The 72,089-nt window shown below is 42.9% G+C and overlaps 1 protein-coding gene and 1 long non-coding RNA gene across 3 annotated transcripts; one reads left to right on the plus strand and one right to left on the minus strand.

Moving 5' to 3' along the window:
- Positions 1-3,045: 3,045 nt before the first annotated feature.
- Positions 3,046-43,583, plus strand: SCG2 (secretogranin II). Of its 2 annotated transcripts, XM_039487129.1 has the most exons (3): positions 3,046-3,060; positions 37,704-37,896; positions 41,339-43,583. In XM_039487129.1, exon 3 carries the CDS (start codon positions 41,348-41,350, stop codon positions 43,220-43,222), a length of 1,875 nt encoding a protein of 624 aa, XP_039343063.1. In that variant the 5' UTR covers positions 3,046-3,060; positions 37,704-37,896; positions 41,339-41,347; the 3' UTR covers positions 43,223-43,583. The 2 variants fall into 2 exon arrangements, with proteins under 2 accessions (XP_039343063.1, XP_039343062.1); XM_039487128.1 differs by lacking the exon at positions 3,046-3,060 and having other exon boundaries at positions 41,334-43,583.
- A 17,056-nt stretch (positions 43,584-60,639) lies between these two features.
- LOC120371466 lies at positions 60,640-61,617 on the minus strand. The gene is made up of 3 exons (XR_005584370.1): positions 61,554-61,617; positions 60,992-61,074; positions 60,640-60,851 (listed from the first exon to the last, which is right to left on the minus strand). It is a non-coding gene; the product is annotated as an uncharacterized LOC120371466 (long non-coding RNA).
- Positions 61,618-72,089: the final 10,472 nt, after the last annotated feature.

Raw genomic sequence — 72,089 nt, forward strand, 5'->3', positions numbered from 1 at the left:
CCGCCACCTCTCATCTCGGTTGTCCCTCCTGTCCTCACGTTCATCCCTCCTGTCCTCACGTTCACTGGCCTCTTTCCTGTAATTTGAAACCACGTCCTTCCACTCATTCAGATGAGCTCTTTCATTGCGTGTAACTTCCATAATATCTGAGAACATCTCATCTCGCGTCTTCTTTTTCCTCCGCCTTATCTGTGCTAGCCTTTGGGATGGAGGAGGGACGCTTGAAAAATTTGCAGCTGCATGAGGGAGATAAATATTTAGAAAGATACATTTTACAGAACAATGGTTATACTCTTTCACAGTGAAAAGCACTATTCACCTTACATAGCACATGTGATTTCCTACAAGGTCGCATTTTTCATCTTAATAGTGACTGCTTGCATCTCTGGGGTTACAGATCTCAGACACAGGTCCAGGCATCAGGATTCAGCTTGCATGCGGCCATGGTAAGCCACTGTCTCAGTGATTTACCCCTCCCCCCCCAACGCATGGCTAATACCACGCTAGCTCCCTGCTAATCAACAACCTTCCCCCTCCCCCCCACCCACTGCTTGTCCGGTAGCTTGGGGAAGATCGCCTCGCCGGTGACCAAACAGAAAAGATCATCGGCATTTCACCCCTCCCCCCGCTTCACTACGTGCAGGAAAGTGTTTTTTTTAAGCTGCTGCATTCCACGAACCCAGTAGAAAAATGGCCACCCCCCTTACTTAAATTCCTGATTTTTAACCAGGTTATCCTGAACGATATCACTTTGCTGAGGATAACAGAACAAGATAAAGAGCGGATGCTTCTTGAATGCCAGCAGTCACCGGGACCATACACCGCTATGCTTTGCCACGCAATGATACCTGATTACTTGCTACATGCATGGCATGGTAAAGTGTCCTACCATGGTGGGCGGAACAAGGATGCCTTGCCCAGAAACCTTCTGCAAAGGCTTCTGGAGTACCTACAGGAGCGCTTCATCGAGATGTCCCTGGAGGATTTCCTCTCAATCCCCGGACATGTTAACAAACTTTTCTAAGTAACTATACTGTCTGCGAATGCATCCCAAGTCCTCAGGGCAAATCAATCATTAAAAAAGGCTTGCTTAAAAAACACTGTTTGCTATTTGCAAAGGTACACTCACCAGAGCTCCCTTCCAGGGCGTCATTCTCTGGAATAGTTGCTTGTGAGGGCTGGGAGCAGGGTAATTCCGTCAGGGTGATAAAAAGCTCCTGGCTGCTGGGGAGTGCTGTGTGCTCTCTGCGAGGTCTTCCTCTTCTTCTTCCTCTTCATCTTCCCCGTCTGCATAATCCTCAGACATGGCAGAGATTACAACCCCCACCTCGGAATCCACGGTCAGGGGTGGGGTACTTGTGGCGCAGCCCCCTAAAATTGCATGCAGCTCATCATAGAAGCGGCATGTTTTTCGACCTGCCCCGGACCTTCCATTTGCTTCTTTGGTTTTTTGGTAGGCTTGTCTGAGCTCCTTAACTTTCACTCTGCACTGCACTGAGTCCCTGCTGTGGCCTTTATCCGTCATAGCCTTAGAAATTCTTTCAAATACTTTTTCATTTCGTCTTTTGGAACGCAGTTCTGTTAGCACTGAATCCTCTCCCCATATAGCGATCAGATCCAGTACCTCCCGAGCGGTCCATGCTGGGGCTCTTTTTCGATTCTCAGGAGACTGCATTGTTAACTGTGCTGATGAGCTGTGCGTGGTCACCTGTGATGATGAGCTCTCCACGCTGTCGAAGCAGGAAATGAATTTCAAAAGTTCGCGGGGCTTTTCCTGTCTACCTGGCCAGTGCATCCGAGTTGAGAATGCTGTCCAGAGCGGTCAGTGATGCACTGTGGGATAGCTCCCGGAGGCCAATACCGTCGATTGCGGCCACACTAACCCTATTCCGATATGTTAATACCGATATTAGCGCTACTCCTCTTGTCGGGCAGGAGTACAGAAACCGATTTAAAGAGCCATTAAAATCGATATAAGGTGCCTCCTAGTGTGGACGGTTGTGGCGTTAAATCGGTTTTACGCTCCTAAAACCGATTTAAACGCCTAGTGTAGACCAGGCCTCAGAGCCATTCCATTCCAACATTTCAGGGAATGTTCTAGGCATAATGATCAAAACCCTATCGTCTTGGAGGGAAAGAGTGTGTGTGTGTGTGTGCGTGTGCGCGCGTGTGTGTGTGCGCGCGCAAATCCTCACCAGCTCTTTAGTGGAGCCAAAACTTAAGACACCCATTAATGCCTTCCAACATAACACCCCTATCTAGTATCCCAACAGAGCTGAAAGTGTTGACACCCTGAATAACACGTCTCCCAGATGAAAAGAAGAAGAATGGGGAGAAGGGACATGCACAAAGCTCCTGGCATGGAGCAGGGTAAATGGGTATTGGGGAGGGAAGAGGAGGGGCTGACAGAGCCCCTATGTCTGCCATGGGTGGGTGGGGGGGAAATGCAGAACCCTGGAATGGGTAGAGGGAGGGAGGGGGCACACAGAACCCTTGATGGGGGAACCTGGTATGGGGGTAGGGGGTGTACAAAGCTCCAGCATGGGAGGGGTAAGGGAATGGAGAACATGGGGGGTGGGACTAGGAATGAGGATATGTGCAGAGCTATTGGAATGGGGGACTGTGGCATGTAGTGGAGGGGGAAGGGAGGATGCACAACTCCAGACACAAGGGAGGGCAATGCTGAAGTTACAGGGAGTCCCTGAACTAGAGAGGGATGGGAGGAGGGCACAGGGGAAGCTTGTGGGAGGGAATGTTGGAATGCAAGAGGGCCCCAGTGCATGCAATTAACTCAGCCTGCAGAAGCTGGGAAGTGTGAGATCCCCTAGTTAAGAGTGGCATCTCTTCTGGATGATCTGAATGTTGGGGCTCACTATGCCTTGTTCCACAGATGCTGCCATCTCCTCACAGCTTGTGTCTCATCTCTGGTGTGTTTCATGACCCTTCCAGGGCCTCCGTGATCCATTTTGTAGCCCAAGAAATTGAACTGACTATAGACTGAAAGCTTCTTCTGCCTCTCTTCAAAGGCCAAAGGATCCTATTTCCTTCACGGCACGCTGGGTAAGCTACCCCACCAATAGCCAGAGATCCAGCTGTTTTAAACCAAACCAGGTTTATTTTGAAAATCAAGAAAAGGCCAGTTAGAAAATTATTTCTTACATTTATTTTAATATAACACAATCTCTCCTTTATTGTTGCTGTTCTCTTGACCTTTTATCAGTACAGCCATCTTCTCCTAAAAGATTTTAATTTTCTCTTTTGAGAGCAACCAATTTGTGAGAACTGTAAATCCCAGTACTGGTGCCAAAATGACTCACTCATTTGTCTTATCATAAGCTCCAGGGAGAAAAGACCAGTCCAGTAAAGGGTAAGCATTAATGGACTGAAAGAAAGCCAAATGCATTATCTACCCCTTAATGAAAAGCAGGGGTGTGAACTCCTAGAAGTTCAGATGAATTGCAAGAAACAAATGAAAAGACTTGTCTCAGAGCAATCACATCCCTTCACTCAAGCTTGTACTTAGTCCCAGTAAGTTCAAGGCAGTGCTCCCAGTCTGCTTTAGGATTCTTTACTGGAGGAAGAGCTCTTGATAGCCAAAATGATCTTCCTCAAGTAGATGCCATCGTAGCTGGCAAATAACAGGACTAATTATGAGAGATACTGAGTCCAGGGTTTTGTGAGTGCTCAGCATCGTTCTAGATCTGGCCAGCATTTGCTAGAATAGTTATTGTGGAATTCTTCAGCTGGAATTCTATTGCTGGAACAATTTGTATAGCGGGAGTGCTGAGAGCCATTGAACCAAACTGTAAACCCTGTATACGATGGAAACCACCTCAAGCCCAGTACCCCTAGTTCCAGCATCTGTTCTCACATTAAGCAAAGAACACACTCCAAATGAATATGAATAGTTCTCTGAATAAGATGAGGAAATAAGAATTTGGCAAGAAACGTTGGCTATTGATGAATCAAGAGCTAATAGTAAGGTTGCTCTCTCACAAAGGAACCATTTGGTTCCTGGGTGGATAAACAAGGCATAGTGGATTCTGAGAAGAGGGGTGCCTTCTAGCTGGGAAAACCCTAGGCACTTCCTTCTCTTTTGTGATGTGCAGAACCCCCCAAAGTTCCTGGGTGTCTAAATCCAGGTTTTTGGTTCTGCACATTATTGACCCGATGCTACCACCCTTACTCAGGCATCTATAAAATAAGCTACTATATGCCCTATTCCTGGGGAGGGGAGGGCAGCTATTAAGTTTGAATCCAGATTAGAACATTTCCAAAGTTTTGAGAGGTTCGTATCTGGGGATTTGCTTTGGTCCATCTCTACTGTTACTATTTTGAGAGTCATAACTCAAGGTGCATTAATAATGTAATTCTAGACATTGCTGAAATCCTTGAAGTTGTCCAAAAAAGGTTATTGGGTGGTGCTCTTTCTGGTTTTTTTTTAAACATGATAATACGACTTAAATAGATTTTGGTCATTTTTAAATAGACTGTTCAACGGTCCGAAGGCAATTAAAAAATAACAGCTTTTAGTAGCTAAACTTAACTACAGGAGCAGGCTGGAAATCTAATTCCATTGCAGAATGAATTTTTTCATAAAACAATCCCTGGGAGCTATAGGAACATTACATCACCAGAACAGTGGTTCATTGGAAGAACATACCACAGGAGCAGGACTCTATTGCCTAGCAACCACCAAGAGCTGATTAACCCTTTCCCAGATGTCACACAGTAATTGTATAGAACACATCTCGATACCTTTATGCATACAAGTAACAATTAAAAATGAAGGAGCTACTATTAGCATACTAAAGACGGTTACCAGATCTGATTTTTATGCATGCTCAACTGTACGGTGCTATTGTAAGTAATTAAAATAGAGGATGGACTCAGGAATGATTTTTAACTATTTTTCCTTTTTCTCCTCCATAGCTTACTTTGTCTGAGTTAAAATTTAGAGAAATAAACCAGTTCATAGTAACTCTTACATCTTTATTAAAAGATTTAAGCAAGGAGTTATATACAATTTTTTAAGTAAACTGTCACTAGGTAAGTTCAAGTCTAGTTTTCCTAACTTAAATTACAAAGGTACAATACAGTGGTCAAATTTAGGTTACATTGAGACAGTCAGTAGGTCCAATGATTTGATTTATTGGGTTCACCAATTACTTTACTTAATAACTGAATCAAACAATGAGTAAATTAAATAAAACAATTATTTGAACAACTTACAATAAGAGGAAGGGGAGAATCTGTTTCCTTTCATGTACGCTCTTTAGCTCAGTGTTTGTTAGCAGCAGAGGCTGTTACTTGCTTTAGTTTTAAGGAAGTACATCACTCAGAATAAGTTCTTGCTATCTCCCTCTTTGGCTGTTTTCCCCCTGCTAAGCTTCACTGTTCACAAAGATTACATTAAGCTTGATTTGTTTTATATATTTCCCTCCCCACTTTAACGCAATGCCTGTATCTTTCTGGCAGATTGGCACAGACAGAATGATTTCTAAAATCCCAGACTTCTAGCAGCTCTAGAGCAACCCTGGTCCAGAGATCTTTTACTGTTTTAACAACAGATTTAGGGGTTAGTGTCAGTGTTGTGGAATAGTAAGTAACAGAGAGAATCTCACACACACACTCTTACACTTGTGGGCATTGGTGTGATTCAAGCATCCTCAAGTTGTCCTACAGGATATTCATACCATCTAAAAATCTGTAGCTCACGTGGTTGGTCTTGGCTCTTGGACCAAGTAAATGTTTACTAGTATCTTCATCGATTATAAGATGTAACGTGCTTTTGCATGCAGTGGGCTTGATCTGTCCTCTCTCTTAGTTGCACTTCAGGCTTGTCTCAGCTGATGGTCAGGGTCTTTCAACTCTCTTCCTGTGGGTGGCCAGTCCAACGAAGAGGAAAGCAGGTTACAACTTCAGGTATTTGATGCAAGAGAAAGACCTCTTCCCCTACTTTGCATGACAGTTGGCATCTTTTGTAGGAATCAGGGGCTCGTCTACTGAGCCCCCGTTAGCGGTGCCATTGCCAGCATGTTGGCAATAGCTCATCGTGGATTAATGACCTCACATGTTGGTCTGAGAGTCACATTGAAGATTCCAGTTTGGTACATACGTGTCATAAACTGATTCCTTGCTATTAAAATAGATGTGTCTCAAAAACCGGATGCCAAAAAGTAATGTAAGGACCTAATAGGAAAACTTCTGCTTAGATCCCAGACATGTGTCTTCATTGTTTAAATATAGTTGCCCAATCAGCATCCACACTTGTTCATTTTTACACATTCTCATGGCAATGAATTATTTATGACATTGGGAAAGTAGTCTAAGAAGTGGGGGCAGAGTCAAGGGCAAGTGAGTGACTGTTCTAATCATCTTTTGCCTAGACACCTAAAAGCAGCTTCAAACTTCCTTAGCAACGCTAACTTTCATTAAACATTGGGCCAACTCAAGTCACTCAGGCCCAAACCTAAATATGGTAAGTTCCTGACATAGCGGATGACTGTCTTACCTGCTTGTCAAGTATGAGGCGGAAAGAGACACTTAAAATACCACTTTCTCAAATAACAATAATAATAGCACCTAAGCACAATATCCTCACAGGTGGGATATGGACATTCCAGAGACTACTCCAGCCTGCAGAAAAAGGAAATGATCCTCTTAAACTTGGGACTAATCCTGAGAGTTGCTGGGCTATAGAACTCCAGTTGGTGGTGTTTCAATTTGCCAGATGCTCAGTGACTCCTGGGGGGGAAGGGGGAAGGAGAGGGGTGTGTGTGTGTTTAAATATTGATACTGCCCTTCTTCTGTCTGACATTTTGCTACTTAGTATTGCTCAAATTTATCTTTCAAGTTTGGTTACTCTGCGAATTCACCAAGATGTAACATTTGTTTCATTCTAGTCAGTTTCCTTTGTGTGATTCTGTTGCATAGTAATGGTGAAAGGAAAAAATGTATTCTAAACAGGTGGTAAAACCTCAAAAACTAATAGGGGAATTCGGGGCAGCTAAAGCAACAGATTCTACCATTAACTAGCTTTTAGAAACTGACTAGATTTCAAATTGATAGTGTTCCTTTAATGTGCGAGAGAGCTTCTGCATGTTACAGCTCTCCTAGGCATCACAGCAGCAATTAATTCCTCCATATATCTGCCTCAGTGCTATAACTCACTGCACAAGCACAGCAGTGTGACCTCATAGAACCTGACTGACACTCCAGGTGAGTGCAGCAAACTGCAAGATGAAGAATGAAATGCACAAACTTCTTTCCACTTCAATATCTTGGGGATGTTGAGTTGCTCACAAGAAGGGGAGCATTGCTGCATAGATATGAATGTGAACAGCTCCTCTGTTTGCATGTTTGATTGTCAAAGGCATCAGAGAATAGACAATAGCCTCTTGCCCTGCACTAGTCTTGTTTGGAAGTGTTATTTAGGAGAATTCTTTGCTTGCATGAGTCACCCTCAAGTCCTTAATAATTAAACACCAGTAGCTCGTTAGAATCAATCTAGTATAAAATTGCTGTGGGCACAATCTTTTTAAAAAAATCTGTCCTTCAATGTTTTTAATAGAAACATAGATGTTCCCTGCAGACAAATGCAAACTCACAGAAGCATCTTGTTTCACACGTCTTCTCGTATGTGATGAACAGTGGCAGCATTCAAGGTCTCCTAATCCAGGAGAAGTACTGGAGAGCAGCTAATATGGTAAACAAGTTGACTGCAAGCTGCTTGATGTTCTGCACGATTGCTTTCCTGATAAATCTCAGCTCCCCTGGCAGATCTCAAGAGAGGCCGCAACTGCAACATAGCCACAAACTAATAGGATCAGCTCTCTAAAATGTGATGCACAGTATTCACTGCTGTTCCAGACACACTTCTTTTAAAGGGGAATAAAGGAGAAGGGACTAAAACTGCCACCCATCACTGTTTGACTAGCTTCTTGCAGCAGCTATTGTGAATATAATTTTGCAAATCAAAACGTTTTGGTATTTAGCTAAAATGGAAAGATACATCCAGCCGGGTTTCAGATATGACTCCAATAAAAACAAATTATAAAGAACTGCACATCTACCCAGCTTTATATTTGCACACTATTTGTTAAATCTAACAGAACATCTATTAAGGGGCAATTGTACAGCTAGCCTTCTGGTGGCTTTTGTGTGCCTGTGATTGCACAGGTAAAATGACTATATGGTTATGAGTATTTATTTGACAAACGTACCCATGTTTGTGCATGCAGATTGGTAGCTGTACATGAAACTTCCCAGTTTATGGGTGACTGTGTACCAAAAAAGCATGTGCAAAACTGGAAGTCAGAGCTAAAAAATGTGACCTTTATGATTAAATTGGGGGGGGGGAGGGTGTGAAGGAAGAGAAGCACTGAAATAACAATATCAAGAATCTCAACTAAACCTACAAATGCAATGAAAAGAAAAATAGCCTGCCTCTCAATCCTCATGTATCCAGCTCTGCCCACATAGTGTTGCCTGTGTAAGACAGATCACCAGCTGTTCTCAATATTTATATGCCCCACAAAGGAGGCAGTAACATTTAGACTCTAATTTCCTCACCTTAATGATCTGAAATCTCAATTTCTATCTTTGTTAACATCAGTTTTTAGGGTGGAGTTTTTAAGAGAATTCTAGGTAGCATAACTCTGCTGCTGTTGAAATTACTGGTAAAGTCTTTATTCAACAGGAGTAAAATTAGGTCAGTGCTGAATGTTTTTGAAATTCCCCCCTCTTTAAATTGGTCTCCGTTAGCATTCTGTGGGGCCGCAGAAGGCCTGAATGAATCTGGCAGCCACTGGAGAATGGGCAGCTGCCTTTTTACTGCCTTTCTTCCCTCAAGTGGATTTAAGTAGCGAAGGGCCTCATGATTTTGGGGAGTAGAGTAGCTCTCTGGTTCCTGTGGGAGAGTCTAAAAACTGGAAAATCTGAAAAAAATGAGTCAAAGTTTTGCATTAAATTTACCATTCTAATTTGTGTGTGTTTATACTTTGTGAGGAATCTAGATCTCTGGATCGGAGAGGAAGTACCATCCAGCGGTTAGAGCACTACCCTGGGCTGTGAGAGCTGAGAGTAAAATTTCTGCTCTGCCACAAACATCTGTGTGTGACTCTGGCCAAGTCACTTAGCCTCTTTGTGTCTCAGGTCTCCTATCTGTAAAATGGGCACAATAGCACTGCTTTACTTCACAGGAGTGTTATGAGGATAAATACATTAGATTGTGAGGCTCTCAGATACTGTGATGATGGCGAGTCAGATAAGTGTCATAAGAAAAAAGGTGCTAGAAAAGTTAGGAAAATAGACCATATGCAACTAGTCATTTGAACTAGCCGTGTGTTAGTCAGCTGAAACTATGCATAAAATAGGAACACACCAAAGAGTTGATAGTGGAAGTGATGTAAGATTGCCTGAGGAAATTAATAGTAACTACATTTAAAAATGGTTGATCCTTGATGTTTAGCTATCAGCACTGCTGTGTATCAGAATCACAGTTGATTCTTGCCTTGAAATGTGAAACTGGCAATAATGAATGGCTGATTTCATTTCTGTTTTGTTTAATAAGTGGCATGTCATCCAAATCTGAAGCAGAGAGTTTCTGGTCCAAATTGTTCACCAAGATGAATTAAAATGCGATTCCAGGTGAAGCTATTTCTTTCAATGTTGTCAACAGTGAGCCCTGGGGATCCTGTCCTTTCAATATAGATGACAGCTAGTGACAGATTTCTCAGTATTTGTTACACCCTTAATGCCTTTAACTGTACAGCACATCGGTGGAAAGTGCTCTGAATAGACAAACCTGGACTCTTTCATCTCATGTTTTGTTTAGGGAGATGCTTTTGAAAATGTGAAACCTATGATGTGAAGTTATCATCTTTTTTAATTAGAAGGGTAAAATCTGCCACATTCTATTCATTATACCTCAGAACTAGAATGATCTGAAGGCAATAACCTTATAAAGCATAGGAATGTTGTCAGAGAATCATGCAACTCTAGATAATTCTGAAGCACAATGAACATTCCACCACAAAGTTTCTCTTAAACGTTTGCTGTTTAGTTTTTGGGCAATCTTGTGCCCCACAAACTTTACTTTCCTGCAAAGTGTGTGCGCAGGTGGATGGGGGCTTGTGTGGTATGTGTGTGTGAGGGATTTTTTATGGTGATGATGATACTCTTAGGTAATGAGTGTCATACATGGACCTTACCATGTCTGAGCACTTCACAATCTTTAATGTATCCACCCTCACAACACCCAAATCCTAGGTTCCACTAGACCATCCTTCTTCTCAAAAATTCTGACTGATTTGTTCTGACTTGAATTCTCAAGCTGTTGACTGTTGAGAAATTGATTATTTTTTAATGAAAAAAGGGGTCGGTGCCCAAACAAATGCACTCTTGAAACATGACAAACTTTGGGGTGAAATTGGAGGAAAAACAAACCCAACGTTTTGGTCCAGGCGCCTTTTCATTGTAAATAAGAGCTGGCGACCCACCTGCTGCTTGGTGTCAGAACAGCTGCTGAATCCCCACTGCTTGTGCTAGACTGGGGGTTGGCAGGTGGGGGTCACATGATATGCTGGTTTTGTCTCTCCTCCATACTGCATAATGGACCCAAAATCTCATTTCAGAAACAGTAAACATGTTTGCTGTGTCTGGAAAGCCTCAGTGTGTGTTTATTTCAAATGACTTGAGCGAATTGATGGCTTAGTTTTCTGTTATAACAGCGAACCTGCTGTGCCTTGATACTGTGTGAGCTGCCAAGCATTAGAAGGAACCAAGCAGATGGAACTGTCTCTTTGCAAAAAGTTGTTTGCATTGAGGTGTGGAAAGTTGCTGAAGAATGTTGTAATCTCTACATGCCATAAGCTGTTCCATCTCTGGCTACTAAGCACTATGCACAGGCTTGACAACTGAAAGTTGCTGCTTAGTTTTTTGAAAGAAATGTCACTAGTGTGTTGTCTCAGTCAAGGGCAAGCAGCCAGGGGATATAGGGTGGGAGGGAGGAGGAGGAAGTGATGATGAAGTCTGTGTTCTGCGTTCTTTTATCTCAAACTTTTAAGTAACTATTTCACTCTTCTAAAAGCACTTCACAAAGTCATTGTCTCCCAGCCTTGTATAATATTCACCACACAAAGGTCAATGGTAGACAGTTTTCCAATAGAATTACTCAAGTCCAAATTCTGCAATCTTTATTCAGACTGAGCAATAATTACTCATGTGAATAGTTCCATTTGAAGTCAGTTCAATTTAGGCAAGAGTTACAAAATCTGGCACCAAGAAGTTAATAAGAATAGGCTAGCAATGGTAGTTGGATGACTTGATTCTAAATTTCTAAACTAATTTTAATAGTTAAAAGAACATGTTAAAGGGGTATTGCACAGATTCAGGAAACTAACAAATCAATTTAAAACTTAAATAGGAGGATAACTGTATCGGATGATATGGAATAGGACAAATCTTTTACATGGAGAAGGGTCAGGAGTAAATCACAGAAGCACACTCCTGAAAAGTCACATCGTGTTGGACATAGAAACCAATAAAAATAGGAAACTGTGTCATATAAAACCTGAGGTGAGTTCTATAGCTGGTCTCCCACTTGCTAACTTGAAATAATCCTCTCATACCTTTAGCGTTGGCCTTCTTGAAGGCTTACTGACCCATCCTTCCTGCAGGAACCCACTTCTATCTCGATTGTGAACCACTGATTACTACTCTCTGAGCATGGTTTTCCAGGCAGTTGTGCACACATCTTATAGTAGATTCATCTGGGCTGTATTTCTCCAATTTGTCTGAGACAGTCATGTGAGACAATACTAAAAGCTGTACTAAAGCTGAGAGATATCCCCTAGATTGCTTTCCACATATCCACAATGGCTTGTTACCCTGTCAAAGAAGGATATTACTTTGTTTTTGGTCATGTTGATTGTTACTTATTACTTTATCTTCTAGGTGCTTACAAATGGATTATTTGCTTCATTATCTTTCTGCGTACCAAAGTAAAGCTGACCGGTCTGTAATTCCCTGCATTGTCCTTATTCTCTTTTTATAGATAGGTACTACAAACTCTTCAGCCAGTTCCTTAAGTAACCTATGATGAATTTCATCAGGCCCTGCCAATGTGAAGACATTTAGCTTGTCTAAGCCATTGCTGCATTTGCTGTTATTTTTCCTTCCTTATTGAGTAATGGGCCTAGCTTGTCCATGGTCTCTCTCTTGCGTCTCATATATTTGTAAAATGCTTTCTTTTTACCCTTCATAGCCCTAGTTAATTTAATCTCATTTTGTGCCGTGGCCTTTCTAATTTTGTCCCTACGTGCTTGTGTTGTGTTTTTTTAAATATTCATCCTTTGTAATTTGACCTAGTTTCCACTTTTTGTACGACTCTTTTTTTAGTTTCAGGTAATTGAAGATCTTCTGGTTAAGCCAGGGTGGCCTCTTACCATATTTCATATCTTTCCTATGCACAGGGATAGTTTGCTCTTGAATCCTTAATAATGTTTCTTTTAAAAATTGCCAGCTGTCCTGAACTCTTTTCTCTTAGACTTGCTTCCCATGGAATCTTACCTACCAGTTCGCTGAGTTTGCTAAAGGTCTTGAAGTGCATTGTCTTTATTCTGCTGTTTATTCCTCTTATCATTTCATGATCACTTTCACCCACTCTGCCTTCAGATTCTCAGCTAGTTCCATCCTATTTGTCAGAATCAAATCCAGAATAGCCTTTGCCCTAGTCACTTTCTCCACCTTCTGTAATAAAAAGCTGTGTCCAATGCATTCCAAGAACTTGTTGGATAGTCTGTTCTCAGATGGATTATTTCCCCAGCAGTTGTCTCATTAGTCAAAATCTCTCATCACCACCAAGTCCTGTGTTTTTTTTTTTGAATGATCTTGTTAGTTGTTTAAAAAAAAACAAAAAACCTCATTCACCTCTTCTTCCTGGTTACATGTTCTATAGTAGTCACTTACCATGACTTCACCCTTCTCTTTAACCCTTTCTATCTTTGCCCAGGGACTTTCAACAGGTGTGCTCTCTGCTTCTATCTCGACTTCAGTGCACTTGTATATATGTGCACCTTTTTTTCATTGAACCAACTAGTTCCAAGCCCTGCTTCCAAGTCTCCAAAAATTGGGAATGAAGGTTAAATATTTAAAATCTCTTTGGTAGCTGTCATCTAGATGACACAATTGCAAACATCTTACATAAAGTTCTGACAGTAAATGACTAGAGCACATGAATTGCACAGAGTGCATGAATTTGCATAGAAAAGGAAACAGGGATTGCCAGCCTTCACAATATTGTTAAAAAGAGAAGGGAAGGGAAATTGTTGCATGGTTTTTGTTAGCAAAGAGAATCACCTCTACTCAGAATCCAGCCAATATTGTGCCAGCCTATAAGTCATGCCAGCAGAACAGAGGTAGTGTGGAGGGGAAAGGACATCTTGTCTACCCATGAAAAAATCAGCAAATTGAGCCTTTCCACAGAGAGGGTGAGTATGAGTAGCTGCTGTAGCCCTTAATTTAAAATGAAAAAAGTTGGCTAATTATAATGAGGTTTGTTTACAGCACAACGCAAAGTCCCCAGCACCATTTCTAGTTGTGATTACCCTAATTAAAAATAAGCAATTTCCACTCTGTTGGGGTGTTTATCGCATAATATCCTGAAGCAGTTAAATAAAATTAAGCAACTCATCGATATTACATCTGCAACAGATGGAGAAAATCTCCATGTATGGATGAGTAATCCCTTTAGTCCTCAAAACAAGATCTTGGGTGCTAGATTTAGTGTCTGGCTCTTTGATATAACTGTAAGACATAGCAATAGAAAACCACAGACAACTCCCTATTGACTACTCATCTATGCAGGCACATATGCAAAGCTTATTCCAGGTAAGTCTGGCAGTGACTTGCCACCCAATCTATTTTTAGACGGTAACTAATGAATCATTTTTGTCTTGGTTTAAAAACACACATTTTGGGATGAAGAATGTTCCTTCTAAGGGATCCCTCATTGCACAAGTGAAGGAGATAAAGATGCAGAGACTTGCCCAATTTGGAGGATGGCAGAATACCATCATACCAATACCACTTGGTGGTCCAGCCTCACAAATGCAAGCATCACTATGCTTTTCAGAGGTGCATACAGGCAGATCTGATTGCAGACATATCTAATATTAATAATGGAGCAGGTGTGAGTGATTGCAATATCTGTTCGAGAACAGTCGAAGGAGTTTAGGGACGGAGCCAAGAGAATATGATGGTCTAGCACTGTATCATCGTTGGTTAGCCTCTGCTACCCTTACTCACTTTGAATATTACGTACACCATGGGTGGCTTCATTGAAGTCAGTGGAACCTTTTGTGAATTAAGGTACTACTCATCATGAGTAAGGGCCCTTTGAATTAGTCTAGTTAAATTAAATAAAGAATCTAGCTGTATCCTATTGAAAGCTTGTTTACTTCCACCAAAACCCATGGTGGATTCTGGCTCCTGGAATCTAGATACCCGTTGCCTGTGAAGTTTAATGCTTGTTGAGTCTGATGCTCATTTTTGAATAGGTCATGGGGGAAAATCACAGAAGTAGGAACACTGCAGATTTGGAGAATGAGATTCAACTGTGTCTGTTTGCTTTAAGAATTCATACCCTCTTGAAAATGAATCATCAGACCAACACTTTGGCAGCTAGTTTTATGACAAACCTTCTGTTGTCTCTGAGGATCCCTTTACATAAACAGTTTGTTTGAGTACATTTTATTAGACTGGAAAAATAGCATATGTCTAACGTTTTCTAAATCATGTTGTCTATTTCTTCTGTGTTACTGCAGAAATGACAATCTCTGTAAAATCTTTCTAAGTTTCATGAAATTCTCTTGTTTGGGAGCAAAACCATATATTGTTCCCTTCTTCCCTTTCCTCTGTCTTTATGCTTATCCTGAGGGAGGCTAACATGCTACTGCTGCTGTGGTGAGCAACTAGCCAGTCAAGAATCCATCCCCTATAATCTCTGATGTCCATCCCCCAGTTATATACTGTAATTAGGCAAACAGTTTTGATCCTTTCCAAATTCTAAGGAAGATGGAAACTCTTTTTTCCCTTCCTTTATCCCTTCCCTCTCTCCCGCTTCGTCCCCTTGTATGGGAGAGACTGTTGTTTCAGAGGAAAGCTTTTGCCAAATCCCCACGTGATCACTGTGTCAACAGCGGAACTAGCATCGATCTTTCCAAAGTCTGTCCATCCTGCTGTCTGCACCACTGTGTGTCTACAATCAAAGTGTATCCTTCCGACTTCCTCAGAAAGGGAGGGCAGGGAAAAGCCCGTGAAAGAACACACATGCTCTCTCCTCCTATTGGTTGCCTTTACCATATGGGAGGGTGTTCAGTCAGTCAGTATAGACTGGTAGGATTCAATTTCTCCAACCATTATCTCAACTGCTAGTACATGCCCATAGAGACTAACTGGTAGTCTAAGGAGGGGATTCCAAATCACTCCTGCTGGAGCTTTCCAAAACAGAATTTTTGTGACTACAGTGGGCACTATGCTGATCTTTAATACTGGTGGGTACTGTGTGTGATCTGCATGTGAGAGAGCAGCTATAGAGCAACGTATTACTGTAGTGTAATGGAAAATTACAGTACTTTCCCCTAATTATATGTACTATACCTGCCAATCAAGACCCTTTCACCAGAGAGAGAAGCAAAGTAAGGATTTTAGAAGACTTCTAGCTAAAGCAGAGCAGTCTATAATTAACACTCTACTTCTCATCCATCAGGGACTATCTGGAGTACAGTTTGAAGGTCTAAGGCAATTTCTCTCTTCAACCTGCAGATATATTATTAGTTTTCAGTGATCTTGCAGCTAGTTTGGGGGAATAATATTGATTGATTGATTGCATTTTGACTTTTGATGGATAATGTGTAGAGTAACCTGTCTGTTTCGTCTAGCTAATGAGCTTTTCTAGATTGAGTGATATTAAACAACACAGTCTAATCATTAACTGAGTTTTCAAAATGATAAAACACATCACAGAAATAATTTCTGGTTGTTCACAGCCTCCGAGAACTGTCACACTTTTGTATTTCCCTGACTTTAAATGATTTTTTTTTTAAAAGCAGCAAGTCAATCATTTTCAAAGGCACCCAAAATCATTTGCAGCCAAAAACTATACGGAGAAATGTCAATAATAAATGGCAGAGAGATGTAGCCTTTGTCAGCTCCATTGTGATCTCAAATAATTCTTCCTTCTGTTCTCAATTCTATGTTACATTTATGGATTTCATATTTCTGTCAGAAATGTTAAAGCTACTGAACATTCTCACATACTATCTATGAAGTTTGATGTAGAACATCTTGCAATATTGGTGAACAAGTATTTTAAGTTCCAGTAGGTTCCTGCTTGGCTGGAGGTAGCGTATTAACCTAGATCTCTTCTATTCTCTTTGCATAGTTGCATGAGAGTTGTGGCTGCAGTTGTCCTGATTTTACCTTCAGTAGGATTTTTGTCTGAGTAATGAAGTCTGATGACCTTCTTGGTGACTTATATGTATTGATTGATATTTGTAATGGATTTTGTGATTTACCAGATTCACAGGCACTTTGATATGTATTGCACTAATGACAACTGCAGGGTGATCCCATAGGATCCCATAGACACAGGGATCCCATAGACACAGGCCTGGTGCTATTAGAGGGAGGGGAGGAAGGCAAAGGGGACATTTGCTTCCCCTCCCAGAAGATCTTCAAGAGGCTCCAAATTATTGTCTGAAATGCCAGAATATGTACAAAATTACACAATGGTAAGCAGTGGAACAGCAGCAGGTTGGTGAGTCTTCATCCTTTTATATAAATTATAAAAGCACAGCAAAAATTATAAACTCTTAGACCCGAGAAAATCTTGGATTTGAACCATGAAATCCTGGAAAATTGTTTGCTTTTCTTAAATAGTGACATCCAGGGGCTCCAAAATACTCACTTCTCTCTAATAATGGGACCCTAGAACTGGCCCTGCATAGAAAAAGTGGGGCCAGTTTTCAGCACCCTGTGATGCAGTTTTCCACAATCAAGATGTTGGGCATGAAATTTGGATTTGTGTACACATTTGGGATATGAGATGATTAACTCCCTAGGTCTTGATTAGAGCTGGCTGAAAGACAGACTTTCTATTTCATGGGAAATTTTGACATATAAAAACTTGCTTTCCTACTGATTTTCAAAAATTATTTTATGACTTCCCATAAAACAAAAATTCCAAATTTTCCATTTAGAAATGTTTGTAAAATTTCATTTAAAAATGAAACTTTTTAAAATGATTTTTTTAACTTTATATTTTATTTTACATTATTGTAGTTAACTTCATAATGACATATATTATGATATGGCAAGGCATATTATATGCTACTAACATATTACAATATGCCATGATAGTAAAAGTACTGTATTTTATTTTTTAAATGATTAAGGGCACCTATTTAGTGAAGCTTGAAACATCATCTTATCTCTTCTTGCTCAAAGTGTCTCATGTTTTTTGTTGTAATTAAATAATTTGACACTTTGACTTAATGAACAAGAAAAGAGGAATGAACACTCAGTGTACTGATTAGAGGAGCAGTTATTTTCAGGACCCTGATAACATGATTCGAGGCTACCACAAAGACAGTGATGATAAAAATAAAAATATTTCCAAAATTTTTCCAAAATTAAAACTCTGGGAATAACAACAACAAATTTTGATTTTGTCACTAGACATTGATGAAATCAATATGATTTTTTTCAACAACAACAATAATCAGTTTTACAGAAAAAGCGTTTTCCAGTTGAAAACTTTCAACAAAAATGTTCCAGCCAGTTCTAGAGCTGATCCTGCAACCCCACAGATCAGCTGTCCAAGTGTAAGAATGTAGGATGTGGCTGCAGAGATCAAAGATCACTCTCCATTTAGAAGGGTGAGGGCCTGCACTCCAGAGATCAGGGGGCATGAGCCTACAGCAGGCTGTTCTCTCATGTATGGTTTAAATAAAAATAATGTAACTGATAAAATACAAACTCTCTGTTATAATATAAGCAACAACAAAAAACGGTCAAAAATTAATTTCAGGGGAACAATTTCTCAGGGAAGGACATGGCTTCATCTAAACATTTTGCTGGATCATGTCAATTTTGATGAAATTTTCAATGGGAAAAAGTCTTTTTTTTTTCCACGTTATCATTTTGATTGTTTTGATTTTTATATTAAACTTACTTTAAAATTGTATTTTTACAATACTATACCATTAAACACACAACATGAAAGTCTACAGTAAATGAATTGAGGTTATCCCAATTAAATGTTTTGATGGTTCCAATTTTTTGGGGGGTGTGTGGGGAGGGCTGGAAGGGAAATTTCTGTTCTGCAGAAAACTGAAATTTTGGCTTTTTTTGTTCTGACTTAGAATGATTTTTAAGTTGAATTTTGGAAATGCCTGTGGAATATAAATTCTGGTTTCCAACTATCTCTAAAGGGGTGCAAACCCATGCAGACATGTGTGTACAGCCCATGCTTATGTGATAAGGTAATAATTGGAGATATACCAATCTCCTAGAACTGGAAGGGACCTTGGAAGGTCATTGAGTCCAGTCCCCTGCCTTCACTAGCAGCACCAATTTTTGCCCTGATCCCTAAGCGGCCTCCTTAAGGATTGAACTCACAACCTTGGGTTTAGCAGGCCAATGCTCAAACCACTGAGCTATCCCTGTCCTAATCAAGCTAAACACTATTGGTGGGTGTGATGTCTTCCAGGGGCACCCAGGGTTGTGAGGCACCTCACTATCACCTGCCTTTAGCATGATTTTCCACACCCTGGAGAGATGTAGTTATACAGCCCTAACCTCCACTGTTGACAGAGCTGTTGCCAGGAGAGCTTCATCACTTGACATATCTACCACCTCTCAGGGAGGTGGAGTACCTACACAGACAGAAGAATGCCGCTGCAGCAATGTATATGTACACAAGCCCAGGGAGATAAGTGTCTGCTATCTTCTGCCTGAAAGGAACATGTCTAAGGTATGTCACCTCTGGGTGACCTGCCTTAATTCCAATACCTTAAGAACATAATTTTCATTGTAGAGCCATGACTTCTTAAATGTTATCCATACAAATGTTTCACAACGGTTATGACAATCAGTGAGCTACTGGCTTCTGGTAGAGACCTTCTATGCCACACTTCAGTGAACAATTATGGCTATATTAAAGCCTATGCACACCCTGTACCCTGCACGATTAGCATGAAGGGGTCCATGGGTCACAGTGGGCTAGTGGCATTAACTAAAACAAACTTGAGCAAGGGATAGGATTGCCAGGTGTCCAGTTTTTGACCAGAACACCCAGTCAAAAAGGAACCCTGGCAGCTCCAGTCACTACCATTGACCAGGCCATTAAAAGTCTGGTTGGTGCGGGGCTAGCAGACTCCCTACCCAGCTCTGTGTGGCTCCTGGGAAGTGGTCAGCATATCCCTCTGACTCCTAGGTGTAGGGGAGGCCATGGCAGCTCTGCATGCTGCCCCTGTCCTGAGTGATGGCTCTGCGGCTTCCATTGGCTGGGAACCAGGGCCAATGGGAGCTGCGGGGGCAGCGCCTGCGGGTGGAGGCAGGGCATGGAGCCTCCTGGCCACATTTCCACCTAGGAGCTGGAGAGACATGCTGGCTGCTTCCCAGGAGCTGCCTGAGGTAAGCACTGCCTGGAGCCTGCACCCCTTACCCCCTCCCACACCCCAACCCCTAATCCCAGCCTGAGCCCCCTCCTGCACTCTAAACTCCTTGGCCCCATCCCAGAGCCTCCTCCTGCACCCCAAACCCTTCAGCCCAGGCCCCACTCCTGAGCCCACACCCCCAGCCTGAGCCCTCACCCCCCTCCCAGACACCACCGCCTACCCCAGCCTGGTGAAAATGAGTGCGAGAGTGAGGGTGGGGAAGAGTGAGTGATGGAGTAAGTGGGGGCAGGGCCATGGGGCAGAGGGCAGGGCAAGGGTGTTCAGTTTTCTGCTATTAGAAGATTGGCAACCCTAGCAAGGGATGAAAGATCAGTCACCTGCTGAGTTTTTTGGTGGATAAAAACTTGGTCATGTAATATTGATTTAGAAGCTGAGTTCCATCTAACTGCATTGCTAAAGCACACATCATTTTAGTCACTTGGGGACAGCCAAAGCCCGTTTTGAAAATTTGGCCTCTACTGTGTATGAGCATGTACTTTGCGCTGGTCACTGGGCTACTCTTTGTGAATTATTTAATTTCTCAAACAAATAAGTTGTATTAATAAATGGAAAATGTCCTGCTATAAATTGTTGCCCCATATCCCCAGACAGACCTGCTGATAAAAATGCGAGGCTCTGTATGATAGAGACGGATCCAAAACTCACTGTACATTTTCAGGTTTGTGAATGACTAATGTGCAACTTCATGAGGTTTTAGTATAATTAAGGGATACAACTAGCTTAGCCCCAAAACTCTTGTGGAGCAGATTTTCTGCAAGTCCTTTATCAGAATAAGAATTAATTTGTAAATAATCCTTGTCCATAAGCATTCAATTTTATCCACTTGTTTAAAATGTAGCACGCTCAAACCAGTGATCTCAGTGGAGGAGGCTAATGCATACACCCTTGCTGAGCTAATTTGAGTCCACACTCCCACACTGTGTATTTGTTCATTCATGAAACCCTCATTCAAGGTAAACTGTTGATGGCATACACTGTGAAATTGTACGATTTACACCCTAAACGCACAATAGTATGTAAAAGAAGTTCATTAATTCCCCTTGAGCTTGCCAATGCCTCTTGAAACCTAGGGAGACAGTCTATCATCTCCAGTGTCAGCCTTAACATACTTTTGCCAGGACTCCAGGGCTGGTGCAAGGAAGTTTTGCGTCCTAGGTGAAACTTCCACCTTTCACCCCCCCCCCCCGCCCCCGCGCAGCAGCTAACCATGCTCACCCGTCCCTCCCACCAGAGGAGCCCCCCCCCCACGGCAGCTAAATCCGTCCTCCGTGGCAGCTAAGCCAGCCTGCCACCCCCCCACAGCAGCTAGCCCCCCTGGAGCTCACCCTGCCCGGGGAACCCCCCCTTTGCGGCAGCTAACCCCACCCAGGGAGGTCCCCCCGTGGAAGCTAACCCCACCCCCCTCCACGGCAGCTAACACCACCTGGGGAGCCCACCCCAGCTCACCTCCACTCTGCCTCCTCCACTGAGCACGCTGGTGCCGCTCTAATTCTCCTCCCCTCCCAGGCTTGCGGCGCTGATTGGAGGAAAATTAGAGTGGGGGCTGTGTGCTCAGCGAAAGAGGCAGAGTGGAGGTGATCTGGGGCGGGGAGTGGTTCCCCTGTGTGCCCCCCCCCCATTACTGTGGGCGGCCCACTCCGCGCCCCTCCCACCGCACCTCACCTGCTCGCCTGAGGGGGCTTTTAGGCTCCCTCAACCACTAGGTGCCCTAGGCGGCCGCCTAGTTTGCCTAGTGGTTGCACTGGCCCTGCAGGACTCTGAACCATTTTGCCAGATATTTTCCACCAAACCATCACCATCCTCAAAATTACTGATGCCTGATCCACTTCCCACACACTCAAATAGCCTTTGTCCATGATCATCACACCCCATTCTACATGAATGCGAATGAACACCACAATCTCCATGGTTATAAAGATATAAGCTAAGCGCGTGTCTCTAGAACCCAAGTAATGCCCACCCCTTTTTCTGCAAACAGAGCTGCTGTTTTTTGTTAACCCCATTCATAGTAGCTACCTCACAGAGCAGCCAGCTGAGTTGGTGAAGTTGACTGGGGGTGGTGGAAGGGAGCACTTCAGGGACTACCACCAGGTTTGTCTCTCAGCCGTCACCTTACTCTCCAAGAAGTTCCCAGAGAACAGCCCTCTCAAGCCAACCTTCCCCCACATCATGTCTGAGCCATGTTAAGACCGCTGTCGGTGGAGAGCCAGAAGGCAGCTCAGCTGGCTCCATAATCATTTGCAGGTGGCTACAGCCTGAGGCTAGGGCCTGCATCCATGCTCCTGCTCACACCTCTCTCATCACAAGGGCACAGCAAATTGCGGCAGGGTAGGGGGAAACCAAAAGAGAGTAAGGGGGAACATAAAAGAATGTGACCAAGAATGAATAAGCATGGCAGAGAGAGCGCCAGGGATGAAAGTAACTTAAAGGACTTGCCGGTACTCCGGAATCCGGAGGAGGGGCGTGGCCTCCACTAGAAGAGGCAGAGCCTTTAAATCCCCAGGCCCTTTAAATCAGGATTTAAAGGGCCCGGGGCTAGGACTATGGTAGCAGCAGCTGGGAGCGCCAAGCCCTTTAAATCACCCCCTGAGCTCCCAGCTGCAGAGGTGGCTGGGAGCCCTGGGGTTCAGGGGCAATTTAAATGGGGCAATTTAAAGGGCCCGGGGATCTAGCTGCTTCTACTGCAGCAGAGCCCCGGGCCCTTTAAATTACCAACAGAGCCCCAGGGCTCCAGCAGCAGGGCTCAGGGCTCCTGCTGCCACTACCCTCCAGGGCCCTTTAAATCATCTCCGGAGCCCTACTGCTGAAGCCCTGGGGTAGTGGTGGCAGGGTTCTGGTGGCTATTTAAAGGACCCAGAGTGGTAGAGGCAGCGGGAGCCCTGAACCCTTTCAGTAGCCACCAGAGCCTTGCTGCTGCTACCCCAGGGCTCCGGCAGGCTATATAAAGGGCCCTGGGCTCCAGCCCTTTAAATTGCTGCCTCAGGAAGCCAGTCCACTCCGGTATGGTGCACCAGCTCTTGCCGGCAGGGGTGGCAGGTTTGTAGAAATTTTGGTGGTGCCCAGAACCTGCCCCTGCCCAAACTCTGCCTCCCTGAAACTCCACCCCCCCCACCTGCCCAAGACTCTGGGAGGGAGTTTGGGTGGGGGGAGGAGGTCTGGGGTGCAGGCCCTGGCTGGGCAGGGGACTGGGGTGCAGGAGGGGTGCAGGGTGCGGGCTCTGGGAGGGAGTTTGGGGATAAGCGGGAGTGTGGAGGGAGGGGGTGCAGGTTCTGGGAGGGAGTTGGGGGATAAGTGGGAGTGTGGAGGGAGGGGGAGCAGGGGTGCGAGCTGTGGGGTGAGGCTGGGGGTGGATTTGGGATGTGGCTGGGGATGAGGGGTTTGGGGTGAGGGAGGGGACTCAGGGCTGAGGCAGAGGGTTAGGGTGCAGGGGGATGAGGGCTCTGGCTGGGGCTGGAGATGAGGGTTTGGGGTGTTGGAGAGGCTCAGGGCTAGGACAGAGGGTTGGAGTGCGAGGGGGATGAGGGCTCTGGCTGGGGGTGTGGGCTCTAGGGTGGGGTAGGTCTGGGGATGAGTTTGGGGTGCAGGCAGGCTGCCCTGGGACTGGAGCCAGAGAGGAGGACTCCCTCCACCCCTCTCCCTGCTGGCAGCAGCAAGCTCTGAGGTAGTGACCCCCTTCTCCCCCCCCGGCAGCACAGTCACCCCCCCCGCCACTGCACGTGCTCCTAGGGCCCCTCTCAGGTCCAGGAATCCCCCTCACCTCCCCTGTGGAGGGTGCCATGTTGGGGGGGGGCAGCTGCCATCATATGTGTGCCTCCTCCCCGCTGCTGCCCCTCACTGTAGCCTCACTGGGGCTGCCCCTTGCCCAGCATGGGGCAAGAGCAGTGACTGTGGGCAGGAGGGCGGCTGTACTGGTGGAGGGTCCCACTGGAAAATGAAAGGGTCCAAGGGGGAAGGGCAGACTGCCCTGGCAGTAGTGGAGGGGGGCACTAGGACCCTGTGGCGGCAGTTAATGCAGGCAGGCAGCATAGAGCTGCAGGGGATGGGGAGAGACAAATGCTCTGCTCCCGGACCCAGGGAGGTGCATGGGGGCAGCAAAGAGGGGCTGGGGCATACTTGGGGGGGCAGCAGGTGGCGTCAGGGGGGAGACTCGGTCCCGAACATTCGTGGAGCTGGGCTCCTGGACCCTCAATTTTGCTGGATCCAGGAGGCGGAGTCAGAGAGGGAGAGAATGCTCCATTTTCTTGCCAGTAGCTACTGCACCTTTTCTTACCAGTCCTCCGTACCGGCCCGTACTGGCTTACTTTCACCTCTAAGAGAGCTAAGGAGAGGTGATAACAAGTGGGGAGGAATGAGAGACGCAAAGGGAAGGAGAAAGGCGTACAGAAAGTAGGACAGGATAAAATATTAGAGGGCAGCATGGGCATTTTTTCTGCCCTTCCTCTCCCCACCGCCTTCCCCACAACTTTGGAAACCCCATCTATGCATTCCTTCCCAATCACCTTTCCCCTACATCTTGTTTTGTGCCTTGAAAATCTGAGTGCCTTGCAATCAAACTTTTACTGCAACTATTTTTGAGACAGACTCAAGTGGCTCAAAGTTGCATATTGCCCTTTCTGATTTTTGTTTGCATATGAATTCCTCTATTACAGTGTCTTACATGAGGCTTTTTGACCGCTCATGTCCCAGTGAGGTCATCACAAATCCTGAGATCGTTGTCTGTCTTAACGCACTGAAAACATCAAATAGGTAGTGATCGGTGTGGGTTTGTTTTTTAAAGCTATCTTCTGCTGCAGTCCCAGTATGGGGCACAGAAAACGTGCAATATAACCAGTGTGTTAGTAACTCCAGCCTATTCTTCATACTGACGTAAAGCCTGTCTAGTGATTTTGGAGGGGGGAGAGCCGTACCATAATTCCATTGCCATTAATGCTGCTGCGCTGTTTTACACCAGATGAGGATCTAGACCATCACCTTTATCAATCCAGCCAGATTTTGTAGTGCATTTGTCTGGGGGAATTCATCAAAGGCAGAATGGTTGCTTTCTCCGTTAGTATTTCTGTGGAGCTCAACACAGAAGCCAAACTTTGCGTTCTTGGGTGAGCTTGCCAATCAGTTTTTTTAAATTGCCCCTCTGCTCTAAAGGATTTAAATACAACAAGCTCACTGAGGAGTTAGGGGAGGGGTAGCAAGCTAATTCTTTGCTATAGTTCCCCACATGGACTCATTATATGTAAAGCATGTGGAGGTTCTGCCCCCCGCAACGCCATCCTCCTGCTGTGGGAGAAATGGAATTCAGTACCTTGTACTGGGAGCTCTGCTTAGCTGCTAACTTTTAGGAAAATTTTGCAACTGTCTAAATAAGGTGGAGTTCTAAGGCCACTAGAGAGGTTTAATGCACTGAGATTAATTCAAGCTCTGACATAGACTTGCTCAGTGGCCTTGGGCTAAAGTCTTAAATGGCGGACCACATTTTTCTAATTAACCTTAAGCACCTACATTCGGAGGGAATTCCATATTGGAAACAACACCACTGAAGTCAATAGAATTACACCAGTGGGAGTGAGAGCAGAATCAGGCCACCTGGTCTGTTGTCTTTATTCTGAAAAGCAGCAATAATGGGGCTTCAATATCTGATGTTGCCCTTTGTGACCACCACTGTAGTGAAGAGGTCAGAGGTTTGGTTCACGGCAACACTTGCGTTAGGTGGTTCTCCAGTGACCCAGCATGTGAGGATGTATGCAGCCTTATTTGCTTGAAATTATTTTATTTTTCAATTTTGGCTGAACTTGTGGTATGTCTGCAACTTGTTTTCCCATCTAGCTGAATTGATGGGACAGGACTATGTCATGCTGCATCTTAACAACATGAAAGCTCCAATAAATGTAATTTGTGCTAAAGTTGATGGATGAAGAAATATCATTAAGAGTTAATAGCGAACAGCAGAACTTTTTTGAATACACAGAGCCACATTCTGATTGGTGCAAATGAAATCAGAGTCTGGCCCGCAGTAATTACAATCTTTTCTAAACTCCCTTTTGCAAGGTGCAAAGAAATCCTCTTCATTCCGGATGACTAAAAATAAATCCTATTTTGAGTTTAAGAAGTGGCAGCATGACTAAAATGAGACATTCACTTTCATTCATGTTTGCTGTCTATTAATCTGTTCTCTTCACCCTCAGTAGAGTATGACTCAGAATCGCTCATTGTCTTATTCCCTGAAACTGTGTGTTTTGACTTTAAATTCATCTGTCTGACGCAAAGCAGTGCTGAAATCATGACAGTTCGATCCAGCAAGCTCCCAGAAGACTCTTGATCTTTGCCGGCTGGTAAATGTAACTCGCTCATAGCAGTTATGCAAAACAGATATTGATATTTTTACACCAAATGGGAAGACGATGTCATATGCCTGTGAAGGCATCTAAACTACTGGGGGGGAGGGGGCGGAGGAAACAGGAAGGGGATAAAAATACTTTGCTAATTAAAAGAAAAGGTACATTTTAAGTTGTTAGAATGTTTTCCTTCCTTACACATTACCCACCTCGGGGACTGAACTGGAAGAGAATAGTGGAACTCTAGTCAGGTTGGTTTTGTTCTCTCCTTTACATTCTCCTTCTTGTGGTGGGCTCTGTCCCCTGCTCCCTTCTGTGGTGGCTACTGACCTCATTTTGGCTTCTCTGTTCAAGGCAAGGGGTATAACTAAGAGGGAAGGCATAAAATCATGAATTGCTTCCACAGTGTGGAACAGTATCCCTAAAGAGTTAGTGGAAGTCCCATAACTGAAATGGACAAAACATTGGAGGGAATCATGTAAGAGACAAACCTCCACTGGCAGTGAGCAAATTAAGGGCCCAATTTTGCATCATTTAAGTCAAAAGTAGCTTTGCCACTCACTGAAATGGGCACAGGCTCAAGAATCATAGAATCATAGAATCATAGAATTCAAGATCAGAAGGGACCATTATGATCATCTAGTCTGACCTCCTGCAAGATGCAGGCCACATAAGCCGATCCACCCACTCCTTAGCAAGTGACCCCTGCCCCATGCTTCGGAGGAAGGCGAAAAACCTCCAGGGCCATTGCCAATCTTCCCTGGAGGAAAATTCCTTCCCGACCCCAAATATGGCGGTCAGCTGAACCCCGAGCATGCGGGCAAGACTCTCCAGCCAAACCCTCTGGAAAAGCTTATATCATACCAGGCACATAATTGACCTATTGACTAAGCCCGTTATCCTATCATACCATCCCCTCCATAAACTTATCTAGCTTAATCTTAAAGTCATGGAGGTCCTTCGCCCCCACTGTTTCCTCGGTAGACTGTTCCAGTATTGCACTCCCTGATGGTTAGAAACCTTCGTCTAATTTCAAGCCTGAATTTCCTGACTGACAGTTTATATCCGTTCGTCCTCGTGTCCACTTTAGTTCTGATCTGTAATAATTCTTCTCCTTCCTGGTATTTATCCTCTGATATATTTAAAGAGTGTAATCATATCTCCTCTTATCCTTCTTTTGGTTAAGGAAAACAAACCGAGCTCCTCAAGTCTCCTTTCATACGAAAGGCCTTCCATTCCTCGGATCATTCTAGTGGCCCTTCTTTGTACCTGTTCTAGTTTGAATTCATCCTTCTTAAACATGGGAGACCAAAACTGCACACAATACTCCAAATGAGGTCTCACCAACGCCTTATATAACGGGACTAGCACCTCCTTATCCCTACTAGAAATACCTCGCCTAATGCAACCCAAGACCGCATTAGCTTTTTAACGGCCACATCACATTGCCTACTCATAGTCATCTTGCGATCAACCAGGACTCCTAGGTCCTTCTCCTCCTCCGTTACTTCCAACTGGTGCGTCCCCAGCTTATAACTAAAGTTCTTGTTAGACATCCCTAAATGCATAACCTTACACTTCTCACTATTGAATTTCATCTTGTTACTAATACTCCAGTTTACAAGGTCATCTAAATCTCCTGGAGAATATCCCGATCCTCTTCCGAATTGACAATACCCCCCAACTTGGTGTCATCCGCAAACTTTATCAGCCCACTCCTACTCTTGGTTCCCAGGTCAGCAATAAATAGATTGAATAAAATCGGACCCAAAACCGAGCCTTGAGGAACTCCACTGGTAACCCCCCTCCAACCGGACAGTTCCCCTTCAATACTACCCTCTGCAGTCTCCCCTTTAACCAGCTCCTTATCCACCTCTGGATTTTCATTTCGATCCCCATCTTTTCCAATTTAACCAGTAATTCTTCATGCGGTACCGTATCAAACGCCTTACTGAAATCCAGATATATGAGATCCACCGCATTTCCCTTGTCTAAAAAATCTGTTACTCTCTCAAAGAAGGAGATCAAGTTGGTTTGGCACGATCTACCTTTCGTAAATCCATGCTGTAATCTATCCCAGTTGCCATCGGCCTCATGCTCCGGAACCACTCTCTCTTTTAAGATTTTTTCCATGACTTTGCATACTACAGATGTTAGACTAACAGGCCTATAATTCCCCGGGTCACTTTTTTTCCCCTTCTTGAATATAGGAACTACATTAGCTAATCTCCAGTCAGTCGGTACAATCCCCGAATTTAGGGATTTATTAAAGATTATCGCTAACGGGCTAGCAATATCCCTCGCCAATTCCCTTAATATTCTAGGATGAAGATTATCCGGGCCCCCCGATTTACTTCCGTTAAGCTGTTCAAGTTTGGCTTTTACCTCAGATACCGTAATGTCTACCCCCATATCTTCATTCCCATCGGTCCCTCTATCACTATTCCTTAGCCCTTCATTAGCCTCATTAAAGACCGAGGCAAAGTATTCGTTCAGATATTGTGCCATTCCAAGATTATCCCTAATCTCCACTCCATTTAAAGTTTTAAGCGGTCCCACTTCTTCTTTCTTGGTTTTCTTCCTATTTATATGGCTAAAAAACCGTTTGCTATTGGTTTTAATCCCCTTCGCTAGGTCCATCTCCACTCGTCGTTTTGCCTTTCTCACAGCTTCCCTGCACCCTCTGACCTCAATAAGGTAGGTTTCCTTGCTGATCCCTCCCATTTTCCACTCCTGGTACGCTTTCTGCTTTTTCTTAATGACCCCTCTAAGACGCTTGCTCATCCAGCTCGGTCTAAAACTGCTACCTACGAGCCGTTTCCCCCTTCTCGGGATACATGCCTCTGACAACTCCTGCAACTTCAACTTGAAGTAACCCCAGGCGTCATCTGCCCTTAGATCCCTAAATATGTTAGCCCAGTCCACTTCCCTAACTAGTTGCCTTAATTTAGTAAAATTAGCCCTTTTGAAATCATACACCCTAGTCTCAGATGCACTATTGATTATCCTCCCATTTATTTGGAAACGAATTAGCTCATGATCACTCGAGCCAAGGTTGTCCCCTACAACAATGTCCTCAACAAGGTCCTCGTTACTCACCAAAATTAAATCTAAAATGGCATCCCCCCTCGTCGGTTCAGCAACCACTTGATGAAGGAATTCATTAGCTATCACGTCTAGGAAAAGCTGAGCCCTATTATTATTACTAGCATTTGTTTCCCAATCTATATCCGGGAAGTTAAAGTCCCCCATGATCAAGCAGTTCCTATTAGTGTTTACCTCCTTAAAAACATTAAAGAGCTCTCTATCCATCTCTAAGCTAGATCCTGGCGGTCTATAGCACACCCCAATCACTATCCTGGATGAGGCTCTGGTAGTTTTCTTCCCCAATGTGACCATTGCCCAAACAGACTCTGTATTGTCCATTGCAGCGCTAGTTATCTCATTACATTTTACCTCATTATTGATATACAGTGCTACTCCCCCACCTTTACCTTTGCATCGGTCTTTCCTAAACAGCACATACCCTTCCATACCTGTACTCCAGTCATGGCTACCGTTCCACCATGTTTCTGTTATTCCTATGATATCCGGTTTCAATTCCCGGACCAGGAGCTCCAGTTCCTCCATTTTGTTACCTAAGCTTCTCGCATTGGTGAACAAACATCCTAATTTTTCCTGTTGGGCTCCTCTCACTCTTTTCACCCAACTCGGTAGGGACACAGTACTTCCAGTATGACTTGTAGATCTAGAATCTGTCCCCCCCCTCTTTCTTACACGTAACCGCCCCCCTCTGGCTATATCTGTTGTTATCTTGTTGTCCTCACTCCCAATGTGAAAATTTGGCGTGGAGAGCACTAGGACCTCTCCCGACCGTCTCCCCCCAAGACACCGATGACCAAATAGTTCTAATCCATCCCTACATTCTGCGATCTTTAACCACATTGAACAATAGTGAAATAATCAATAATTGGCTCATGAAATGAAAATTTTGCCATCAGAGTTCACCTCCTGCTAAGATGAAGGGGATAGCTCACGTCTCTCTGAACCTGGCCTCAGATACGGCCCATTTGCAATGCTGTGGTGATTCACTGGCTGTTGGGCGTTAAGGGCCATTACCACCTGGTGTAAATCAGCTATAACCTATGCCAGGGGCTGAGGCAGCTCAGTTGGATCCAAGGAATGGGCTCATTGTTTCTGGGTGTCTGCAGACTTAGGAAGACAGCGCTGACCTGGTTTCTGCTAAAAGTCCTGCAAGAACTGATAGAGCCACCAGGGGAGGACTGGAATAGTTCCCAACGTGTTCTGCCTCACTGTTCGGTCTGATTTGAGTTGAATGTACTGATGTAAAATTAGGGACGGACTCTTGGGAAGATGTGCTGTGTATTTATTTAGTTTTTGGGTTACACAGGGTTCCATGTATTCGTTTTGGGGGCGAGGGAGTAGTGAGATCAACAAGCAACTTTTCTCTGAGCCCTGGTCTCCAATTACAGTCAATTCCTGAGCCAGATCTGCTCCCTAGAAACGGAAAGAAGGGATTGTTGTGCATGCTGTTTGACATCTCATTTCAGGAATGGTGTATGGGTGTAAATTAAGCAAGTACAATCAGCCGACTTGCATAGCTTCAGATGTTGGCTATCATGCAGCAGAGGGTTGGTACTGGAGTCAGAGAAAGGAGCAACACTAAAATCATGAAAGATGCTCCCCCCCCACACACAATAGCAAGCTACTTTAATTGACAAATGCTTAAATTTTTGGTACATTTGAATCTGATGGGGATTTGGCATGGTTGGCTAAATTAATTCCTGATGTAACTGTCTTAATTTTCTTGCCTTCAAAGGCGTTACACCATCATGAACTTGACACATTGACTTGACATCAATGGAACAGGGCAGTTTACACCAGCTGAGGATCTCACCCATTGTTTTTAGCATTTGCACCTTATGTTATCACAGAAAGCCCTGTCTGTATAGCTAGACAAATTGAGATACTTTGGCACCATCCCCAGGATGGGCGTTCTCCAACTATGAGCGTCGTGAAGTGGTACAGGAGGGGGAAATCTAAGGGGGTGCAGATTCTGATCCATTATGATAGTGAAAAAATCATCAAATTCAGTGGGATTACTCCTGGTATACACTGCAGTAACTCAGATTAGTATCTGTTCAGAGCCTTTTGAAAACAGTTGCCCTTTCAAACACATTGGGTTTAAACACATGGGTTCTGGAGTTCAAACTGATTCAAAGGCATAAGGCAACAACCAATTGGGCCCCAAGAGGCAGTATTGTCTAGTGGCTCAAGCACTGGAGTAAAACTCAGGAATATTGGGGTCCATTCAAAGCTCTGCTACTGGCTTTGGGCAAGTCACTGTGCCCAGCACAATGGAGCCTTGCTCTCTATTTGTGTCCCTAGGTAGTAATGTAATAGTGCTCTAACTACATAATAATAGTCTTATCCCAATCACCACCTGGGGTGGGAAGGTGCTGAGGTTTCATTGTGACAGTCCCTAGCATATGAAGCACGTCTCCTAGAACTCTACCTTGCCTGAATTCTCTCCAATGCTTAAAATCAAAACAATCATGGGCATTCATTGGTCATGGTGTCAGACCTCTCTTTCCAATAATCTTATTCTATCTCTATTTGGGTTTGAATATGTTATTCTCTGGTGTTTGATTTTCTGTTCAGCTCCCTGGGCATGTTGGTGCCACAGGACGGGGTTGTGGGAGTAGAAGCAGGTTCTATGAAACTATTGTTCTGATATGCAAATATTCCATCTTGGCTAGTCTGTTACGGTTTTGTAGATTCCTGTTGTGGGAGTGATCTTGGTTCCTAAGCAACATAGGCAAGGAAGCGTTGAAGAAATCAAACTCTTTGAGCAAAACTCTGAACTAAACCATTGTGGAGAATGAGCGAGAGAGCTGTATTGTTTTGTATGACTATTATATGTGCTCAGTTTCTCTGCGTGATATTATTCTGTCTGATCACACAGAATTAAATCAAAGGATGCTAGGAAATGAAACAGTGACAGAGATAAGATATCGCCAGGGAAAATACCAAAGTGCCATAAGAGAATAATGGAGGAGCTATGAATTCAGGAATGCTCAGCTGCCTGAGTTTAAGTTTAAAAGCAAAACAAAACAACCCCTCCCAAACGAAATGATTAGACAACTTGCCCTGTAACAGTCACAACCAGACAAGGGGAGAGCCCACCGCTGGTAGTGGAAGTTACTTATGTGTATATGAGGACAGACGTTTCCCATTGTCTTTGGGACACGAGAGCTTGCACTTCACAAAGGGCTTGATTTTCTGATCTTGCTTACCCCAGTTTAATTGATGTAATTCCACGGGAGTTACTCGTGGTTTACACCAGAAAAACAAAACAGAATTAGGTGCTCAGCAGAATATCCGAGAGGAGAGGACTATGAGGTCAGGGCAGTTGCGGTAGATGTTCACCCATGTATCAGAAGTCAGAGCTAGGCTTCTTTTTTAAATTCAAGCAGAATAAGACCCTTAACACGTAAATGTTGGATGCAAGTGGATTTTGCTAGTCCCAGAGACCTGTGTTCTAGAAGTGTCCCTGTGCAATGAGCACTAGCTGATCAGTGAGGCATGTTGACCAGGCAGGCTTTGAACCTATTGAATCCTGTTGCAGTGAGGAATGTCTCCCACTGATCTAGGACCCCCCCAGACTCTTGCCCTACTCTGCCTCTTTGGTCCTTCAGGATTGTCCTTACAACCTGAAACCAGCACAGCACTAACTTTTTCCTTAACTTGTTGTTTTTCTGTCTGAATCAGACAATGAAATGTGGGACTTTTATTCTGAACGAAGTTTATTGAGGTCAGAGAGCTTTGCATACAAGTAGGGCTGATCTTTCGAGCACCAACCATGTGCAGGAAATAAGTGGTCCAATAGAGGACTAAAGTTTGATGTCAAATGTATGTATTTAGTAAAATATCCATGGTTGCAATTTGAGAGACTAGGTGGGTGAGGTAATATCCTTTATTGGACCAACTTCTTTCTACAATGACAGTCATTTTCTGAGTTAAGGAAAAGCTCCATTTCCCCCATCCCCAGAAGAAAAGATGTTATGGATATTGATGTCAGATAAGAAAGCAATTTCAAAATGTTGTGACTGCATATAAACTATGCATTTACAGTAAATTATTTTTAGTTGCCAGCGGGAGAGAGTGACAAAAAAAATCCAATTTACTTCAGTATTGACACAATCCCATTTTATTTTTAAGCAGCACTGACCTCTGTTGACACCAATTATATGAACTAGGAAATAGACTGAGGTTAACTCTTCACAAACTGCAAATTACTTTGGTGTTGGCAAATATAGTTACATCAGCAAATAGGCATGCTGTCAGTTGTTGTTTATTATTTACACCACCCCAAGTCAGGGCCCCATTGTGCTCCAGGTTGTGCATACACATTGTGAGAGATGGATCCGGCCACTAAGAGCTTAGTCTGAATAGACAAAACAGAGAAAGGGTGCGAAAGGTAACCTGAGCACAGAGAGGGGAAGAGCCTTGGCCAAGGTCAACTGCCAACTCAGGGGCTGATATAATAGAACCCAGATATTCTGACTCCCAGTCCTCTAGACCATGCTGTCTCTCACTTGTTTCCCAGCAGCAGCACTTCCAAATTTTGGTTTTCCCCCCTCTCCATTCTTACCACCTTGAGGGTGCTATACAGGACACTCGCAATCTGAAGTCATTTTGGTTTTGTTTAAAAAAAAAAAAAGAGAGGGGATTTTCCCCCTAACATGTGACATAAAATCTCTTTTTAAAGTTTACTCTCAAATTCATACACAAGGTTCTGAGTATCTTAGCTTTTACTTCAAGCAGAGCCAGGTAAGGTGGAGACTTTACAGTAACTCCTCACTTAACATTGTAGTTATGTTCCTGAAAAATGTGACTTTAAGCAAAACAATGTTAAGTGAATCCAATTTCCCCATAAGAATTAATGTAAATGAGGGGGTTAGGTTCCAGGGAAAATTTTTTTGCCAGACAAAAGACTATATATATATATATATATATATATATATATATATATACACACACACACACAGTATAAGTTTTAAACAAACAATTTAATATTGGTACACAGTGATGATGAGTGTGAAGCTTGGTTGAGGTGGAGGAGTCAGAGGGTGGGATATTTCCCAGGGAATGCCTTACTGCTAAATGATGAACTAGCAATTGGCTGAGCCCTCAAGGGTTAACTCTCACACTCTACAAGGCAGCAGGAATGGAGGGAGGGGAGACAGCATCGCAGACAGAGACACACACCTTGTGTGTGAGAGAGAGATGCGCATTTCCCCTTTAAGTACGCTGACCCTATTCTTAAGTCCACTGCCTTGTTAATTAGATCAGCTTGCTGAGACCACAGCTGCTGCCAGCAAACTCCCTCCATCCTGAGCCCTGTCGTGTGTCCCCCCTGCTCTATGGAAGATGGGGTAAGCGGGGTGCAGGAGTGGGGGGGAACACCCTGGCAGCCCCCCTCTTCCTCCCTTCCCCCCTGCACAGCAAGCAGGAGTCTCGGGGAGCAGCTCCAAGGCAGAGGGCAGTGAGGGGGGAGGGACAGCTGAACCGTTGGCAATTGATAGCGTGCTGGGAAGCTGCTGCACAGGGAACTTAGAGGAGCGGGGAGCTGATGGGGGAGCTGATAGGGGAGCTGCCGGTCCACTCTGGCTCCAAGCCCCCACCAGATAGCTGCAACGGGCTGCTCGTCCTGCAAGCAGTGGCCAAAGCAGCCAGCTGCCAAACGATGTTAGAGGGAGCATTGCACAACTTTAAACAAGCATGTTCCCTAATTGATCAGCAACGTAACAACATTAACTGGGATGACTTTAAGTAAGGAGTTACTGTACTTACTAGATTAATGGATGTACATCTGGGGCTCTCACTTAAACTCTATCTACACTACAAAACACGCCATAAAGACACAGCATTTTTAAAACATTGGATTTGACTATTGTGGTTTTTCCCCAAGTGTAGTGGAGAGCATAATATGGCTAAAATGCTTTTGGAAAGCACTGTCAAGACATGATTACTTAGTAAGGGACTTCAGGCTGGTATAATGTATGTTGATCCTACTCATGTCCATAGAATGGAATGGTAGTCCTGAAACCCTTGCTCATGCATGTAGTGCCATTGACTTCAATGGAAGTGGAGACTTTACAGTATCTCTTTAGAGACACTCAGCATCCTACAACACTGGGGCCACAGGCCCAGACTCACAAAGATTCTTAGACACTTAGCCTAGTGTCCATTGATTTCAACTCAGAGCAAGTGGTATAAGGAGAGACATGATTTAGGAGCCCTGAATGACTGACATCTTGAGGAAGGAAAAGGCTGGATGACAGCTACAGTAATTGATATATTTCCCAAACCAGTGAATGATGCTGGTCCTATCACTAGAGTTTCAAGAGAGCAAGTTAAGGTTATCCATGCTACTGATAACACAGGGGACAAGGATATAATTGTGTAACTGAAAAGAACAAAGATTATGTTTGGCTCATAGGACTTCAGTGCCACTGTAGAATTATTACAGTACAGAGTGGCTTTGCTGCAGTGGGAAATATGTCTCAGAGAAGGCTAATGCCTCAAAGTATTCTTCAAGATGTTGGAGGAGTTGTACCTGTAACTGTGGCCTTTTGAGAGTGAAGAGTCCATGCTGAGTGAGACAGGGTGTATTGTATTCGGCAATCCATTCCACAGTTGCTTAATCCAGGCCACAACTTAGCTGGACTGTGTGGGGGAAATAGGCCTCACAACGCTGTGCTCAGCAGTCTGTAAAGCAGAGAACCAACAAGCTACACAGCACATGGCAAACATGTCAAATGAGGAGAATCACTTTTGTGTACATTGCAACTGAATCATTGTCACTCTCCTATCAGCAGGGAAGCTGCAAAGGGCCACAGTGCTCCTTGTCCCTTCCTCACCATTTGGGTTGAGGTCTTAACAGAAAGTGCTGGATTTTGACCAGATCCAGAATAGGGAACGCAATGGGGAAAAAAGGCTCTCCCTTGTGTATCCGTACAGGGACCAGACATAGCATGGCCCTGTATTTTACTCTAGTATTTCGTTAGCTGAAAAGGAAGTGAGGACTGTTACACCTTTTAGAGGTCCATGTCAAGTACACTAAATGCAATGAGTGTAGTGGGTGGGTGGGTGGTTTCAGGGGAGAGTTTTTCTCTGCCTTTCTGTTCCTTATGACAATTTAATTTAGTAATATTTATTGGTTTGGAAGGGGCATTCATCCTAGTTTTTCATTTTGTGCTGTAAAAGGTCAGAATTGTCAAGAAAGATTTATTTAGGGGAAAGGGAGTAGCTGAAGCAAACTCATCATTATGAAATAGAAAGGAAGTAGAAGGCATTCAGTAACATCCAGAACAGCAGTTCAAGGAATGGCTTTTACCCGTGCATTATATTTTGTGCTTTCTGATTTATAGCCAAGCAGTATTTTTGTCCTATTGCCTATATGCACAAGCTTTGGTAGGCTGATACCTGAGTGTAGCGTTTACTAAAATGACACATCATTGTTTACATGTCAATATGTTAATACTTGGGTGGGAGAAGTGTGAGCCTTTCCGAATCACTTCTGCACCAAGAAGGAAACAAAAGCAGGACAGAGTGGGAGACCTAGGCCTGTACCTTTGTTCCATCCTGAAGCCCAAAGCCATTCTGTTACGATGGGATGCAATAGAAACTGCATTATACTCTGCACTTCTCTGAAGAGGCTTTGGCCAGTGAATTAGTGTAGTGGAATGGCTACACCACCTCCCCCACAGTGCACACAATATGCAGGCGGTGTAGAAACACTCTTTTGTGCCTGAGTTTTTCCCCTTTTTTTTGAGGGGTGAGGGCTTCTATGCCAGCTCAGAGGGAGATGGGAATGGCAGGATTGACCCTTATGAGATTAAGTGGGAGTTTCATGAATGTTCCATGATGGCCTGTTGAAGTACTTCTGAAAATCCCACTCAAACTGTAGAGGGTCAGTTCCTGAGAGGCACAGTGGCCCCACAGGAAAGGCATATGCAAAACTAGGAAATAGATAGTCTGACCCTGTGTATCATGTGAGCCCTTCCATACCATGTCCTAATCCTTGGCCAGCAGTGCACATGCTTTATAAAACTCACTTTGTATATTCCTACTTTGCTATCCAGTCTTTGCACATGTAGTCCGGTCATCTGTGTGGGCCTATTGAAATCAAACTGGAAACAGTAGGGTGGGCTCTTTCCACATACATGGTAGGGGCTGTACGCAGTTTAAAAGCAGGGGTAGATGTATGCTGACTTTATAAACTGAAAGCATTTATTATTGTATTAGATTAGAAAAATAATTTCTTAACCATTTTGGCTGGTATTCTCAAAGAGAGTGCCGGGCATTGAAAGTCACGATGCAGTCTATTAATTGTATGCAGATAACAGAATGTTCATGGTAGTTTTTTAAAATTTTTGTTGAGGGTTTTTTCCCAGTGTTCTTGTCTCTAGTATTCAGACGGTCTCCCTGGCCCTGAGTCTTTTTGATTCTATGAAATCTGTAGTGTTCTCTAGAGGCAGACAGAGGGCATAATTGTACAGAAGAATTATCTCAAAAATAGCCCAAACTTATTTTTCTCCAGCATTCTCTCAACAGCTCCGTCGTGCTTGTGGTTTGTGACTGGGTGAGGTGACGTCAATGTGGCAGTGCAGAGTCAGGTGATGTACAGTATAAGCAGAGGGAGCTGTCCTAGTGCTGAAAACAGTCCACAAACTCGCAGCAAAAAGACAAGGAAGATCATGCTTTGGGTTCGCTCTGCTATCTAAGTCATACAGGTAAGGGAGCTTTTTTTCTTTGTAGTTTCAAAAACTGAATGTAAAGTTCTTTGTTCAGAGCTTTTCCCATTCCACTCTACACTAGGAAACCAGCACAATTAGGGACCAACCTGATGCACTTCGTTTAGCATAGAAATAGTGTTTTCCAGATGAGAGAATCTTTCTCTTTTTTATTTCTTACCTATGATTTAGACATGGATTTAAAAATAATTAAAGGGACATAATTAAAATACTGAATAAGTGGTATAAGTTAATGGTTCTAAAGCTAGTGATTACAATTTGACATCAGCTTCATTTGTTCGCTGAAGCTATCAAACATCATTTAATGTTTCTCTTTGTGATTTCATTCACTCTCAATGGTTCACTGACATGTTTAAAATAACTGTATAAAATAAGAGGTTGCCTTGGATACATGTACAGTTACCCATCTAAACAATCAAGTATGCAATTCAGAAACCACTTGATTTACAAAATAATAAAATTAACCTGAATATGAACCCTAATTTGTATATTAGCAATAAGACAAACTTTTAAGAAAGCTAATTGACTGCAACCATTTTTAATTGCTCAGAAAGCAAACAAATGATGAAGAGGGTGTGTTGCATTTTCACATTTTCCTTACGGACAACTCCCATAGGGATTCCTGCTGTAGTTCACAGAGCATTATGAATTCTGTGCGAGTTCCATAGGAAAGGTTATGAGTTTTCATGCAAAATTTTAATTGGAAATATTATATTCCCATCAGAGCACCATGTGAATCTATAGGAAAGGGCTCAAGGGGAAATATGCTGCCATGGAAACACCCCAGAAAGGGAATTTTGTTTTTGGTTGTTTGTCTCTTCACAGAAGACCCCCTGTCTGCATTTCCTTTGACAGTACACATTACACTGAGAACTCAATCCCCTCATTTTACAAATGCTGACTACTTAATTTGATGGATAGGAGTCTGGGTAAGAGACGACTTCTCTCTTTGTTAGGTACTAACAGGACAGATTGCACAATACAGACTAGCACCACAATTCTACAGCTGTTGGGAAAACAGCTGTTTTATCATAATGTGCTTTAAAAAGAATAAGAGAGAATGTTTTTTATAGATTTGACATCATGAAAAACGTACTCTATTTTTCTCATATTTATAAATTAGGATTGGGGAGGAGCCTATTTTCCCTAAATAAGGTATTACATTTAATGAACTGATTTTTGTAATCTCGTTTCAGAGGTTTTAAAACAAATTATATCCAACTGTTCTTTTCAAATATTTCAAATATCATCTACCAATGAATTGGAAATGAAACTGATCCAGACAGACGTGCATATGAAATATTCAGAAAGGAATTCATAAGATATCATCTCTCAAAATGAAATATTTTTTAAATAAAATGCTACTAGAATGCCAGTCTAAACTTTGCCTGTGTTTCTCTCTTTCATGATTTTACTTTGATTTTCCTAAGTTTTACAGAGGATATAATACTATATGTATTGTATGTACTGTCAGAGGCTGAATTAATCATCTTCATCAGAGGGAGGATTTTAGTGGACTGTTTTACCTGGAAGATCTAGATCTATTATTATGAAATTAATTTTTCAGCACCTGAAAATTCATAGTATTTTATTTATTAATAAACTAAAGATTAATCAGTAACCAACTTCTCCATTGAAAAACATTAGCTTCATTCTTTTGCAACTACAGGTTCTAATCAACATAAAAATTGTAACTGTGCAGGGTTTTGTGGGTTTTTTTGGACTGATTTTATCCCTTTCAAAGCTAAAGCCTTTTCCATAACAGAAGATACAGGGTTCTCTTGCTTTTGTTTAAGTATAAAAAGAGATGGTGTTATTGATTGCTCTGAAATAATCCATTCTGGAGTATTAATACTTGATTGGATAAAATATTTGATATTTACAATGATAATTTGCTGCAGGCATGGAGAGAAAAAAAGCAATTGTGGGTAACTGAGGCTACTTTATTTTGTCAAATTATTTCTTGTTAAACTACAATAAAGAATCATCTGAATGGAAATCCTATGTGTGAACTGAAGAGAACATATCCACTGTTACAGCCAGGGGTAAATTCTAGTCTATGTAGGTCCTTCTACTAGTTTGAATCACTAACATCTTACCAGGATGTTTTCCATAGGCTCATGGCAAAAGTGAATGAAACAAAATAAGTTAATGAAGCTCAGTGTTTTTTTTCTATCCTTACCATTTTTCTCACTTACTGTACTTTATTCATGATGGAGGGAATAATATAATTGAATTGGGCAAAATAGACTAGTATTTGTTATAGCCAAGTCCTGTGAGGTGCTAAGCATCTCCTGGGAGTGGAGTCTTTAACCTCAGTTGGTGCTGAGAACCTCAGCACCTTGAAGGATTGGGCCTTTTATAGAAATATTTTCATATGTTGCAATGGCATGTGATGGGTATAATATTTTCACTTATTTTACTTCGTTTTTTTTATAGAGCAAAATTCTCTGGGGCCGTGCACCTCCACTAACTCAGGGAGTTTCACCCATCAGAGAATTAGGCCCGTAATGCCAAGATTCTACATGTGTATCCACCCTACTTGCTTGAAGTGAATGACAAAACACCCATTTTCATTTCAAAACAAAAGTGAAAGACTGTTTAGCCACCACAGAAGAAATTGCTACTCAGTCTGGTCCTGACCAAGTCCATTTAAAAATAGCAATTTAGGAAGACATCAAGAGATGATACCCTTAAGGGACAGAATAGATTAACCCACAAAGTGTCTCAGCTTTCCTCATTGCTTATGGAAAAATTAACAAACTTGTTTATTAATATTTTTGAAAAGCAGCATAAGGGAATATTTTAATATTTTTAAAATATTAATACAAGTAAACATATAACTCACCTCATGATTTTATTGGCCAGATTCTCCACTCTATCACATTGGTGTTAGCCTGGAATAAAACCATTCAGTGGAGTCAGTTCAGCAGACTGGACAACTGGGCAACAGGATTCTATGCACAGTTTATCACTAAGCTTGTATTAATATTTTAGGCCAAATTTTCAAATGCTGATGCTCAAATCAGTATCTAGATGCATAAATGGGTATTTTATCAACTATGTAGGATTTAGGTTTTCGGTTTAGATTGAAAAATCAAGCTCCTTTATATATAAATTAATTTTATTAGGGGCTTTTTACCTGCCATAGTATGAAGATGCAATGGTTTTATTATTTCAAACCAATAGGTTCCAGTATCCTTATCAAAGTAATGACCTGAAAGACGTCCAGATAAACTCACAATAAATCTAGGGTTGCCATAAAGGGATCATATGGGAATTCTATTTGCTTTTCATAATTAATAAAAACATAAATACCATAAGTTCCAGTTCAAAGCAGCAATCTCAAATGTGCTGTTGCTTTGCACTTTCCTAACTATTTCTGTATGTTAACTGTCCCTTTTCTTTATTTTAAGGAAAGATTTCTAACATGGCAGATGCTAAAACCTGCTGGCTTGGAGCAGCCTCCTCTCTCACCCTTTTCTTTGTCCTAATCTGTTGTGTTGATGCAGCTTCAATCGAACCTTATCAGCTGCTTCAGAAAAACCCAGACTACTTAGTGAAAAATTTACAAAGGCTCCCAAGTCCAGATATGATCAAAGCCTTGGAATATATAGAAAATCTCCGCAAACAAGCTAACAAGGCTGAAAATGGCCCAGATTACAATTTTTATCAAGGTGCCCCAGTTCTTCTGCAGCAGAAAGAAAGCAAAGATCAGAGCCACCTAGCAGATAATATAAGAGATTCTTTGACTGAAGATGAGTCCCAATGGGTTAGGTCAATGTTGGAAGCCTTGAGGCAAACAGAAAAAGAGTCAAAGGCTGGATCAAAAGAAAATAAACCATATACTATGAGTTCAGATAACTTTCCAGCTGGTGTGAGTGATGATTATGAGGCTTATAAGTGGCCTGAGAGACGACACAAATATATCAAAATGCCACACGTACATGATGAAGAAACTTCAAGAGACAGTCCTTTTAAGCGCACCAATGAAATAGTAGAAGAACAATATACACCCCAAAGCCTTGCTACTTTGGAGTCTGTCTTTCAGGAGCTGGGGAAGATGACGGGACCAAGTAATCACAAAAAAGAGAGGCTGGATGAGGATCAGAAATTGTACACAGAAGATGAAGATGATGTATATAAAGTGAATAATATTGCTTATGAAGATGTAGTGGGAGGAGAAGATTGGAATCCAATAGAGGAAAAAGTGGAAAGCCAAACGCAAGAAGAGATAAAAGATCATAAAGAGGAAATTGATAAAAATGAAGAAGTGATTGATGATGAAATGAAGAGATCAGGGAAGCAAGGCTTCCTGGAGGATGAAATGGAGAGAGACAGTAAAGATCAAATGTCAGATGACATTACAAAGCTAATGAATTATTATCTGAAGAGGCTGATGAGCAATATTAGAAATGCCAGGTTAAGGACTGGACATGAAGAAAAAAGGGCAGGTACATTTTTGGAAAAACTTGATCCTCAGTCTATCTCTCAACTAATAGAAATCTCAAGGAATTTACAAATCCCTCCAGAGGATTTACTAGACATGTTGAAAACTGGAGAAAAGCAGCAGCAGAGTGAAAGGGTGGAGACAGAGCAAGAACCAGAGCTCCCAGAAGATCTTGAGGATGACATCTCTGAAACTAATCTAGACCGCATAGATAGATTTAAAAATAAAATGAACCCTAAAAATGGTTACATGAAGCAGCCAATTAATGTTATGCCAGATAATCTACCTGAAGACCTCAATATTGAAGATATTGTCAATCTTTTAGGGACTGATAATTTAGCTAATCAGAAAACCTCCTACTTTGTAAATCAGCTTAATGAAGAGAACAGTTTGCCAAGACTTTCCTACATTCCCAGAAGACCTAAAGGACATCAACTTCCTAAAGCTCCTTGGATTAATGATTTGGAAAGACGACAAATAGAATACGAAAAACTAAATGAAAAAGAAGAAGAACTAGCAGATTACTTGGCAAATATGTTGGCAAAATACCCTGACGTTATCAATACAAACCAGCTGAAACGCGTTCCAGTCCCAGTTTCATCTGAAAATGATCTACAGGAAGACGACCAATTTGAACAAGCAATCAAAGAACATCTAAATCAGCTGGGACCACAAGAATCTGATAAACTAGTCTCACTCAGCAAAAGGCTGTCCATGGCCCGGGAGAATGATGACACACAAAACAGGCAGTATCTGGATGAAGATATGCTAGTGAAGGTGCTAGAGTACCTAAACCAGGAGCAATCAGACAAAGGAAGAGATCACATTACTAAAAGGGCAATGGAAAATATGTAATTGTTACCCAAATATCATTTTTCTGCAATGTTTTGATTTTTACCCCTGTTCATTTGTGATTTGCCCTCCCCCCCCCAAACAACTTGCAGTTACCATTGAACAGTCTGCATAACTTTCTCAGCGCTGTTATTGTTTATGGATATACATATATGTTATAAATCTTGGATCAAGTAACAAATCGGTTCAATTGTTTTAAGGAGCAGGGTTACGAATTTTAGTAAAATCGTAATATGTAAACAAATGACCATTGCATTGTTGATAAAACATGATAAATGAACAGTGCTATCATATTTGAAGTTTTTTAAATTAATTCAATTATTTTGTTACTGTCTGTAGTGTTTTTTTGTGGAGTACTGAATAAAAATACAGCATATATATAGTTTTATTTATAAGGCTTTTTCTATTCTGTGTTTTATTGTTGATGAATAAATATTATTTCTGGACAATAGACTGTGTTTCTTTCTGACAGTTGATAGGATGTGATTTTTAGGAGAAAACATTTTTTTACTTTGATATCCAATCTTCCTAGCTTTAACTGATTTTTTGAAATTACTCAGCAGAAAATATTTCTGGCCTTTTGGGCTACACAGTTATGTACTGGCCTGATTGGTGAAGGTGCTGAGCTATCACAGTTCTCCTGGTATCATTTGAAGCTGAGGCTGCATGGAATCTTTTGAAAATCTGGCCACATAAGATGATTGGTTATGAATCTAGGGGAAGCTGATCTATTCAGCAGAAAAGACACACTGCATTGGAAGCCTATAAAATAAATAAAACCAAGTGAAACCCAAACTTTTCAGGACAGTTCTACAGTTCAAGCAGGAAAGGGAAAGCTCCGTCAAGTAGGTTCTTCAAAATATCATAAATTTTCCATATGTTGCTGTGTAGCAATGAGGCATTAACCCAAAGCTATGAACTAAAACAACTTATTTTTGTGATTATGGTAGCACAATGGATGGGGATTCCTTCCTTATATACTTTTTGTGTTTATAAAAATGATTACTGCTTCCCTTACCATTTAAAAAAGTTTTGGCTATTATGGCTCCGCTCTGCATGGAAGTTTGTTCCATTAATTAGGCTCTTGGTAAAGGCAAATGGCTGCCATAAATGTCTTTCCTGGGTTATGTATCAGTCAAGGAAGAATTCAATAGCGATATATATAGCCCTGGACCCTTTAAACTTTTTCTCCAGATCTTGTTAAGACCATTTAGAGGACTCCCTGAAAAGTCTAAGGTTCTGTTCCTCCAAACTCTTATGCATATGAGATGTCCACTGATTTTTCAGGGGGCCTATTCATGGGCATAGTTAAAGTATGTCCAGGACTGAGGCCAAGGTAGAGTTCCTGCCATATTCTCAAGCATCTGATCACTACTTATGGTGAATGGGTGTGGGAGGATATGGTTTTAGCAGGAGTGGGTCACAAAATAGCTAATAAAGATACTACACAAATACTGCAAAGAGAAACGGTTATTTTAAGTCTCATCATTATCCTGTTCAACTTCGGTTTATCAGGGGTCCACTACAGTCCTTGCTTTGGGCTAGATTTTTTTTGTTAAAAAAATTTCTGTCAGTTGTGGTGACTTTACTTTCTTAAAACAGTTCATGTTACAGTTTTTTGTTTTTGATTATCTGATTGGCTAATGTACTAATTCCGTACTGATATTGATTCAGCTGGAAGAAACTATAACATGATTAGAAGTCTTTAAAAAAAGTTAGGAATTAACCTACTGCTTGCAGTTCTCAATAAGTAGTAACCATCAGGTTGCTTCCAAAGGACATATATTCCACAGGTAGCTGTCTTCAGCAAATACCAATCTTCTGTTTTGTATAATATGATGTAAATGCTAAGCCACAGAATGACTGGAATGAATCCTGCCATTCTCATATTAAAGTTCACCCCAAAAAATTTCCAGAAGACATGATCTCATTAGATAATACTATACAATTTCATATTTTGCCTGTGCTCTAAAACTTATTTTCCTCATAACAGAAAAGATTTATAGGAAATAAGCTATAGCCAGAGAACCGTGCTCAGCCCAAGTAGAGTGTCAGTAAAAGAATATGTTCTCTATTATTAAATAGGTTCGGGATGGACTCCTCCACTCCAGGCTGGGATACCAGGCATGTGGCCAGTCCAGACACAGGATATAATGGAAGTAGCAGAGGCAGCCTCCACCCCCACTTCCTCCAAACAATGTCTCACATGGACCCAAAGTGGCAACACTTACTCACTTTCCTCTTCTATACTGTACAGCACTGCCATAGCACTCTGCTGCATAGTGTGCCAACTCCTAGCAGAGCTAGGGCTTGGCCCATTGTTCTGGCAGTAACATTGTTTTCACTGCATTTGTGCCTCTAAGTCAGTGGTGGGCAACCCGCAGCCCATCAGGGTAATCCGCTGGCAGGCTGCCAGACAGTTTGTTTATATTTGCACGTCCATCCACAGCTCCCAGTAGCCGCGGTTCGCCGTTCCTGGCTAATGGGAGCTGCGGGCGGCCGTACAAATGTAAACAAACTGCCTGGGGGCCCACCAGTGAGTTACCCTGACAGGCTGTGTGTGGGCCACAGGTTGCCCAGCATTGCTCTAAGTGACCATACCAGGCCAATTGGGATTTACCATCAGGATCCAGCCCTATGTCTCTTCCATCGAGCCCACCTGGTGTGTTTGTCTGCTTTTCCTCAGTCTGCTTTTCCTTTTTAGCTGAGCCTGGGACCGCCATGAAAGGCACTGGGTTGAAATTAAACAGATGGAGATGAGGTGGGCAGTTTGGGGAAACCATCTTGAAAGTGCGGTGAGTATTGTTTGCTAGGATTACTAACACTATGTGCCCACACTTCACCACACCTGGGGAGTGCTTATTTGGCCCTGATGGCCAAAAGTGCCGTTTCCTCCTCCCCACTCTCCTTTATGTCTAATCAAATGAGACTGCATATTTGTTGAATCTAGATCCTACCAGTTATCCATGCGATTATGACTTCAAGGGTAAAATGGTCAATAGCGCCAAAGTGCAGTTTTCAGAAAGGATTTAGGAGTCCAATTCCCATTGAGTTTTAATGCGACTGGGCCCACAAAGGGGACTTGAACTCTGCGTTGCAATGGCTAGCATTTAGGCACCCTGCCCCCCTAGTGGAATCAACAGTCCTGAGTTATGTGTCCAGGCTCCCTGTACAATACATGGGGAGAATTGTGCACCTACGAATGGGATTCACAAAAGCCAGCCCTGCCTAAACTAGCCAGCAGAAAGGGTGAGGAGAGGGGTGGGGTCTAAGCCCCTCCTTTACCTTAGAGCCCAGCGTTAGAGACTTACCCAGGATATGGAAGACCTGGCTTCAAATTCCTATTCTGCCTTATTTGGAGTATGGTCTTAAACCCAGATCTCCAACTTCCCGGGCAGGTGCGCTGTCCACCAGGCTCTGGGATATTCTGGGATGGGGCTGCCTCTCTTGCTGTTGAAACAGTTTCACTTTGTATAAAAGACTTATACATTCATTGGCACAGGGACTGGAACCTGATTGTGCTAGGTGAGTGCTCTCACCCACTGGGTATAGAGTCTTTCTCCGATGTCAGGATTAAGGCAACTTTATGCACATCTTCCAGCAACAATTTAGGCACCTACGGGGTAAGGCAGCAGCTGAGTGAGTGTTCTAGGCACCTAAACTTTAGATTTCTGTGCTTAAAGTGGCAGTTAGGTACCTACAGCCCTTTGTGCACTGGGCCCTAAATCTCTTTTGAAAACTAATCTTGACCTCCCCCAACCACTTAGGCACATTTAAAAATGTGATCTCTAGATTAAATTACCACAATGTGCACTATATTGGACTAGCCCCCTACCACCGAACAAAGATGTTTAACCAGCTCCCTGGGACTCACCCCTGAATGGGGCCCAGCTAGTGCAGAGTGAATACAGTCTCTACATCATTCTCTCAGCAGTTCTCAGCATCAAGCTGTAGCCTCAAGGCCGGATTAAGGTGATCAGGGCCCTAGGCCTAGGTCAGGGCCCTGCCCCCCCACTACTTGGAGTGGCTGAGGAGCCTTTCTCCCGTACCAGGGAGGCAGGGGCAGTAGCACAGGGCCCCCTTCACCTCCCACAAGTGGCAGCAGGTGCACACTCTCCCCTCAGGAGCATCAGGGCTCTCAGCAGAGGTGCCCTCCCAGCCAGAGAGTGGCAGGGATTGCAGCAGAGCCCCTCCAGCCCCCGCCGCCCAAGACTTGTTGGGGGAATGGCTGTTTGATTGGGCAGGGCACCTGCATCTCGGTCCTGCCACACAGAGTCCTCTACTGTGGTGATGGTAATGGAGAGCTTCCCAGAGAAGCAGGTCTTGGAGTTAGTGTCCTATAGCAAGGAACAGAGGTGTTCACAGCTCTCAGATGCATTGTTTCAGGCTGGCTGAAGACTCAGGAAGACATTGCCACACCAGTTACATTCATGTCACAGATTCAGGCTGTCTTCATAACTTCAATAGCTAGACTTTTTGAGATTTCATTTTAAAAACCCTTTGTTTGCTAATCCCAGGTCTCCAGGAACCTACACCATAAATTCTTATAAAGACAATAGACTTTCTGGTTTTAAGACTGGGCCACAAAGGCCCAGTTGTGTTCACTATTTTTTATCAGCCGCGCTTGTCAGGCCTGACATACTTACTATCCCTAACTCACTTTTTTCATCATCTGTATCTAAATTGCATCATATAATTGGAAAACTAACACCTCAGTGATCATAAATGTTTTGGTGTGGTATATGTACTGGGTATGTGCAAAGAGTTATGGACGTGCTAGAATTATGTTCTGAATATGTGTTTGGCAAGCAATGCATAAGCCCAGTCTGCCAGAGACCATGGAATGGGTATTTGCTTGGCTGATGAGTCTGGTCATCAGGGAGAGACAAGGAAGGTGAATTTACCTAAAAGGCAAACACAGTCATCAAGCTAACATGGGGCGGAGGTAATGACAACTATCACCAACAGGGGAGGAAGTCTTTACCAGACTGTGTGGGGTCCCTCTCTTCCCAGATGGAGAGAAGGAACTTTATCTGAGGGTACATTTCAATGGTATACTAGGCTACAAAGACAAGGGGGTCTGAACCTCAAATGATAAGTAATTGAATCAACTCATTGAATACAATATTGCTGTATTATAAAAGTGTATCAAGTAAGGTCTTCTGTGAAAGCTAATGACATACTGGTGATTAATATCACTGTAAAATGTATGTACTACTATATGAGGAATTATGAATAATCACTGCTATTATTCTTTAAAGTTTGTGACCAAACAAAGGGCGAACCAGGTTTTCTCCCAGTCAGCAGGGAAGGCAGCTTCTTACCTGTTGCCAAAGAAATTACACCAAGTGTGACCAAAACCAGTGGAAGCCTCATTGACATACCAATCACCAGGGGGAACAGAAGTGCAGAGGAAGGGAAGAACAGCATGAGGTCAGCTTGAGTGTGGGACAGAACAGTGAGTTTGGGAAGATGTAAGGAGACAGAAGAAGCCATCTTGGCATCAATCATGGGACAGACACAAGGAGCCAGAGCTCTTGCAAGCTGAGAAAGATGGGTCCTTCAGCCAAGGGAGCTGAAGTCCCTCGGAACTGAAGATAGGTGAGAAACCTGGTTCAACGGGGCAGGTGACCAAAGCCCACAGGTAAGTCAAAAACATGGAGACCTGGGAGAAGGGTCGGAATCTGGGAGGAGCATGGGCTGTTACAGCAGAAATAAGGGAAAGACAAGACAAAACTGTGGTGGGGGAATCAAGTCAGTATCTTAGATGTCTGTATACTAAGGCGAGAAATATGGGGAATAAGCAAGAAGAACTCAAAATGCTAATAAACATAACTAAGACATAGCTGGCATCATGGAGACTTGGTGGGATAATACAGGACTGGAATATTGGTATAGAAGGATACAGCTTGCTCAGAAAGGACAGGCAGGGAAAAAAGGGAGGAGGTGTTGGCTTATATATTAAAATGTACACAGTTGCACTGAGGTTGAGCTAGAAATAAGAGACAGACTTGTTGAAAGTCTCTGGGTAAGGATAAAAGGGATAAAAAACAAGGGTAGGGATCTACTACAGACCACCAAACCAGGAAGAAGAGGTGGATGAGGCTTTTTTTAAACAACTAAAATAATCACCGGACTTGGTGGTGATGCGGGACTTCAGCTACTCAGACATCTGTTGGGAAAATAACGCAGCAGGGCACATATTATCCAACAAGTTCTTGGAATGTATTCGAGACAATTTTTTATTTCAGGAGGTGGAGAAAGCTACTGGGGGGAGGCTATTCTAGATTTGATTTTGACAAATAGGGAGGAACTGGATGATAATTTGAAAATGGAAGGCAACGGGTGAAAGTGATCATGAAATGGTAGAGTTCATGATTCTAAGAAATGGTAGGAGGGAGAACAGCAAAATATAGACAATGGATTTCAAGAAGGCAAACTTTAGCAAACTCAGGGAGTTGGTAGGTAAAATCCCATGAGAAGCAAGTCTAAGGGGAAAAACAATTGAAGACAGTTGGCAGTTTTTCAAAGAAACATTATTAAGGGCATAAGAACAAACAATCCCACTGCATAGGAAAGATAGGAAGTATGGCAAGAGACCACCCTGGCTTAGCAAGGAGATCTTCAATGATTTAAAACTCAAAAGAGAGTCCTACAAAAAGTGGAAACTCGATCAAATTACAAAGGATGAATATAAACAAATAACACAAGTATGTAAGGACAAAATTAGAAAAGCCAAAGCACAAAACGAGATCAAACTAGCTACAGATATAAAGGATAACAAGAAAATATTCTACAAATACATCAGAAGTGAGAGGAAGACCAAAGACAGAGTAGGCCCATTACTCAATGAGGGGGGAAAGACAATAACAGAAAATGTGGAAATGGCAGAGGTACTTAATGCCGTCTTTGTTTTGGTTTTCACCAAGAAGGTTGGTGGCGATTGGACGTCTAACATAGTGAATGCCAGTGAAAATGAGGTAGGATCAGAGACTAAACTAGGGAAAGAACAAATAAAAAATAACTAAGACAAGTTAGATGTCTTCAAATCACTAGGGCCTGATGAAATGCATCCTAGAATACTTAAGGAGCTGACTAAGGAGATATCTGAGCCATAAGCAATTATCTTGGAATCATGGAAGATGGGAGACAGTCCAGAAGACTGGAAAAGAGCAAATATAGTGCCCATCTATAAAAAGGGAAATACAGACTACCCGGGGAATTACAGACCAGTCATCTTAACTTCTATACTTGGAAAGATAATGGAGCAAATAATTAAGCAATCAATTTGGAAACACCTAGAAGATAATAAGGTGATAAATAACAGTCAGCATAGATTTGTCAAGAACAAATCCTGTCAAACCCACCTGATAGCTTTCTTTGACAGGGTAACAAGCCTTGTGGATAGGGGGGAAGCGGTAGATTGGGTATTTCTTGACTTTAATAAGGCTTTTGCTACGGTCTTGCATAACCTTCTCATAAACAAACTAGAGAAATACAACAATCTAGATGGGGCTACTATAAGGTGGGTGCATAACTGTTTGGAAAATCATTCCCAGAGAGTAGTTATCAGTGGTTCACAGTCATGCTGGAAGGGCATAACAAGTGGGATCCCGCAGGGATCGGTTCAGGGTTTGGTTCTGTTCAATATCTTCATCAATGATTTAGATAATGGAATAGAGAGTACACTTATAAAGTTTGCAGACAATACCAAGCTGGGGGGCGGCTGGGGGAGAGGGTTGCACGTGCTTTGGAGGATAGGATTAAAATTCAGAATGATCTGGACAAACTGGAGAAATGGTCTGAAGTAAATAGGATGAAATTCAGTAAGGACAAATGCAAAGTACTCCACTTAGGAAGGAACAATCAGTTGCACACATACAAAATGGGAAATGACTGCCTAGGAAGGAGTGCTGCGGAAAGGGATCTGGAGGTCATAGTAGATCACAAGCTAGATATGAGTCAACAGTGTAACACTGTTGCAAAAAAAGCAAACATAATTCTGGGATGTTTTAGCAAGAGTATTGTAAGCAAGACACGAGAAATAATTCTTCCGCTCTACTCTGTGCTGATTAGGCCTCAACTGAAGTATTGTGTCCCATTCTGGGTACCACATTTCAGGAAAGATGTGGCCAAATTGGAGAAAGTCCAGAGAAGACCAACAAAAATGATTAAAGGTCTAGAAAACATGATGTATGAGGGAAGATTAAAAAAATTGTGTTTGTTTAGTCTGGAGACGAGAAGACTGAGAGGGGACATAACAGTTTTCAAGTACATAAAAGGTTGTTACAAGGAGGAGGAAGAAAAATAGTTTTTCTGAACCTCTGAGGTTAGGATAAGAAGCAATGGGCTTAAATTGCAGCAAGAGCAGTTTAGGTTGAACATTAGGAAAAGCTTTCTAACTGTCAGGGTGGTTAAGCTCTGGAATAAATTGCCTAGCGAGGTTGTTGAATCTCCATCATTGGGGATTTTTAAGAGCAGATTGGACCTGTCAGGGATGGTCTAGATAAGACTTAGTCCTGCCTTAAGTGCAAGGGACTGGACTAGATGACCTCTCGAGGTTCCTTCCAGTTCTATGATTCTATGATAACAGTATTCTTTATCGTTTAGCGACCTGATGCAAACCCATTGAAGTCAAAGGGAGTCTTTCTATTGATTTCAATGGGCTTTGGATAAGGCTCCAGGACAATACATTTCTCAAGTGTGAGGCTGTCCCATACGTTATTAGATACTCATAGAGAGAATTTAGGCTCACTTTCTTGTATTAAATTATTGTGCCTGTGATTTTAAAATCTATACACAGAGTGGTTGTGGATCAATATTAAGATCACACTTCAGCGCTAACATCTTGTCTCACTTCTTGTACCTCAAAGGTACTATATAAGGATTTTTCTCCATGCCGCCAAAAGAGATGATAAAATAATAAACAAATCACCCTTTTTACTTGTCACTTGGAAATTGAAGTTTGATTTTTGCTTCATTTTTTAAATGATAAAAATAATGTCTATTCTGTCTCTCCATTGATGCTTGCTGAACAGAACTCCTCAGAGCTGCAGCCTCCCTTCTAGCCATGATCCCAGCATTCAGTTCTGAACCAACAGGTTGCTATGGCAGCAGGGACAAGATCAGCACAGTGAGGGGATCATTGCTTGGCCACTCTGTTAGGTGGTAATTGAACAATGTATCCTGGTGCTAAAGAACTTGCAGATTAAAATTGCTTGAAGTTTCAACCTTGGTTTCCGCTTTGTGTTAAAAATTACATAGGCATAGCCTCCCACCCAGACCTTTTAGCCTTAACCTTGCATTTAGGATTTGTGCAATGAGCTCAATGAATTATTTTTAATTCTCTCTTTCATTGACTCAATATGTACAAGCATTGTTAAGCACTGTTTGTTCTACTAATTTCATTGAAACCAGATTGATTCTAGTGATTTCGGACGGGAACAGAGCAGTGGTTCTCAACCTGTGGCCTACTTGTAGCCCAATCAGCACACAGCTGCAGCCCATGTGACATCCTCAGGGCCTTACAGGTAGTTTAGATATTGTGTGGATGCAGCCCACATAACACATAGCGAGCTGCATATGTGGCCCACATTGGTAAATATGTTGAGAACCACTGGAGTAGAGGTTACTCAGCAAGCATGTGATAAGAAGTACTCAATATCTTCTTCAGAGACCAACTCTTGCTAATGCATTTTTTACCCACAGGATTTTTAATCAGGGGCAGCTCCAGGCCCCAGCACGTCACGGGGGGGCGCTCTGCCGGTCGCCGGGAGGGCGGCAGGTGGCTCCGGTGGACCTCCAGCAGACGTGCCTGCAGAGGGTCCACTGGTCCCGCGGCTTCGGTGGAGCATCCGCAGCCAGAGCCGCGGGACCAGCGGACCCTCCGCAGGCATGTCTGCGGGAGGTCCACTGGAGCCGCGGGACCAGTGACCGCTCCCCGCTGCGTGCCGCCGTGCTTGGGGCGGCGAAATGGCTAGAGCCGCCCCTGTTTTTAATATATAGAAACACAAAAGTTATTTAAAAATAAAAAGGGTATGTAACTCAGTTTATTATTATGTCTTTAAGGCGTTACATTTCTCTTGAGAGAAAGTTTTTGCCTGCAGGGAATCTGAGTTTCACAGGTTTCCTCCTTGGACTGTTTTACCAGAAGATAATATACCTTTGTTTACAAGTCAAGACAAATGATTTGTGCTGCAGCCAAAGCAACAGATTTTTTTTTTAAATGTGTTGGATTTATGTTCTCCCTAAGCTTGTGAAGTTCTCTGTCAAAGGAAAGCTCTTTGATGTTGTTTATCATACACAGGACCCCAAAAGGTTCTGTTCAAGGGTATTGTAGTGGGGTGGCTGCCCCACTCCAGTAAAGAGGGGTTAAAAGCAGCCCTGGAGAGGGCTGAGGCTGGGAAAAGGTAGACTGATTGGGAAATCAGCCACAGCTGTGGCCAGCTTAATCAGGGCCCAGCTGGCCCTTATAAGAGGGCTGTGGGCCAGAAGCTAGGAGAGTCTCTCTCTTGCTGGAGAGAGAAGGACCGGGCTGCCTGGGAGCTGAGAAGGGTGCCTGAGGTGGAGCAGTGCTGGGGAAGGGCAGAGGGAGCTGGGGAGCTGGTAAAACCCCAGGCTGCAGGCCTTGTTAAAGGCCTACAAAAGGTACTGGGGCTGCAGAGGGGCAGCCAAGAGATAGGCAGAGGCAGCTGGTCCAACCCCCCTTGCCGATGATGAGTGGTTTACAGACTGCAGTCTGCCCCAGTGAGCAGGGGCTAGATGGAGACTGGCAGTAGCCACTGAGGCAAGGTGGGGATAGAGGGTTGGAGGTTCCCCTAGCTGGGGAGACCCAGACTGGAGGTTGCTGCTGGGGACAGAACCCCGATGTAGAGGGGCACTGGGGTCTGGGAGGGACATGGAGGCCAGCGGCAGGTGAGGGCGCTCTGGGTTGGAAGAGTTAATTCCCAGGATGACCAGCAGGAGGCACCGCACCGGTGAGTTGTCACCTCACCACAGGGATCTAAATTAATCTTCTGGAAAAAAGAATAGTAATCTTGAATCTAGTTGATACAAGGGAGTTTCAGTTCTTAACCACGTACATACAGACACATCTTTGTAGGCACTGTGCTCCCACCAGAGAAAACACATCCAGAAGCAGAAACAAAGGGGGAAATTGGCCACCCCTCTTCTGCCTTTCTCCATTGTTGTGAAGATGGTGCGCTAGAGGTCCTTGACAAAGGGAGCCAGGAAGAGATTTTCCAGGTGCAGTCATGGCTTTGTTTCCTTTTCACATCTCCTTGCCCCATTGAACTTATACTCATGATAGCTGAGGAACAGCAGTTGGGATTGACCCTGCATAGGGGACCTTGTGTGTGAGACTCCTTCCACTCTCCCTCAACCCCTTACAAATCCAATGAAGTCCAATGACAATTTGGGTCTCAGAGTTTTAGAGACTAGTACAACCAATGTTTAAGGATTATGCTAGAACACCAAGCTTAGGAAAATTTAGGTATAAACTTTAATTGCTACATTATAGAAGACCTTCTCACTTACAACATTTAAGCAAATCCCTTTAGGAATTTTTTTCTTGTGTTTTTAATCTTTGCAAATAAAACAAATGTTGAGAATGACATAATAGGTCTGCATGGTATAATTGAGCATCTTTAAGGTTTTAAGTAGATTTAACATTTAAAAGATTCACTAAAGTTTTCTACACTAATAAATCAAAAATCCATAAAAAATAGTTGTACTTTTAAATATTTTTTAAGCAATAAAATAGGAAAGTATTAAATAAAATAGTCTAACCCAGGTATGATATGCATGATTATAAAAACAAGACTGCAAGTAGAACAATGCTTAAGAACATTTTAGTAAAGCAACTGTAATCCCATGGTATTTAACCTAGGCTCTTGTAAAGCAGCAGTTGTTTATAATCGAGTTCACAGGCTATAGTTACCCAAATGCACAAGAGTGTCACGTGGTTCACCATATCTGCTTGGCTGAGCCACTCCAAAATAACTCACCAAATCTATTAACATGTAACTGAGTGCTTCACTGTTTCTAATACTCAACATGGTGTCTGCTCTAATTTTACCTATTTTATGTCTTCCTTATGCATATTATGGGACAAACAGTCATGCTGTTAATAATGCAAATACAATGTATAATACCTTATACTGAATACCGCACTTATTATTTTATATGAAAGAAGATGCCTACGCTTACTGTCTGTACTCAGGCAAAATTCCCATGGCTTTAATGAGTAAATTTTGCAGCATCAGACCTTCCTCCCAGAAGCATGGAGTTTAAAACTCTGCTCTTGGGATGTAAGACTCTACAATGCTCTTTAGATTGTACGTTCTAGACAACTTAATGGCTAGGCAGGCAAAAGAATATGCTACACACTGATCTTCTCATCCTGAAGGCTATGAAGGGCCTGAGTTTTCTCATATTTGTAATTCAGTACTATCAGCCTCAGCCAAAATGGGCAGAAATTCAACTTCCAATAAACTGGTGACTGATTGCCTTTCAGCATAATCTAGAGAGAATGGTATATGGGGCCTTCTCTATCAAGAGCTGATGAGTGTCAAATGTTCTCCTCTTGCACATACCACAGCATAGGCGGCAGGTTTGTATAATTTTTGGTGGGGCCCAAAATGGTGGTGCCCCACCCCGCTCCCGCCCTGTAAGCTGATATAAAATGAAGCTACAACGCGTCAGTGCCACAAGATTACAAGGGTCAATTAAAAGTGGAAAGTCAGAAGCAGCACTTGCCTACTTCAATATACAGTATTGTATTTTGTTGCACCTGTTGTGATGAATTGGGAATGTTCTTAATATTTTCTCTGAATACTGTGTGGGTGCCTCAGTTTTCCCTGCAAGATGCCAACTGAAGGTGTTGGGGACAAAGAGATCAGGTGGCCTCCCTGTCCGGAAGAGACCCAGAGGAGGGAGTGTCAGTTTGGAGCTGGCTGGGGAAATGGGGAGAGACCCAGAACTTGGTTCTGGGCTCCCCACCCCCCAAGATGGACCTGACAGAGGGGTTCTGTTTTCTGTACCAACAAGCTCTGTTTAAACTGTGTTCCCGTCATCTAATAAACCTTCTGTTTTACTGTCTGGCTGAGAGTCACATCTGACTGCGGAGTTGGGGTGCAGGGACGTCTGGTTGCCCCAGGACCAGCCTGGGCAGACTCGCTGTGGAAAGTGCATGGTGTGGAAGGGCATGCTGAATGCTCCGAGGTCAGACCCAGGAAGGTGTAAACTTCTTGCCCTGGAGACAGTATGCTCCAAGAGAGGAGGCTCCCCCAGAGTCCTGACTGGCTTTGTATGGAGTTGTTCCAAAGCATCACAGCATCCCCTTCCACACCGTACACTTCCCAGAAGTCCGCACAGGCACTGACACTCCCTCCTCCGGACTTTGTCTCTTTTCCAGGCATTAGGAGGCCACCCAATCTCTCTGTTCTCCAACACCTTCAGTTGGCACCTTGCAGGGGAAACTGATTTGGGAGAAATGAAGTAAAAGCTGCCCAAACCGAGCTTGAGCACTCCTGAATTTTGAGGTGTTCAAATCTGGAAGGCAGGTGCTGGGGGTGGGAGAGGGCTGTAGGCTCCATGGGGGAGCATGGCAGCAACTGTCTGGAGCTGCATGGAGCCAGACACGCTGGTCTGAGTGGCACAGTAAGCGGTTTGGGGGTTGGAGAAGAGGTACGGGGTTCCGGGGGGCAGACAAGGAGCAGGGGGGGGTTGGATGGGGCAGAGGTTTGGAGGGGCAGTCAGGGGACAGGCAGCAATTGGATAGGCATGGGAGTCCAGGAGGTTTATCAGGTGACAGGTAGGAGGGTCCTAGGGGGAAGTTGGGTGGGGTCTCAGGAGGGGGCAGTTGGGGACAAGGAGAAGGGAGGCTTAGATAGGGCCTGAGGTCCCAAGGGGCAGTTAGGGGCAGGGGTCTCGGGAGGGGGTAATCGGGGGACAAGGACCAGTGGTGCTAAGATAGGGGGTGGGGGTTCTGGGGGGCAGTTGGGGCAGAGGTCTGGGGAGGGGGCAATCAGCGGCCAGGAGCTGGGAGTCAAAGGGCTCTGGGCTGCTGGCAGCCCTGGGGAGCCCAGAGCCCTTTAAATCCCTTTAAATCCCAGCCGCGGCCGGGAGTCAGAGGGCTCTGGGCTGCCTGCAACCACGGGGAGCCCAGAGCCCTTTAAATCTCAGCCGCGGCCGGGAGTCAGAGCCCTCTGACTCCCGGCCGCGGTTGGGATTTAAAGGTCTCTGGGCTCCCGGCGGCTGCCGGCAGCCCAGAGCAGGGGAGAAACCTAGCTCCAAATATTGCTGGAGCAGAGCCCCTGGCTGTGAATATTCCTGGGGCTAAAGCCCCAGGAGCCCATATAAGTTGGCGCCCATGTACCACAGTTATTATCAGAGCAAACCTTAAGGCAAGACAATTTTTTGCTTTTGCATTTGTTTATATGCAGCTTCAACTAGTGTATATACTTTGCATGTTGGCTTTATTTTTTTTTTAGTTGTTGGAGATATTTACTGTGGACACCTTTACTGGGGATACCTTGGACATGTTTCCTTTTTTAAAGGAGTCAAGGGTTGTTGTAGGTAGTTTTTGCTAGACACCCACAGGTCCCCAGGAACAAAAGTACTACCACTAAGACAGTGTAAAAGTTGCTGTGCTGCTGGTATTGCAGAGTGAAATCTCCATTACAATGCATTGGTTCTGCTTTAGGTACTGCAGGAAAAGCAGCTTAATTGAAGCAGGATTTGTAATATAATGCCTTGCTCCCTTCCCAGAAGAGAAGGCGAAGCATACAGAAATGCACCCCCCTGCGGTCCATCTGTGAGGGGAGGTGGTTGAAAGCCTCTGAATACAGGTCCCTACCGTTCCGCCCCATGGGCACACATGGTGCCTGTAAGAAAGGCAGAGAGCAATGGGAAGGGAACAGGACCAATATTTCTGCCTTCTATAGCTGCTCATTAGCTGGTTTGGAAGAGATGGGCCGCTGATTGGCTCCTTCTAGCCCCTCCCACTGTGATTAATACCTCCTCAAGTTTGTGGCCACTATCATAGGTACCTGGAGCTGTACCTCACTCAACCATTCTTACAGGCTTTAGTCAACACTAGATTTCATTCTTTTTAAAGCAATGTCTTTCTCTGGTTATGAAGAAGTTTTTTTGAAGCCTCTCCCAAACCTGCCCTACTTTCCTGGATGCAAGGACAAGAGCAAAGTCTCCCTGTTGGAATTACCCCTGCACCTGCAGAGGAAGAAAGGTCGAAGTCCTCTCTGCAGGTGCAGAGAGTGGGGGGAGTTCTGCTGCTGAAACTCCTCTCACTAGTTGTAGGAAAGGACATTAAGAGACCGGTGCTGATGCCTAGGGGTATGTCTACATTTGAGATGGGAAGCGTGATTCCCAGCTCGTGTAGCTGTATTTGCACAAGCTGTTCGAGCTAGTGCTGAAAACCAGCAGTGTCCCCTACAGTGGCATGGGTGGCCACAGAGCTAGCCGCTCAAGTACAATCAAGCCTGACTTCCAAAGCTCCCACCCATATTGACGTGGCACACACCTATTTTTAGGCACCAGCTCAGGCAGAGCTAGCGCGGGTATGTCGCTGTGAGCTGGGAATCACACCTCCCAGGTCAAATGTAGACATACACTCAGAAAAGAGATGCTGTTCCTCTCTTGCTGGGGATAAAACCCATTAATGATTGTGAGGCTCTCTGTAACAAGGGTCATAAAAGTACGCGAATAGATGGATGGGCTGATGAGACTCACACTTCCTGGGGAGCGAAGAGGAGGCACTCCTGGCATCTTCTAGTTGTGATGAAACTTGGTTTACATAGTGAATTCCACCTGTGAAAAAACTGTTTTCTATAAAGAGGTATTTATGTAAATAATGTTAGCACATCAATTCTTGTTTCTTCCATAGCAAAGGCTGATTTACCACATAATCTTGTCTGGTTTGGTATCACATGGACTGTGGGAGAGGAAAGAAAACTACAAGGTTCAGAAAAGGTTCAGAAAAGGGCAACTAAAATGATTAGGGGTTTGGAACGGGTGCCATATGAGGAGAGATTAAAGAGGCTAGGACTCTTCAGCTTGGAAAAGAGAAGACTAAGGGGGGATATGATAGAGGTATATAAAATCATGAGTGATGTGGAGAAAGTAGATAAGGAAAAGTTATTTACTTATTCCCATAATACAAGAACTAGGGGTCACCAAATGAAATTAATAAGCAGCAGGTTTAAAACAAATAAAAGGAAGTTCTTCTTCACGCAGCACACAGTCAACTTGTGGAACTCCTTACCTGAGGAGGTTATGAAGGCTAGGACTATAACAGTGTTTAAAAGAGAACTGGATAAATCATGGAGGTTAAGTCCATTAATGGCTATTAGCCAGGATGGATAAGGAATGGTGTCCCTAGCCTCTGTTTGTCGGAGGGAGGAGATGGATGGCAGGAGAGAGATCACTTGATCATTACCTCCCTCTGGGGCACCATTCACTCCATCTGGGGCACCATTAGCCACTGTCGGTAGACAGGATACTGGGCTAGATAAACCTTTGGTCTGACCCAGTACGGCTGTTCTTATGTAAGCACCCAGCTCTTAGATAGCACTTTTTGTCTATACACAAAAGGAAGTCGGTATCACAGAGCTGAGAAATAACTTGCCTAACCAGGCAGTGACAGAGCCAGGAAGAGAACCCAGGTCTTCTGAGTCCTAGTCCAGTACTCTAGCCATAGGTTTCACTCTGCCAGTCATGTTTTATGGGAATATCATTACCTTAAGAAAATAAACTTGTAATCCCTCATTCTACAGTCCTTACATAGGCAAATCTTCTATAGACTTCAGGAGGAATCTTGCTGGGGTAAGTAGTTCAGGAGAAAGTCTATAGTTTCCTATCAATGAACTGAGGAATTTATATGGCTAACTCATTTGTGACAATGAATTGCACATGGGAATTGTGCCTCATGTAGCCCCTCAAATGTGTTTTATTATACTATCTAAAGTCAGTCTGTCTGGATGTGCTCTCCTCTTCTGTGTCTAAGGTCAGATTTAACTCAGTCAGCACCACAAGTCAATCAAATTAATAGCTGCAAGCAAGTGCCAAGCCTCCAGTGTATAGAATGGGAAGGATGAGCCCTGAATCAGTGTTGATTATCTGAAGAGCAACTTTGTTCCTGCCTTTTGGATGGTAATTCTAGAACATTAGAGATGTTTAATAATTCATGTTGCAAGAGCTGTAAATGTGACTGATTAAATGTGTTTAATGTTTCCCATAAGAGATCTTGTTACACAAGGAAACCATTGTGTATCTGCAAACACCTTAGAACTGCTGTTTCACTTATAAATGTTACACACACACACACATAAAGGAAGAAAAGGAACCAAATTCGAATTCATTTGTACATATATACTATGGCTATATTATAATTAGTTTAAAATCATCAGTCAGGAGTTTTGTTATTTCGAGGCTCCAGATCCAATGCACAGAGGTTTTGCATACTCTTCACAGATTGCCTGTATTTTTTTTTCCAGCAGAGACAATGAGCTATGAAAGTTCCACAGTTTTATGGCTATTTAGACAACGCCCGACTTGCTGTCAGCAAACCCAAACATGCCACTCAGTGATGTTCATCCCAAAATCTACCTGGTGTCTGTCCAAAAATAAAATGTTTAGATTTATTATGATTCAGAAGGCACTTGGGACCCCATTCAAGCAAGCTCTCAATAAAAGAGATGCTCAAAAAGTGAAGACTTCAAGAGCATTAGTCCATCATGTTATATTTGACATTACCTTGCTTTCCCAGAGAAGGTGGTCTGGTTGAACATTGTCCAATGTCCAGTGAGAAGAAATGTCCAGATCTTTTGAAGCTATTTCTATAAATTAGAGAGGAAAAAGTGCATAATTCATAGATTCCAAGAGCAAAAAGGACCATTGTGATCGTCTAGTCTGACCTCCTGTATAACTTCCCCAAAATAATTCCTAGAGGACATCTTTTAAAAAAACACCCAATCTTGATTTTAAAATTGTCAGTGATGGAGAATCTACCACAACCCTTGATAAGCTGGTCCAATGGTTAATTACTCCCACCATTAAAAATGTATGCTTTATTTTTAGTCTGAATTTGCTTAGCTTCAACTTTCATCCATTGGATCATGTTATACCCTTCTCTGCTAAATTGAAGAGCCCATGAGTCCATGAATTTTGCATTTAGTCCTGAAAGTGTTCAGGTCAGGGTGACCAGACAGCAAGGGTGAAAAATCTGGGTGGGGTTGGGGGGTGTATAATAGACTCCTCCATAAGAAAAAGCCCCAAACATCAGGGCTTTCCTTATAAAATTGGGACATCTGGTCACCCTAGTTCTGGTGCATGATCAATCTAATGTCCTGTGGAGACGGATTCCATAGCCAGGTTTAAATCCTGTGAAAGTTCTGTCTTCTGCACTCATGAACCTCCCTCTGGATGGTTGCTAGTTTCATTGTTCTAAAGGTCTGTAACTGTCATGCAGAGCTGGGCTACATTTTTTTAATAAATATTTTATGTTAAAAAATGGACATCATCCTACACAAAAGGCATGTTAAAGCTATGATAACGATAATCAGTATTTGCTAAATAGATTCCCATATTATATAAAAACTAATTTAAAAATATAGCACTTTTCATTTCTAGATCACAAAACACTTTATAATAGCATGTGGTATTATCCCACTTCCAAGATGGACAAACCAAGATACAGAGATATTAAATGATCTGCCCATACTTACACAAGGCAGTGTTGGATGTAGGAAGAGAACCTAGGTTACCAGGTTTCTACCTCTGTGCCTAGCCAACTGACAACATTGTCATCGTGATGGATACAGCAATAAAAATTGTGAACATTGTAAGGCATGGAGTTGAGAAGAATTGTTGGATTGATTTGGGTTATGATAAATGCAGAAATTGTAACTGAAATAGGAAGTGACCAACATCCTTAGCCTCAGCTAGAACTGGAGTGGTGAAATGTGGCACAAATTTTCAATCTGAAATATTGATGTTTGCTGAAATATAGTAAAAGCAGAACAAAATATGTTGGGTTGTTGTGCAATTTTACAATAATTTTGAAAGGAATAATTTCAAAAATACTTAATAGTTTGGATTTTTTGGGAGAAATTGTTTCAAAACTTTTTTGAAAAATGAAAAATCTAGTTAAAGAATTGTTTATTAATTTTTTCATCCTTGATAAATCCAATTTTCCCCATAAATAGCTATGCCATCATTTCTCAGCTCTTGGCTCCAAGCTAGGAAGTTAACGATTCATACCTAGCAATTCCTCTTCCTCTTTCCAAGTAAATTGGAAGATTGAGCCTAAAAACACAGAGCTACGCTTGAATACAAAAACGTATTCAGAGTCATGATAAGGACTATTCAGTAAGTCCATTAATGTCGTCAGAAGGAATGGTCTCTCCAAGGCTGATTGACAGAATCCCTAATGGAAAGAGTCGGAAAAGCAATCAAGCATTCAATATAATCTTGGCCTCTCCCTCCCACCCTTTCTTTCTTTCTTTCTTTCTTTCTTTCTTTCCCAGATGATACATACATAATTTAGTAGTTCATCTTTTATAGTACACATTTCTGGTTGTACAATGTCTTTCACTCATTGGTCAATTAAATAGCCACAGCACAAGTATCAGTAGCAAATTATTTTAAATAGTCTTTCTTGGTGAAACTGCTTTCTCTGTCATCTGAACATAGATGTATTTTAATTGCATATTTTACCTATTGAGCTATATACTTCAGTGGATGAGCCTTCATATGCTTTTTGATGAAAGAACAATTTGTCTATTAACTCCATACTTGGCTAACAAGTTATGATTGTTCTCCTACATACACTATGAATACAAAGTCAGACCTACAGTTTGCTATTTTATTTTACGTCTGTTTTTCATTTTAAAAGCAAATGAAGGGAGAATTAGTTTCTTTAATAATCCTTAATAGGTGTTCAGAGGAAATAAAACACACTGTTCCAAACAAGATCAATCATCTACTTTTATAATTGTAATTATTTTATTATACTTAGCAACAAGAATTTCAGGTGTTAGGGAAAAGTAGGGTAGATATATAGCTAGATGAGACAGAGAAATAAGTTTTCTAGTGTTTAGAGCACTGGACTTGGAATCAGGTGATGCGCATTCTATTCTCCTCTCTGTCATTGACTTGTCATATTATCATGGGCAGGCCACTAAAAGCTACTTGCCACAGCTTCTCTATCTTACGTATGTCACAAGGATTTTGGAAGGCTTAACTAAATAACGTTTGCAAAGCACTCAGGGTCTCTGATGAAAGGTGCTAGACAAGGCCAAAACATTTTATTAGCACTATTGAGGTGTTATGTATTTCGGTCAAAATTTTCAAACTTGGGTGTTGAAAATTAGGCACCTAAATCCATATTTAGATATGTATATTAAAATAGCTTGACTTTCAAAGCTATTAAGCACTGATAGATCCCAAGGAACTCTGAAATCATCAGCTTTTGTATTTATTCTCTTTTTTTCTTTATATAGAATTTTGTTTGTAGCCATTAGATGAAATTCTTTGCTGGTGTAAATTGCTGCAGCTCTACTGACTTGAGTTACTGTGAATCTGGCCCTGTGTCTGATTTTTATTTTATTTTTTTGAAGAAAAGCATTCACTGATTATTAAATATTTATATAGGGCCAAATTCTATTCTCACATACCTATTTGTTGCTTCAATGGATGCACATAAGTGCAAGAGTGGCATTTCACTAACAGTGCACTTTAGCAACTCAGATTACAAACTCTTCTGGGCAGGGACTGTGGTTTAGTGTAACACATGTCATCAAACTGGGTCAATAGAGCAGATGTGGGCAGGTGTGGAAATATCTTTGCTGAGAAGGTGCCATGAAAAAAGTAGGTCTGAAGGAGTGAATTGAAGGAGAAGAGAGAGAGAAACATATGACTAATTATCACCTTCCCACTTTTAAAAATGGCTTTAAAATACTTCCCATTACTCACAATATGAATCTATTGTAGTTTACAGAGTTTTTTTCCCCCAATGAAAACTTCAAGTCACAAATGTTTTGTTACTTATTGTGTATAAACATTTAGGGAAGAATAATTCTATTGGATACACACATGCATCTCCTATTGATGTCCATACGACTTGTGTGCTACCATCTGAGGGCAGGGCTAAATCCTGCCCTTGGTGGAAGTGCAATGAGATGCTCCCTTTACTGCTCCTCTCAACTGCTGCCAACTAGCCCTTGCTGCTGATCACAGGCTACAGGCTAGTTGTCAGAAAGGCTGGGTACACCCCTTTTCCAGTAGACCACATTCCCTCAGGCATGCTGAGGCACATCAGTCAGGTGTATATCCCAGCACACTGTTGTACACTATGGACATATTCTGCTTGTCTGCTTGCATGTGAAGAAGAGAGACTCCTTCTGCCCCCTCCATCCGTATGTACGAGTGAAGCAGAGAACAGGATGTAACCCTTCTTCTTTTGAGATATTTATATGACCATCTGAGCACGTGCAACAGGCTTACAGGAATCCTTTTGGTAAAGGGATTATTGGAAGATTCCATACAAAACACATCAGAGAGCCCACAGTTACTGTGAGATGACCATATGGAGGAGGTTTGTAGTAAGACTAGAAGCTGGAAGACAAGTGTCTCTAGCATTCAAGAAGTACAATAATCTGATGTATGCTGTTCCATTTTTAAAATACTCTAATCAGTGTTCTAAGATATGTGATAGTTAACTCATACTAACCCAGATCATTCCCTTTACCACAGTAATTTGACATATCTAGCCATTTTACATGGCTGGATGAATAGCAGGGTGACTTGAGAGTTCATTTGGAGAATGCAGTTCAATTTAGTGAGTGAATTACTAAGGCCATCATCTTGACTGCAGTATATTTTTCAGTCCATTTTAGAAAGCACTAAAAGGACAACAAAACAGTTAGTGGTATTAGCAGGCACACATAGTATAGTATTGGCACAAAATGTGATTGTTAGTATGGATATTAAAGTGTTGAGATGGCAATTAGCTACAGCACTTTAATGAAAACAATTCCTTTTGGTAACAGAGAGGCTCTTCAATGGAGCTGAAAATGCTTTAGCTCTCTCAAATAAATGTACGTTAGCAACAACTCATAAGATTAATTAATCATAGGACTGTATTACTGTTTCCATTAGGAATTTTATGTTCTTGAGTCTAACTTGCTGTTGCAATACTCTGAAGAAACATATTATTATTACTTTTGTTTGTTGTTAAATATCAGGAACGTGCCTGTAATTGCAGAAGACAAAAGATGGACAGTCCCTGCACCAAAGTCATTGCAATCTAACCAAAGCAGATGCACAATACACAAAAAAGACCACAGAAGCAACTAGTGAGACTATATGGCCTACATTTTGAAAAGTGTCTAGTCATTTTGGGGTACCTTGTTTGAGATGCCTGAAAAGGGCCCAATTTTCAGAAATCCTGAGCATCCACACCCTCTGAAAAGTGATAGAGAAAATGGCAAACCATCTGTCAGGTACAAATGTGGCATAACCAAATCTTCTTCATGAAGTTTCTTTAGTTTGACCACATTTTCATGAAGTGAAAGAGCAAGTAACTTCTAAAAATGTCCCAGGCTTAGTGAATTGCCTTCATATTGTACTGGTTTGATAACCTTGGAAACTGAGGCCTTGATCTAACAAATAACTTTAAAAAAGTGAATAGACTAATCTGGTTTCTAAAGTTAAGTATGCGCTTTGCTGGATCAAAGCCTCTGTTTATCCACCAAAGAGATACAGTGCAAGCTGAATTCCAAAAGATTTGCCTTACTTGTACTCTGAAGGGATTTCTAAAGATGGTCCATTCTCTGTTGTCCTTCGACTACTGACCTCTCTACTGAGATTGCAAAGGATGCCACTGGGCATCAGTAATGATGTGGCCACATGTGCAAGAGAAACTGGACAGAAAACATTTTGGACATAGTCACTGGACAGAATGCGGTTGGTAAGAGCTTTTGTCCACTGACTACGTGTATTGGATCTGAATTAGAGTTGAAAAAACTCCACATCCAATTACCAGTCACTTGAAAACTTGCAGTCCTCCTCAAGTACCAATATAAGAGGCTGTAGGGATGAAAGTACAGTACATATTCACCTTTATACTATATTATTTTCCTGGAAGATCAGTTACTGAACATATATCAAACATATAATTATTTTTAATTCCTTATTTGATTTCTTGTATTGACATTTCTTAATTATCAATAAGTTGCCACTAAAAACTTTAAACCTTTGCATTATGGATGAAAACAACAAACAACAGGAAAAAAGCAGCAGCCTTATAATCCTAAAATCTATCCATCCAGTTACTTACATGGCCCTGATCAACACAGTACCAGAAGCTGAATTTCTGACAAGTACAGAACAGCTGTCGCCTTCTTGGAACTGTGACTTTAGGACACTTTGCTTAATAAAGTGCAAGAAAATGACTAATGGCCTTGGACTCATTTCCAGTCACTCTGTTCCTTTAGGAAAGAACAGAATGGACTTAAGATAGTTCATCAGGGTGGGCAGGCATGAGACCTGATTATTTAGTTCTCTTTAAAGAGATACTGCCAGGATTTTTGAGGGAGTATTTTTTCCCCCTTTTAGTTGGGAGTCTTTGCAATACCTTCTCTGAGCTGAAAGAAAAAGTATTGTCATAGTTTTTACAACACTAATATTTCCCAGAAGGAGCCATTGGTCAGCTAGTGAAACTGGCTGGCTAAATGCATGTGTACCTTAAGAATTTTTCCCCTCGTGTGCTACCTGTTGCCAAACTTCGCTTCCTTTACCACAAGCCTTCCCTGCTTCCCCAACATAAATTCTCCTCCCTCAAGACTCTTCTGTGTACAGCTGAAACCCCACGTTACTGCTACAACCTTTCTGTGCACACTTCTCTGACACACCACCAAGACTGTCCTCACTGCCACTCTCTTCTTTCTATAGTTACTTTGGTTGGTCACTCTGACAGTCTGTACCCGTATGTTCACATTTTTTACAAGACTATGATAAATTTTGTACAAAGTATGTCTCGTGAGGTTGTGATGCTCTGTACCTTGGGGGAACACCTGACACCCCCATGTTCATCTTTTTTAAATGATTGTGTGGTATCCAATGCAAAGTTTGTCATGTCAGGTGTCTTCAAATGGCTCATCATGCACTGAGCATTGTTGTTACAGTAATGTAAGAGTAATCTTATAGGTTATAATTTCATGAATGTAGTTATGAGGTTGAAAATGTATCCTCATGGCTTAAAATAAGCTCTGACAAAAACTCTCCAAGAGCAGAGAGGCAGTTCACACCTCATCAGGGCAAGTATGAGACAAACCCAGCCTCACAGGAACAAGATGTTGGCCTAGGCAGCAACAAAAGGATCTGTTAGTCTCTTGAGGGAGTCACCCCCCATTCCTTTGGTCAGTTTGGAACTGTGATGAGGTAAAGCTCACCTGACTCTGAAAGAGGGAGGGGGCAAAGCCAAGAGGGAAGAAAGGACATGATAAAAGGGAGAGACCTTTGCCATGCTCTTCCCCGCTCTTCCACCTACATCTACAGACACCACCACCAAGCGACTGAAGCGCTGATCAAAGGGAAGCGCCTGCCTGAAGAGCAAACCAGCCAGCCTGCGGTGAGAAACATCTAAGTTTGTAACGACACTGAAAGTGTTAGAATGCATTTTGACCAAATCTGACTTGTTATGTTTTGACTTATAATCACTTAAAATCTGTCATTATAGTTAATAAATCTATTTGTTTATTCTACCTGAAGCAGTGTGTTTGGTTTGAAGTGTGTCAGAGACTCTCCTTGGGATAACAAGCCTGGTGCATATCAATTTCTTTGTTAAATTGACAAACTCATATAAGCTTGCAGTGTCCAGCAGGCATAACTGGACACTGCAAGATAGAGGTTCCTAGGGTTGTCTCTGGGACTGGAGATATTGGCTAGTGTCATTCGGTTGCAATTAGCTGGGGGCAGCTTACATGCCAGAGGCTGTGAGTGAACAGCCCAGGAGTGGGGGTTCTCACAGCTGAGCAGAGGAGGCCAGCTTCCAGAGTCAAAGATTGGAGTGACCTGTCCAGATAACACCAGAGATCACCAGTCCAGATAACACCAGAGGGGACTGACATCATCCACTGAACATTATTGGCCTGGTAAAATCTGTGGCAATATTGTATGTAAAGTTATAAGATTCTACTGTATGACTTTACTGAGACATGCTCCAAGTTTAGAAAAGCAGGCACAAACCAGTTCCTCGGAGACAAAAGGTAAACTGATGCCTCAGCCAGGTGGGTGTCAACAAAATCAAATTGTCTATTACCTGGCTAAGTGGCCATTCTTTGGCAGGAAGAAAGGAGTTAGTGAGAAAGGTATCTCCTTTCTACCAGCCCCAGGTCTGAGGCTGTGATGTGAAGGCCCAAGACTGGGACCAGTGATTGGTGCAGAGACCAACACAGGGAGCGGGAGTGTATATTTCCCCTACCACAAAGTTCCCAGGCCACTCATTTGTGCACCTGGTTTGGAATGAGCATTGCAGAACGAGTTGAATTTTCCTTGCACACACAGAGTACGGTAAGTTTTAACAGATAGTTACTCAAATTATGGTGTTGGGCCAGTTGTTAATTCTTCCACTTGCCACATCTCTGCCTGAGGTGCTAGATCAGAGTTGTGTAAACTATGGCCTACAGGCCACATCCGGCCCGCGAGACCCTCCTGCCCGGCCCCTGAGCTCCTAGCCCGGAAGGCTTGCCCCTGGTCCCTCCCCCGCAGCCTCAGCTAACTGAGCTACTGGTGCAATGCTCTGGGCAGTGGGGCTGCGAGCTCCTGGGGCAGCGCAGCTGCAGAGCCCAACCTGACCCAGTGCTCTGTGCTGCGCAGTGGCGTGGCTGGCTCCCACCGGCCGGCGCGGCCGCCTATCCTGTTTCTCTGGGCAGCACGACTGTAGCGCCGCCAGCCACTGGTGCTCCAGGCAGCGCGGTAAGGGGGTAGGGGAGTTCGGGGTGGTGGTGGTCAGGGGGTAGGGTTGTGGATAGGGGTCAGGGTGGTCAGAGGGCTTAGAACAGGGGGGTTGAATGGAGGGCACAGCCTCCCCTAACTGGCCCTCCATACAATTTCAGAAACCTGATGCGGCCCTCAGGCCAAAAAGTTTGCCTGCCCCTGAGCTAGATAGTGGATTCTTCTGCATTCCACGTACTGGAAGGGCCAGCATTAGCTCGGCCAACATAGTCCCATTCTCTCTGGCTAGGGTTGGAGACCTGGGGCCAGATTCACCACTCTGATATGCTGGCTTCTGTCAGAGAAATTCAGGGCTATGGGTATCCAGCAGCAGCAAGTCCGTGCACAATAAGGTTGTACCTGTACAAATCACCTACAAGCACTGATTTATCCAATTCCAGTCAGTGCATCCCCCAAAGTGTGCAGCATTTGCTGGAGAAGGGCATGGCTAGGGGTCTGGGGAATGCAGGGCTGCCTAGGGGGGTGGGGGGGTGGAGGCAGGGCGGGGGGGCAAGTGGGGCAATTTTCCCCAGGCCCCTCAGGAGCCCCCACAAGTATGTCAGAGGTTCCCCCCGCCTCCATCTTCCCCCATCCCCCGGTGTCTCAGCTGGTAAGGGGGCGGGGCTGCGAGCTGCGGCCGAGCGGCGGGAGCTCAGGCCCCGCTGGAAACACCACGCTGCTGCAGTGCTGGACGCGGTGCACTGAGGCTCCAGGAGAGGGGGTAAGCGGCATGGTAAGGGGCTGGGGCTGGGGCCAGGGCCGGGCACCCCCCAACTGAGAGCCCAGCTCTCCACCCAGCCCTGGGCAACAGCAGCGCCACCTCCAGGCAGCGACAGCCCATTGGCACCAAGCATCACCATCACCCAGCAACAGCCCATTATGTAATTGCAAATGTATACCTACCATTAATGCATTTAATGTTTTTAAATAATGTATTTCGTGTATTTTCAAATTATTACAAATTAATTTTTGAATGTATTTCACTAGTTATTTTTTACATTTCCAAATACATGTTACTATAGTATTGCAACTTTTTTTCATGGAAGGAGCCCCCGAAATTGCTTTGCCCCAGGCCCCCTGAATCCTCTGGGCGGCCCTGGGGGAATGCACTTATTCATTACTTCCCCAGGCAAATTCACCCAGCAAGGTTCTGTGGATTCCCTGTCATACACTAGAGCAGTTTCCTCTTTTACACCTCCAGGAAAGGGAGCAGCAGAAACCCAACCTGCTCACCTCTGGCACATCTTCCCTTGCAAAAGGTGCAAGTGGCACAAATACTGTGAACCAGTCAAGCAAGACTCCGGGCTGCAACAACATAGTCTAAAAGCAGCAATGAATTTACGCATGCTGTGCCGTGCATTTGGGGATACTTCCTCACCTGTCTCTTCAGGGTTTTATATCATGCTTTTGTTCTCTGCTTGGAAACACAAGGAACTTGCTGGCTGTCCACAGCACTTAGCATTATCCAAGCAACTCATAAGATTATCCTGGAACGCACAAAAGGGAAGGCCTATATGGAGCATATAAAACCAAACAGAGGTGCTGGAGTGTGTTTTTTTTTTTTTTAATTGCAGCCCTTGAAAAGCACATTTTGGGGTTAATTGGCACATTGACTTTCCATTAATATACAGGATGAGTAAAAATTTGATTATTAGTGTTGAGTATTTTGGAAAAAAAAATCACACCTAGTGACAACTGGCTGCTTATAGCCACAGAATGAGAGTTTAGGATTATAATTCAGACAGTTAAATTCACACGATGCACTGAAACAACTGAATGGCAGATATAATTAGCTGTCCAAAGGCAGGTTATTTAAAAGCAATATTCTGTATTCATTCCAAAAAGGGGTAAAAATATGATGAGATTCTAAGTCACTGGTGTGTAGTTAGCATCCCAGAAATATAATGATGCCTCTTTAATTTCTTTTGACATTTTCAAATGAATACAAAGAGTCAGGTTGGTGACTCACCAGTCCTGATAGGATATCAGTTCCTGTTGGCAGCGGCAGCAACAGCTGCTGCTGCTTCATTAGTCATTCACAAGAAAATTACTGAGAGAACTCAGGGGAAATGGTGGTGTAAACTGTCATTCAATTTCCAATTTCATTATCAGCATTCATCTGCTTTGCTTTTTCTGTCTGGTGTGTGTGTCTCAGTCCTGATGCTGAAAGGGATTTTTCTGCCTTGGTGATCTCTTTCTACAGAGCTATCTGCCCGTCTAATGTAGATTACATGAGGGGAAATTAAATTCTGTAGATCCGATTAATTAAAAGTAGATCAGAATGTTAGATGTGAATTATACATTTTTGTCCTCCTTATACTACTATTCTGTCATACAAGGATATATATAAAAATGAAACAGCAAAGGACTGGTGGTAGTATGGAAATTCCTTTATAATTGCTACACCATATAACAAATTACTGGTAATTAGAACAGACATATCATTGCTTCCTATAGGTTTCTGTTACAGTACAATCAGAAGTATTTTTTTCTGATTTCTCATGAGTTTAGATTCATGACTCTTGTTGATCTACATGGCTAAATAAAGGTAAAAGTCTGAGAAGTGCTAAGCATTTACAACTCAGGATTTCCATAGCTTCACATGCAGCTTTGTAAATGTATCCTGAATGAAGGCTTAGGGATATATTTCAAGAAGGAAATTCATAATATTGGCTATGTCATTGGAAAAACAATCATAACACAATGGAGCCCTTTAGATCATGATGCTATGCACAGTACTCTTATGCTTTTCCTCTGTATTTTTATTTCACAGAGGTATTTAGAACATGGATTCTAAATAATAATTTCCACTCAAAGCACTTCACATGCTTTTGGCTAAATTTTGTTCATCTGAATA

Source organism: Mauremys reevesii, linkage group 9 (genome assembly GCF_016161935.1).
Source record: "Mauremys reevesii isolate NIE-2019 linkage group 9, ASM1616193v1, whole genome shotgun sequence".
In the NCBI taxonomy this organism is placed as follows: Eukaryota; Metazoa; Chordata; order Testudines; family Geoemydidae; genus Mauremys; species Mauremys reevesii.

Excerpts from the sequence above, each read along its gene's own strand:
- SCG2 (XM_039487129.1), top strand. The coding sequence starts at position 41,348 with ATGGCAGATGCTAAAACCTGCTGGCTTGGAGCAGCCTCCTCTCTCACC.